The 71,049-nt window shown below is 51.3% G+C and overlaps 1 protein-coding gene across 1 annotated transcript; it reads right to left on the bottom strand.

Moving 5' to 3' along the window:
- Positions 1–16,344: 16,344 nt before the first annotated feature.
- On the bottom strand, positions 16,345–50,476 carry VSTM2L (V-set and transmembrane domain containing 2 like). Its single transcript, XM_024743098.1, has 4 exons — positions 50,122–50,476; positions 28,560–28,729; positions 26,918–26,968; positions 16,345–17,717 (listed from the first exon to the last, which is right to left on the bottom strand). Exons 1-4 carry the CDS (start codon positions 50,240–50,242, stop codon positions 17,442–17,444), a joined length of 618 nt encoding a protein of 205 aa, XP_024598866.1. The 5' UTR covers positions 50,243–50,476; the 3' UTR covers positions 16,345–17,441.
- Between the last annotated feature and the right edge of the window lie 20,573 nt (positions 50,477–71,049).

Here is a 71,049-nt window from a genome sequence, read left to right as displayed (position 1 = left end):
CACACCATCCATGAATTAGTGAGGAAAAATAACTTCTGTTTATACACTGCAACAATAGATAAATTTTTTTTCCATCAAAAAAATTTAATACATCTTTATTGAAGTCTAATTACTTCACAACACTGTGTTAGTTTCTGTTGGACAAGAAAGCAAATCAGCCATATGCATACACATGTCCCCATATCCCCTCCCTCTTGAGCCTCCCTCCCAACCTCCCTATCCCACCCCTCTAGGCGGTCACAAAGCACCGAGCCAATCTCCCTGCTATGCTGCTGCTTCCCACTAGTCAACTATTTTACATTCGGTAGTGTATGTATGTCAGTGCTACTCTCCCTTCACCCCAGCTTCGCCCTCCCACCCCAGGTCCTCAAGTCCATTTTCTGTCTATCTCGTTTTTTTTTAGCTTGAAATATTTTTATTCAATAATTTTTCAAGTATTTTTTAAAATTTATGTCTATCTCTTTATTCCTGCCCTGCAACTAAGTTCATTGGTACCATTTTTTTTTTTTTTTTAGATTCCATATATATGTATTAGCATAGGGTATTTGTTTTTCTCTTTCTGACTTACTTCACTCTGTGACAGACTCTAGGTCCATCCACCTCACTACAAATAACTCAATTTCGTTTCTTTTTATGGCTAATACTCCATTGTATATATGTGCCATTTCTTCTTTACCCATCCATCTGTAGATGGCCACTTAGTTTGGTTTTGATTTGTATTTCTCTAATAATTAGTGATGTTGACCATCTTTTCATGTGCCTCTTGCCTATCTATATGTCTTCCTTGGTGAAATGTCTATTTAGGTCATCTGCCCATTTTTTAACTGGATTTTTTGTTTTTTTGATATTGAGCTCCATAAGCTGTTTGTACATTTTGGAGATTAATCCTTTGTCTGTTGTTTCATTTGCAGTTATTTTCTTCCATTCTGAGGGTTGTCTTTTTGTCTTGTTTATGGTTTCCTTTGCTGTGCAAAATCTTTTAAGTTTAATTAAGTCCCATTTATTTTTCTTTTTATTTCCGTTACTCTAGGAGGTGGGTCAAAAAAGATCTTACTGTGGTTTATGTCAAAGAGTGTTTTTCCTATGTTTTCCTCTACGAGTTTTATAGTGTCTGGTCTTACATTTAAGTCTTTAATCCATTTGGAGTTTATTTTTGTGTATGGTGTTGGGTAGTGTTCTAATTTCATTCTTTTACATGTAGCTATCCAGTTTTCCCAGCACCACTTACTGAAGAGGCTGTCTTTTCTCCATTGTATGTTCTTGCCTCCTTTGTCATAAATTAGGTGCCCATATGTGCGTGGGTTTATCTCTGGGCATTCTATCTCGTACCATTGATCTACATTTCTGCTTTTGTGCCAGTACCATACTGTCTTGATTACTGCAGCTTTGTGGTATAGTTTGAAGTCGAGGAGCCTGATTCCTCCAACTCCATTTTTCTTTCTCAAGATTGCTTTGGCTATTTGGGATCTTTTGCATTTCCATACGAATTGTAAAAAAATTTTTCTAATTCTGTGAAGAATGCCATTGGTAGTTTGATAGGGATTGCATTGAATCTGTAGATTGCTTTGAGCAGTATAGTCATTTTTCACAATATTGATTCTTCCAATCCAAGAACATGGTATATTTCTCCATCTGTTTATGTCATCTTTGATTTCTTTCATCAGTGTTTTATAGTTTTCTGAGTACAAGTCTTTCACCTCCTTAGGCAGGTTTATTCCTAGGTATTTTATTCTTTTTGTTGCAATGGTAAATGGGAGTGTTTCCTTAAATTCTCTTTCTGATTTTTCATTGTTGGTGTATAGGAATGCCAGAGATTTCTGTGCATTAATTTTGTATCCTGCAAACTTACCAAATTCATTGATTAATTCTAATAGTTTTCTGGTAGCATCTTCAGGATTTTCTATGTATAGTATCATGTCATAGGCAAACAGTGACAGTTTTACTTCTTCTTTGCCAATTTTTATTCCTTTTATTTCTATTTCTTCTCTGATTGCCATGGCTAGGACTTCCAAAACTGTGTTGAATAAGAGTGGTGAGAGTGGACATCCTTGTCTTGTTCCTGATCTTAGAGGAAATGCTTTCAGTTTTTCACCATTGAGTATGATGCTTGCTGTGAGTTTGTCATATAGGTAGGTTCCCTCTATGCCCATTTTCTGGAGAGTTTTTATCATAAATGGGTGTTGAATTTTGTCAAAAGCTTTTTCTGCATCTATTGAGATGATCATATGGTTTTTATTCCTTAATTTGTTAATGTGGTGTATCACATTGATTGATTTGCATATATTGAAGAATCCTTGTATCCCTGGGATAAATGCCACTTGATCATGGTGTATGATCCTTTTAAGGTGCTGTTGGATTCTGTTTGCTAGTATTTTGTTCAGGATTTTTGCATCTATGTTCATCGGTGATACTGGTCTATAATTTTCCTTTTTTATGATACCTTTTTCTGATTTTGGTATCAGGGTGATGGTGACTTCGTAGAATGAATTTAGGAGTGTTTCTCCCTCTGCAATTTTTTGGAAGAGTTTGAGAAGGATTGGTGCTAGCTCTTCTCTAAATGTTTGATAGAATTTGCCTGTGAAACCATCTGGTCCTGGACTTTTGTTTGTTGGAAGGTTTTTAATTATGGTTTCAATTTCATTACTTGTGATAGGTCTGTTTATATTTTCTAATTCTTCCTGGTTCAGTATTGGAAGATTGTACCTTTCCAAGAATTTGTCCATTTCTTCATGGTTGTCCATTTTATTGGCATAGAGTTGTAGTAGTCTCTTATAATCCTTTGTATTTCTGCAGTGTCAGTTGTGATTTCTCCTTTTTCATTTCTAGTTTTATTGATTTGCGCCCTTTTTTTCTTGATGAGTCTGGTAAGGGTTTATCATTTTTGTTTATCTTCTCAAAGAACCAGCTTTTAGTTTTACTGATCTTTGCTATTGTTTTGTTTGTTTCTATTTCATTTATTTCTGCTCTATCTTTATGATTTCTTTCCTCCTACTGACTTTGGGTTTTCTTTGTTCTTCTTTCTCTAGTTGTTTTAAGTGTAGGGTTAGATTGCTTATTTGAGATTTTTCTTGTTTCTTGAGGTGAGATTGTATTGCTATAAACTTCCCTCTTAGAACTGCTTTTGCTGTGTCCCATAGGTTTTGGGTTATCATGTTTTCATTGTCATTTTTTTCTATGTATTTTTTTTATTACTTCTTTGATCTCTTCAGTTATCTCTTCGTTATTTAGTAGCTCACTGTTTAACCTCTATGTATTTGTGTCTTTTATAGTTTTTCTCCTGTAATTGATTTCCAGTCTCATAGTGTTGTGGTCAGAAAAGATGCTTGATACGATTTCAATTTTCTTAAATTTTCTGAGGCTTGATTTGTGACCCAAGATGTGATCTATCCTGGTGAATGTTCCTTGCGCACTTGAGAAGAAAGTGTATTCTGCCACTTTTGGGTGGAATGTTCTATGAATATCAATTAGATCTATCTGGTCTATTGTATCATTTAAAGTTTGTGTTTCCTTATTTATTTTCTGTTTGGATGATCTGTCCATTGGTGTAAGTGGGGTGTTAAAGTCCCCTACTATTATTGTGTTACTGTCGATTTCTCCTTTCATGGTTGTTAGCATTTGCCTTATGTATTGAGGTGCTCCTATGTTGGGTACATAAACATTTATAATTGTTATATCTTCTTCTTGGATTGCTCCTTTGATCATTATGTAGTGTCCCTCCTTCTCTTGTAACAGTCTTTATTTTAAAGTCTATTTTATCTGATACGAGTACTGCTACTCCAGCTTTCTTTTGATTTCCATTTGCGTGGAATATCTTTTTCCATCCCCTCACTTTCAGTCTGTATGTGGCGCTAGGTCTGAAGTGGGTCTTTTGCAGCCAGCATATATATGGGTCTTGTTTTTGTATCCATTCAGCCAGTCTGTGTCTTTTGGTTGGGGCATTAAATCCATTTACGTTCAAGGTTATTATCGATATGTGTGTTCCTATTACTATTTTCTTAATTGTTTCGGGTTTGTTTTTGTGGGTCTTTTTCTTCTCTTGAGATGAGGAACTCCGTGAGACCTCACTCCAATGAATATTGCCTGGGGTCTGAGGTTCTCTGTTAGTCCAATGGTTTGGACTCAGATCTCCCACCGCAGGAGCTCCAGCCTGACCCCAGCCTCGTGAACCAAGATCCTGCAAGCCACCCAGGGCAAAATAAAATAAAATAAAATTGAAAAACACATACCGTGTGCAAAATATTGATAGAATGGTTAAAAATAAATCTCGGGAATTCCCTGGTGGTCCAGTGGGTTAGGGCTTGATGCTTTCACTCCTGGGACCTGGGTTCGATCCCTGGTTGGGGAACTAAGATCCCGCAAGTCACGCATTGTGGCCAAAAAAATAAAATTTAAAATAAATAAATTAATAAAATCTCAACCGGAAACATTGTAATGGTAGAGTAGAATATCAAAGAGAAAGAGAAAAATCTTAAGATTTGCAGAGAATAAAGACAAATTGCCTACAAAGGAAAGGAAATCCAGTTGAGCTGACAGCAGATTTCTCGTCAACAGCAATGGATGACAGAGACAGAGAAATAATATGTTGATCATGCAGAGGGTAAAATACGATCAGCCTACCTCAGTACACAGCTAGATGGACACTGAAAAAGGAAATCAAATTACAGGTATTTTCAGACTTTCATAGATTAAGAGAGTTTACCACCTGTACCCTCACTGAAAGGATTACTAAAGCAAGTACTTCAGCAAAGGGGAAAGTGAAAGAAGGAAGACATTAAGTACAGAAATTTGTCAAATATATTGATGGATCTAAATAATTTCTGATAATATGAACATTAATTTCTGTGATAAACAGTGGAACTAAGATTCTAGACAATAACAAGAATGATGGGAGGGGGGCAATTCAGTTGGCAGTTACATGGTGTTAGAGGGATTGTCTTGTTAAGAGGAAAATAGATACTGAAAAACTTTATACTGTTAGGAAAATATATACTTAAGTATGTTAAAAATTAAAATGAAAACACTAAAAGAAATGTGATACACAGCTTTTAAATCAGTGGGGAGGAAAAAGGATGGGGTGCTAAAGAATGCTATCCATCAAAAGTCAAAAAAGAAGAAAAAAATTAAAGTAACCATATGTGCTCCCCCCCCCACAAAACACAATCTCATGATAATAGAAAACACACACAAACATATACTCAAAATAAGATGGTAGAAAATAAGTCCAAATAAATCAGTGATCACAAGAAACGTAAGTGGATTAAACCTACCTATTAAAGTCAGAGACTATAAGATAAGATTTTTAAAAACTCAAAATTCAGCATAAGCTATGTATAAGAGATATACCTAAGACAATGACACAGAAATGATGAAAATAGAAAAAGATATACCAGGCAAATACTAACCAAAGAAAACTCATCTAACGATGTTAATATTGGGCAAAGCAGAATATAATACAAAACGGACTACTAGGGATAAACTGAGTCATGATATTTATGATGAAACCAAGAATCCCATCAAGAAGGTGAAAACTCATGAGCCTAAAGCTTTTCCTAGATTTCAAGGGAGTCCTTTGGCCACTACACTTATTCAAGGATTGATCGTTCATTAAACTGAATCTTCAGACAGGCCTAAGTGCCTTAATGTAAAAAAGGGTGAGGCATGAGGACAAAGGGAGATTAAAAAATAAGGTTGTCTACTAAATTATTAACTATACAGCTCTGGGCTAAATCAACATAACGGCAACTAGAACAATAAAGGCCCAGCACATCCTAAATAACTTGTGGTACATTTGCATATTAAATTGGAACATTTATGTAGCTGTAGCCTAGAAAATGGCCTTTGTTAAAATGTGCCCACAGTTAACACTTTCAGAGACTAAACTCATATGGCTCTAAATGCAACTCAGCAAACTTAACCTCCTTCTCTTTACGGCAGCAGTGAGGGCAGTGAAAGGGCTGAGTTGTGGGTGAAGGAGATACTCAAGAAACCTGGGGCATTTGAAAAAAATCACATTAGATGACCTTGTAGACAAGAAAGAGAAATGAGCTAGATGAGGTACAATTAGGTAAATTTGTCTTGGGCCCCAAAGGGCAGCTGATTAATTGATGCTGTTATGACGGAGGAGAGTTCTTAATTGTAGAGTTCTATAACCCAGGCTCAAATCCTGGGTCCTTCACTTATTTACCTGGGAATTGTTTTTCTTTGTTTCTCTGGGCATCAGCCTCCCCCAAAGAAATCACTGCGCATTTCAAGGGTTGTCATGAGAATTAAATGTGATAATTCCTTAAAGCACTTGGCACACATTAGGCACTCAACAAAAACAGAGAGAGAGTTTGGGAGCCAGATGTGTGATACAGGTTTCAGAGTCTTGGTGACATAGGGTTCAACAGCATGAAAAAGCAGTTTGTAATTTGGGCTGCAATAATAAGAGCGTGCTATTGGTATTGAGGGAGGTAATAGTTCTGCTCTGCTTAGCACTAGCCAGACCCCCGCCTTGAGTAGTGGTTTCATTTTTGAAAGCCATGTTTTTAAACGGACCTAGACCAGTGGTTCTCAAACTGTGGTCCCCAAGTGCAGCAGCAGCAGCAGCATCTGGGAATTTGTTAGAAAATGCAAATTATTGGGATCCACTCCAGCCCCACTGAATCTGAAACTCCAGGAGTGGGACCCAAGAAATTTGTGTTTTAACAACCTAATGCTGGGGCTTCCCTGGTGGCGCAGTGGTTAAGAATCCGCCTGCCAATGCAGGGGACACGGGTTCAAGCCCTGGTCCGGGAAGATCCCACATGCCACGGAGCAACTAAGCGCATGCGCCACAACAACTGAGCCTGCGCTCTAGAGCCCGTGAGCCACAACTACTGAGCCCACTTGCCACAACTACTGAAGCTCACGTGCCTAGAGCCCGTGCTCCACAACGAGAAGTCACCACAATGAGAAACCCACACACCGCAACGAAGAGTAGCCCCCGCTCGCCGCAACTAGAGAAAGACCGCGTGCAGCAACAAAGACCCAACGCAGCCAAAAATAAATTTAAAAATAAAATAAATAAATTTATTTTAAAAAACCTATGCTAACAAACATTAGCATGATTCTGATGTACGCTAAAGTTTGAGAACCAGTGATCTGGATAGACATATGTGTTGGTGGTAGAAAAAGGTCTCAAAACCATCTCACATGAGTCCAGTTGAAGGACCTGAAGATGTTCAGCCTTGAGGAAAGAAGATCTGACCAATCATAAGACTCAGATGGAACAAGGAGCTGACTTCTTTTCCATGTCACCCCACTGATTGTTAGGACCAAGTGTGGAAAGCATGGGGGAACAAAAATAGCATGGTGGATTAGAGAAAGTGCTCTTGTCTGCAAGTAAAAGAAAACTGACCTAATGGCCTAAATCTTAAGGAATTTATTGATTGATAACAGGAGTCTAGAAGTAGGGAGGTTCCTATCTGGCTAATTCACCAGATCAACCACATCCTCAAAAACCCAGGCCTCTCCCATCAGTGTTTTCTGCATCTCAAGTGGATCAGCTGCTCTTCACATGGCTGCCCAATGGTGGAAGAAATTCCCAGCTCACATGTTCAGACACTAAGAAGCAGAGGAAGAAAGTATGACTTCCTCGTGTCTCCTCTTAAGAAACCTTTCCCAAGAGGGACTCCACTCTCCCTCCAACAGATGTCCCATTGCGTCTCATTGTGAATGTGACACACTAGGTCACATGACACTTCCTAAGTAGTCTCCAGCTCGGATAATGGAATTGCCAGCATTGGCTTAGACCAGGGTTTATTCACCTTTTCTGTGCCATGGGCCCATTTGGCAGTCCGGTGAAACCTAGGGACCCCTTCCCAGAATACTCTATTTAATTGCATAGAATAAAATGACCGGATTACAAAAGAAACCAACTATATCAAAAAAAAATTTTTTTAAGCGATACAGGAATAAACTTGCTTCTTTATTAGTGCACTAAATAACAAAATCTAGCGGCAGATCTAATAACAACCATAATTTTTAAGTAGTGATAAAGGTAAACAATGTTCTGAGATACCTGTAATAACTGTTTTGTGATATGAAAATATTTGTGATTTCCATTGGTGACAAAGTCACAAGTTACTGCTAATGGTACTGAGGTTTGTTACTTACGTTCGTAATAGAAGGAAATGATAAATTTCAGTTGGAGTTTAATGAAAAGAAAGACATAGTTTTTTTTTTCTTTTTTCCCAATGCATGATTGTGAATCCCATGCATTCCATCCACAGACCCTCGGTAGGGGTGGTCTGTGGACTTCATTAAAAGCCCATAGCTTAGATTAATTGCGATTCACGCATTGAGTCTGGGAGTGGGCAGCTCTTTACTGAGACAAGTGGCTTCAAAGGAGTGTGGATATCTAAACTAAATCAGACTAACTCAAGCAAAAAAAGAAGTAAGAGTGTCAAGAGGGTGGGAGAGTAGGGTAGAGGAGGAGTGGGGTGAACTTGACTCCAGGGTCTGCTCTGTGTAGGGTCAGCAAGGGCTTCCTTCAGAGGGAGAACACTTCTCATCACTGGAGGAAGAGACCTTGTCAAGGGGACTCAGACATACTAGGATTCCTGCCAACCTTGGCATCTTACATACCGCCCCCACCCCCATTTTATTTACTTTTGTTTCTTGGTTGGTTTTCTTTAAACATCTGTATGCATTTCAAGGTACAGATATAAAACTTGCCTTTTACAAATATTCAGCCTACTGGAATATATCCCTTCTATCCCACTCCTTAGAAGTGACCACAGTTCTCAGCTTAATGGATGTCTTTTCAGACTACTTGCTATGCACATGTGATATCCCACCAGCTTACAAACTTTCTTGTGTTAGCAATGCAGAGTCCCAGGTCCTGCCCTCCCCCATGCTGGTCAATGAGAACAGCCTCAGTGTGCTAGATGCTGAGTTCACAGTGTCCCCTTCAATTCCCCAAAGACACTTGAGGTTCAGGGAGGGGAGGTGGCCCTCACACCACATAACTCAGAAGTGGCAGAGCTGAGATTTGAACCCATGTCTATCAGACCCCAAAGTCCATTCTCTAAATGCCATACCTGTTGGTTTGCAGAGCTGTACCTGATGGTCCAGTCATTTTTTCCCTTTTTTTTTTTAAGGAGTGGGGTGGGCATATTCCTGGAACCTGGCTTGGATGGTGCCAACTTGAAATGGGCATTCACATTGAAGTGTTTGGGTGTCTCATCAATAAGACTTGAGTCTCCTAAATCATTCACAGGAGACTCGATGTATATTCAAAAGGCAGCATTGGAAACATGAGAAGCATTCACATTAAAGCTAAAAAGCAATGCAAAGATGTCCTCTATGAGTTCCGTAATTTAACATTATCTTGGAGGAACTGGCCGATGCTGTTAGACAAGAGAAAAAAAAATAAAGCTTATATAGATCGGAAAGAAATGAGAAAGATAATCTTACTTGGGGAGATAAGTAATCAGATGAAAAACTATTATAAGCAATAAAAATTCAATAAGGTGGCTGGATACAAAAGTTAAAATACAGAAACTAATAGCACTCATGTTTATGCCAGCTGCATCTAGTTAGAAGACATACAGAAGAAAAGATTACATCACAATAGCAGCAACACAAGTGTTTTGGAATTAATTTTTTAAAATGCAAAGTCTATAGGAAGGAAACATCTAAATGCTCTCTTCTCCCTCAACATCTTATTATTAAAATTTTAAAAATACATAAAAGTTTAAATAATTATACAGAGAACACCCATATACCCACCACCTAGATTCTCCAGTTAACATCTTTTGTATTTCACATGTATTACACATATCAGTCCATATATAATCCTTCTGTTCATTCAAAAATCCGTTATTTTTTAAGTACTCTTTTTAGAAGCACACAAAATAAGTCTCAGACAAAATGAGAGGGCATTACCAGGGAGGGGAGTGTTGAGATATGATAGGAAGGCATTGTCATGAAATGCAAGTTCTGGCTATGTTAATTTATGAGTTTTACTGATCCCAACTACAATAACAATCAAATTCTTTTTAACTAGAGAAGTTGATTCTAAAGTTCACATGGAAAAGCAAAGAAGAATCCAGGCAAGTTCTAGAAACAAAAATTAAACAGAAAGGGAAGTAGAAAACAGCCTTAGAATATGCTAAAATATGTTATAAAGCCATAATGATTGAAACAGTATAGTACTGACCCATGAATTGGGGAGGGGGGGTAGAAAAGAAAGTTGAGAAGTGGTCCATATATATGTGGGAGTTTGCAATATGATAATGATGACATTTCAAATCAGTGGAGGAAAAATAGTGATGAGATAAGCAATAGCTATCTAGAAAAAAATAAAATGGGAACCTTATCTCATACTTTGAAGCAATTTAAATCCCTGAAGCGTAAAATTTACATTTATAGAAATGAAACATAATACGGAAATGATAAAATAAGAGATTAATAGATATAAAGTACTTAACAATTTTTTAAAATTTACCTGGGAGAAAAAAATAAACACCAAAAACAAAGCCAAATGACAAACAAAAGACTGAGAAAAATATTTCAATTCATCTCACAAAGAGCTCCTACAAATCAATAAGATTGACAACCAACAAACCAATAGAAAAATGGGCAAAGATTATGAGCTGTCAGTTCACAGAAAAGGGAGTACAAATAGTTCTTTTTCTTGTTTTGTTTTGTTTATTTATTTAGGCTGCGTTGGGTCTTTGTTGATGCATGTGGGCTTTCTCTAGTTGCAGCGAGCGGGGGCTACTCTTCATTTTGCAGTGCACGGGCTTCTCACTGTGGTGGCTTCTCTTGTTGTGGAGCTCGGGCTCTAGGCACACGGGCTTCAGTAGTTGTGGTGTGCAGGCTTCAGTAGTTGTGGCTCGCAGGCTCTAGAGCACAGGCTCAGTAGTTGTGGTGCACGGGCTTAGTTGCTCCGTGGCATGTGGGATCTTCCCAGATCAGAGTTCAAACCCGTGTCCCCTGCATTGGCAGACGGATGCTCGACCACTGTGCCACCAGGGAAGTCCCCAAATAGTTCTTAAATAAGCAAAACGATGCTCAGTTTCACTCATAAGAAAAGTGCAAATTGAAACCACCATGAGATCCCATTTTAGCCAACAGTTTGACCAGGATCAAAACATGAGAGTGGGGGAATCAGGAAACAGATTGCTCTCTCATAAACACAGCTTGCAGGAGTGTAAGTTGGTCCAACTTCTGTGGAGATCAATTTCGCAATATTTACCAAAATTAAAAATGCACAAACTCTTTGACTCAGCAATTCTAACTTCTAAATAACTATCCTACAGACATATTTGCACATGTACGCGCAGATTTATACTCTAGGAAATTCACAATAAACATTGTTTATGATAGCACAAGATTGAAAACAACCTCAGTGTTCATCACTAGGGGACTGGCTACATAAATCATGGCTCATCCATATAACGGGCTATTCTACAGCCAATAAACATGTGGAACCATCGCCAAGGTAGATTGTTAGGTGGAAAAAGCAAGATGCAGAACTGTGTATATCACACTATCATCTGGGTATTTAAACACATACAAACACACACACACACACACACACACACACACACACTATAACGGGAAGGAGAGTTAAGAACTTCCTAATGGTAATTGCCTCCTGGAAGAACTGGGAAATGGTGGATGGGTGGGAACAGAATGTAATTCTCTATAAATACTCTTGAACTTTTAACATTAACTTATTTGAAAAAAAATTTTTTTTAAGATGATAGTCAAGGTTGCTTGAGGAGAGCAATTTGATAGAATATCTGGTGCTAGCAATTCCATGTTTAAGGATTTCCCACACACTCTGAAATACCCCAAGAGTGCCACGCTGTTCATAGAGCCATACTCAGATAATCATTACCTGTAATAGCAAATCATTAGAAATAACTTAGGTGTCCATCAGGAGGCAAGTGGGGAGGGTAATTGTGGCGCATCCTCTGCTGAAATGCTCTCCAGTTAGCAGCAAAAATGAGATAGGTCTATATGTGGCATGTGGTTAAGTGAAACAAACACCCACTTTTATAAAAAAGTATTTTTTTAAGTTATCTGTGTCTTTTTCTTTAAAGAATCATATAATACAATATTTCTCCAACTATACTGCACTGGCCACCTCCATCAGAATCCAGTTGGACATATAGATTCCTGGGCTCCACTTTAGAATTACTGGGTCAGAATCTTTGGGGATAGAGTCCCAAACCTGAGCTGCTCACAAGCTGCCATGACTCAGATGGCCCCAGGATTAGGTGATGTGTGGGCCCCAAGAGGGCAGCGGGCCTCACCCATTTCCAGGGATCCTGATGGGGCTCCTGAGTTCCTTCCCCCTTTCCCTGGACCAGGCCTCCGTTATCCCCTGCCCCAAGCTGGCTTCTTACTGAACTGCTGGGATGATTCTGCATGGTCCCTGCCCTTCTGGTTAGCTAATCATAAGCTAGTGCTTACTAGCGGCTCGGAGCACAGTCAGTCCTGCCCTGTGCTGGGAGGGTCCAGCCCCTGGGTTGAAACTTACTTGACCCTCTCTCACCTTCTGAAATGGGGCGTCCCTGCCTCACATTCTGAATCCTAGGATGAAGGATCAAGAATAGGGGGTGGGGCAGATGGGACTTCCCTGGTGGTCCAGTGGTTAAGACTCCATGCTCCCAGTGCAGCGGCCCTGAGTTCAATCCCTGGTCAGGGAACTAGATCCCACATGCCGCAACTAAAGATCCCACATGTCACAACGAAGATCCCGCGTGAGACCCAGTGCAGCCAAATAAATAAATAAATATTAATGAAAAAAGAATGAGGGGGCAGAGGCCTGATCCTTGCTGTCAGTTTCCCCCATTCTCACCCAGCAGGGGATGGAAGGGGAGGTTCTGGGGTAGAGTTGAAAGGGGAGCCCTGTGAGGGTCCACACCTGAGGGCAGCTGGGCAGGCAGCGTGGGTAGGGTTTGGGTCAGAATTCGGGGCCTTGAAGACCAAGGGAGCTGGGGGGCTGGAGTCACTCAGAAGCATGAGAACTGCCAGGGGCACTAGCTGTAGATGTGGTTGCGTGTGGGTATGAAGGCCAAGAGGAGGCCTGCACATCTGAATTTAGAAAAACACCTCCCCTGGGTTATTCTTATACTGGGGGACAACTAACCTGGGGGTGTGAGGGGGGTTTTCTGAGCTTTCAGGGCAGGGCCTGGGGACCCCCTTTAAGAACTTCCCTCTCCCAGGTCTCCTGTTTCTCTGCTGCCCCCTGGCCCCACCCCCCAGGCTGCCACCTCCAGCTCTGCTCTGAGGTCAGCACACCTTGGCTTTGGCTTCCACATAAAAATCACAGCAATATTAATAGCGGCCAGAATTTTCCAAGTGCCTCCCATGTGCCTGCTGTGGGCACGTGGGCACTGGGCTGTCGTTAAGAGGGTCCCATTTCCCTCAACAGCTTTACTGAGATATGATTCACATCCCATTCAATTCACCCATGTAAAATGTACTATATTAACATTTCATTGGTTTTTTGTTTATTTACAGGTTGTATAAATCAATTTTAGAACATCCCCGATCAATTTTAGGACATTTCCATCACCCCAAAAAGAACCACATACCCGCTAGTAGTCACTCCCCATTTTCCTTTCCCCCAGCCCTGGCAACCACTAGTCTGCTTTCTTTTTTTTTAAAGGAGGAGGGGTCTTTTTTAAATTTTTTATTTATTTTTAGCTGCTACCCTTCGTTGTGGTGCACGGTCTTCTCATTGCGGTGGCTTCCCTTGTTGCGGAGCACAGGCTCTAGGCATGCAGGCTTCAGTAGTTGTGGCACACGGGCTCAGTAGTTGTGGCGCACAGGCTTAGTTGCTCTGTGGCATGTGGGATCTTCCCGGACCAGGGCTCGAACCCGTGTCCCCTGCATTGGCAGGCAGATTCTTAACCACTGTGCCACCAGGGAAATCCTGAGCTTTCTGTTTCTATAGATTTTTTTCTCTTCTAGACATTTCATATAAATGGAATCCTGCAATACATAACCTTTTGCATCTGGCTTCTTTCACTTAGAATAACGTTTTGATTATCCCTTAGAATAATCCACAGTATAGCATGTTATCAGTACTTCATTTTTTTTATTGCCAAATAATATTCCATTGTCTGGACACACATTTTATTCATCCACTCATCAGTTGATGAATATTTGGGTTGTTTCCACTTTGGGGCTGTTATTTATGAATAACACTGCTATGAGTGAGTATTCATGTACAAGTTTTTGTGTGGACATATGTTTTCAGTTCTCTTGGGTATATACCTAGGAGTGGAATTGCTGGGTCATATGGTAACTCTATGTTTAACATTCTGAGAAACTGCCAGACTGTTTTCCCAAGAGGCTGCATCATTTTATAATCCTACCAGCAGTGTATGAGGGTTCCAATTTCTCCACATCTTTGCCAACACTTGTTATTCTCTGTCTTTTTGATTCTTGCCATCTCAGTGTGTGCAAAGTAGTATTTCTTTATGATTTTGATTTGCATTTCCCTAGGAGCATTCCCATTTTACAGAAAAGGAAACTAAGGCTCAGAGAGATGAAGAGCTTTGCCCCGGGTCCTGAAACAAGGGTGGGCAGAGGCAGGATTCTAACCCAGACACTGTTCTTTCCCCTGAGCTGCATTCCTAATAGAGCAAGAAAAATCCCTCCAAGGAGGTGGGGACCCCTCTAAAGGGGGAGGGGACCGGAGATGAGACACAAGCCCTGGGGAGGGTGAAATGAGATCCTGTGGAGGCTTAGGATTTCCTGTGGAAAGTCTTTCACTAGTTCATAGGAGGTGCTCAAAACCTGTAAGTATTATTATCACTCTAGCATGAGCCTGTACCCTCCAGACCTTCCCAGAGGGACCTGGGCTTTTCAGAGTCTGCCTTGCATTTGGGCATTTCTAGAAGGGACCATGTTCATGGAATAAAGACTGGCTGCTGGCCTGAAAGGACCACAGGTCATAGACCATCCAGCCCAAGGATTCTGCAACCGGTCCAGAGCCCTGCCTGCTTCATAGCCTGGTTTATCCATGTCCTCATCCAGCCAGCCAGCCAGCCTCCAACCCACTCTTCTCTGAACTTCAGTTTCTTCATCTCAAAACAGGCTACATGCCTCCCTTTGGGGCTGCTGTGACGGTCAGCACAGTGCCTGGGACACACTTGGTGCTCAGCCAATGTCAGTCAGCATTTCAACAGTTCCCAGTCCCTGCCCTTGAGGGAGGCTCACTCAGTCTGGCTGGCAGGGGAGCTCAGGGACAGGCAGATGCCCCAGGCTCAGTGTGGGTGATGCTCGTGATTTCTGTAGATGCACAAAGGAGGCACCAGCTAGCCATAGTGGCTACCGAGGCTTAACTGACATGCCCTCAGGCAGATTCTCAGCAGGACCACGGCGGTGGGACTCTAGGCTGGGATGAGCCCCGGAGAGTCCAGAGCCCAGGGCATAGTGGGAGCAGGGGCTCAGCTTGGCAGAGCAGGGTTCGATAGCTGTGACCTTGTGACCTTGGGTGAGCCACTTAACCTCTCTGAGCCCATTTCTTCAACTGTAGTATGGGGATGGTGATACCTGAGGAGGAAACGAGACCCCTAAAGTGCAGTGCCTAAACTCCAACCTAGCCAGTCCACCCTCATGCTCACGTGCTCGGGGCAGTGCTGTTCATTATCGTGCGCCCAGATAGGACCACAAACTTTTGTCAACAGTATAATGGATAAATAAGTTGATAAGTTGTACATAGTCATGCAGTAATAAAAATGGACAAATTACAGACACATGAAACAACATGGATGAATCTCACAAATACAGCAGTGCATTAAGGAATAGATATGGTATGATTCCATGCATATAAAGTTCAAAAAATGTAGACAAAACTCAACTATATTAAGATGATATACATATAGGTAGTAAACGTGTAAAAAGAACATTGAGAATGGGATGACCTTAAAACTCAGGGTGGTGGTGACCTCTAAGAGGGAGGGGGGTGATCTGGAAGGCATGGGCTGGGCAGAGGGTTCAGTTACGGGGTGCTGCTTAATAAGCTGGTAGCTCACCCCTACTTGCTTTATAATTTATTTATTCACAGAACAGTGTACACATATTTTATGCTCTCTTCTGTATGTGTAGTTATCTCAAAATCTGAGAATAATTCAAGTGCCTGGTAATTGGATTGGCCCTGGACAAAGGCTGGTTTTCCTTTGACTTCTTGTGCCCCCTCCAGTGCTTCTTCTGTGCTTGAGGGGCAGAGAGCAGGAGCGAGAAGACGCTGAGTGAGGCAGGGGTGTGGGCTGGCCAAGCCCTTCCCACCTGCCCCTCTCTGGTGGCGCTGCTCCCAGATACAAATGCCCCAGAAAGACACTGCCCAGAGGCTTTTTTAAATCGCTTTATTCAGGTTGGCCGGTAGTCACGGACTGGATCATGTGTACAGGGTAACCCACACACCCCTAGGCAAAGCCTCTCCCACGTCCCCTGACTCCATCGCTGAGGTGCGGCCAGAGGTTTGAGCCAGTTCTGAAGGGGTGTTGGGCCCAATAGAAATATTTACAAGTCACCAGGGGGTGGGTGCCCCCTGATCAGGAATTGTGAGGGGATTGGTATTGGGGGGCCCTCGGCTCCCAACAGCCCCAGGCCCTTGGGTGGATTCGGTATGGGTCCTGGGAGGCGGCTGGGACACTAGGAGCTGGCAGAGGGGGCTCCTGGAGAGCCTTGAAGCCCCTCGAAGGGGTCCTGCTGGTGCAGAACTCTGCATGGGGCCGTGGGGTCAGAAAGGAAAGGCCCTCCTTCCGACTTGCCATGTGAAGGGGCAGATTCCTGCCCCGGGGCGGGCAGGGAGCTGTTTCTTAGTATAAGGAGGCTGAACATGAAGGACCTACCTGGAGGCAGTGGGGTCTCCCTCTCCTCCCAGGACCCCTGTAAGCCACCCTGGCAACTGGCCACAGCTCTCCTGGGGGCTCTGCTCCCAGTTCTTTGCCAGAGGAGAGGCCCCAGTTCTGCTCAGAAGATTCAAGTCCGAATTTGGGGAGAGGTCACTGTCCACACCTCCAGGTCCAAGCAGGGGATGGTTGGAAGGAGGGGGAGTGAGGCTGGGAGGCCCCGGCTTGGGACGGGATGGGGGACAAGCAAGCAAAGCGAAACACTGGACTCTACTGAAGCTGGTGACACAAGGGGGCAGCCCGGCCCCGGCCTGGTGCCCCACCCCAGCGTTCCGGGGCGGTTGTCCCCTCGGTGCCCGGGCCACCGTCTCTGAGCCAGGTCACAGGGAGGGTCTGAAGGGGAAGGGTTGGGCGGGCCTTACATGCTGAGCCAAGGGGTGGTGGGAGGAGGGCCGACGTGGGGGCCACGGGCGGTCTCGGGATGGGGAGGCAGCTGGACCCGGGCAGTCCCGTCCCCAGCGGTCCAGCGGCTCCTCATGCACTCGGTACAGCCGTAGGGGCGCAGGGCGGGCCGGCGGCGGGCTGGGCATCAGTCTAGAGGCTGCAGGCCTCCTCATCCACCGAGCGCTTCCGCAGCTCCTTACCGGGCTTGGGGGGCGGCGGCGGGGCGGGCGCTGCGGGCGGGGCCTTGGGCAGGTGCAGGACGGAGTTCTCTCCCGGCTGCACCCGCAGGTAGGCCTTGACCTTGTGGTGCCGGGCCTTGCCGTCACTGAAGTCGATGACACGGCACTCGTAGGTGCCTTCGTCCGTGGGCTTCACCCGCGACAGGCGCAGCTTGTGGGAGATGTTGCTGCCCACCACCTTGACCACCTGGGGGCGACAGAGAGACAGTGACCTGGCCACAGTAGCCGACTCCGTGGGTGGGGCCCCAGACACACTCCCAGGAGGGCACGAGGAGTTAACAGCAAAAGAGTAGAAGCAACTTCAATGGCCATCAACAGATCAGATAAATAGGCAGTAGTCAGTTCATTCAGTGAACTGTTGCACAGCAGTGAAAAAGAATGAGCTAGAACTAGGCGTGTTAGAGCTCAGGGACATGCAGGAAGTGAAAAGATCTCATTGCAAAACTCCTACATACAGTGTGATGCCATTTCTGGAAAGAAACACGGGAAAATACTCTACACTGGTTTTGATGACTTGTGTGCGTGCAAGTTTGAAAACAGATGGGAGGGAACACAGTGGCCTCACAGCCATGGTTGTCTCTGGAGTGAAGCCCAGGGAAGGGCCGAGGACCTGGGGTAGACTGCAAAGTGAATTCTTAGCTTTGTTTCTCAAACAAACAAACAAATAAATAAATGCTGATCACAAATATATCAGGATGCTAACAACTGTTCACTTGGGGGGGAGCAAGAGAGTACATCTGTCTGTGTACTTTGGCTTTTTGCTTATTTATTTGATATGGTTTTTAAAATTTTACTTAAAATTAAAATGTAATTTATATAGAGTAAGGCACACACAGCTTAATGAAATTTTACTTGCGTGTACACCAGTGTGACCACCATCCAGAGCAAGGCATGGGACACTTACAACCCTCTGGAGCGCACCCTTGTGGCCCCTCCTTGTCAATACTCACCCCCGAGGGGTTACCCACTAGTCTGATTTCTATCAGCATAGATTAGTTTTCCCTGTTCTTGAACTCCTCCATGTGTGGCTTCTTTCACACAACATAATATCAGTGAGATTCCTTCATGTTGCACGGCTCAGTGTGTTCTTTTTTATTGCAGTGTAGTATTCCATCATATGGATATACCACAGTCTGTTTATCCAGTCCCTGTTGATGGACATTTGGGTAGTTTTCAGATTACAGCTCTTATGAATAAATCTGTCACAAACATAAAGCTACTGTGAGTTTTTTTTCAATTAAGAAAGAAAAGGACGGTCATGTAAGATAAATCGTTGGGGAAGCTGGGTGAAGGAGACAGGGGACTCTGTGATCTCTTTTTGCAACTTTCTATGAGTCTGCAATTCAAAATGAAAAGCTGGGAAAAAAAAGAGAACAGCTGGGCCTATAGAGTGGGGGTGGTGGTAATGGGAGGGGGCTTCCATCCTTCCTTGTCCCCTTATTTCTTACAACCAAAATGAGCCTTGTCCCACCTCCTGTAGCCCCTGCCCCACCTACACAGAACAGGGGAGAAAAGTCCTCAACCGCCAGCCATGGGCCCCCTGCCCAATGATTTCACCACCAGTTGGCACTGCAGGCTCGCCAGGGCCAGGATGGAGCTGAGTGGGATTCAGACCTGTGGCCCCAGTTCTGAGCCCATCTGGTCCCTCTCCCCTTGGGGTGGGGGGGCAATGGGGACAGACAACCAGCCTGCCTATTCTTGCCACACCCCAAATTCTGGAGGAGGACACCCCTGCCGATCACCCTTGCAGTGAGGAGGCCAGGATGAGGAAGAGGACGGTCTCTGAGGGAGTGCATTCACTGTGCGGCTGGGCACTCACGCACATGACTTCTAATCTGCTCCGGCTTCTCTGGCCCCTTCCTCCCAGATGCCAAGCTCCTTCTGGCCTCACAGCCTTCTGGTCTCTGCCTGGGTGCTGTCTCCTTGACTCCCATTCATTCTCAAACATCACCTCCTCCAAAAAGCCTTCAGTCACATCTCCCTGTCTATTTCCTTCCTAGCAGTCATCACAATTTGAGAACCATTTTGTTTACTTGATTTTTGTTTCTCTCTCTGGCTAAACTATAAACTCCACGAGGGCAGGGATGATACCTATTTTGTTCATCTTAGTGACCATCGCAGAGGCTGGTACCCTGCAAATAATAACGATAAAAACATTTGTTAAATGAATGGTCTCACTCTAGCTCCTTCTTTCTCCAAATGAAGTGGTACCCAGATATTACGCTTTTTGATTTTAGGTCATGTATATATGATCCTACCCACTTTACAGATAGTGAAGCTACGGCTCTGAAAGAAGCGACTTTCCCATGGGCACTGAGTCAGTGAACGGCAGAGCCGGGAACTGACCCCAGGCCTGAGTCCATGCACTCTAACCCTCCAAAGGCATGACAGAGGCCCACAGAGGGTCACGCAGAGCTGGCAGGGCCAAGGGGGGTTTCCCAGGCTCCAGAAGGGAAGAGAGCAGTGGGCAGCCACAAGGAACCTGGCCCGTCCTCCCTTATTCTGAGCCTTCCTGGCTGGTCGTCATCCCCCCACGAGGCAGGAAAGCATGGGCTTACGGCACGGCAGGAAGCAGGAGGTGGGACAGAGGCAGAACTTCCCACCTTCCCACCAGAGCAAGCAGCAGGAGACTCTTCCAGCTGCCCGCCTGGGCAGGGGACCCCTCCTCTCTGGTACCGGGGCTGGACCCAGCTGGAGGCCGTCAGCCCTGCTGATTCTATCACCTCTGGCCAAGGGCACGGAGAGGTCCTGCGGCCCTGCCAAGCTCTCAGGAGAGTTAGGAGATGCTGCTGCAAATGCACAGCGGGGAGTGAATTACCTCAACATCTGTTTCCCTCACGGATATTAATTATCCTTCATTTGTCAGCCCTACAAGGCGCTAATGGAGTAATAATGTGAAGGGTGGGAGCAGCGCTAGGGAGGGAGCACCGAGCCCAGCCCCCTCCTCCGCCCAGCCCCAGCCCAGAGGCCAAGGCCTGGGCACCAGCTCCCTCCTGCCCTGTCGCCCCTGTGTGGCCTCCCCCCTCAGGGAGGAGGAGGGAGACAGGGAGCACAGCAGACAGTGCTGGGAGGCTGATTCTGACCCTGACAAGTCACCAGCACCCTGGCCTCAGTTTTCTTGGGCTAGATCCATCCATCCATACATCCAGCTGACGATTAGCGAGCGCCCACTCCGAGCTGGGCGCTGGGGATACCGCTGTGAATCAGCCAGACCCCAGCAACATCCGCGCGGGCTCCAGGTCTAACGGAAAACCCAGACCTCACACCCGCAACCGAGCACCCTGGGGAGCTGGTTTCCAACAGGACGAAGGGAGAGGACACACATCAGAGGCTGCTCCCTCCCAGCCCCAGGGGTCTGCGCCTTTAAGCACCATCCGGAGAAGGCAAGTAATAAAAACAGTAACGGTATTGCTGGTAGCTAGTGTTTATGGAGCGCTTGATCCCTGTGAAATGATGCGCTAAATAGTCTACACCTTATTTAAACCTCATAATAACCCCATGATGTAGGCACTGCTGGGATACCCACTGTATGGGTCAGAAAACGGAGGCTCGGAGAGGTGAAGTGATTTGCCCAAGGCCACCCAGCTGGTGACAGAGACCAGGCCTTAACCACATCTCTGGGGAGCCTCCCGGAACCAGTAAACCACAGGTCTTTCTACCCCTTCCCCCGTCATTCCATAGGCTCCCAGCCCTCCATGTCTTGGGGGAGCCCAGTCCCGCCTCAGAAGCATCTCCTGTGGGAGGGGGCCCATCATCCTACCCAGGCTTGTTGTGGGTGGTGGAGCAGCCTGTTGGATTTCAACATTCACAGACTGGGCAGAAAAATCCTGCGGCCCAGGCCTCCAACACAGCCAGAGAGGCTATGAGGGGAAGAGACCCCCAGGCGGCAGCCTGGCTGTAAACCGTAATCACCTCGGCACAGGCATCGACAGGCCTTAGCAGTGCAATTAAGCACCTAATTATGCTGAAAGAGGCAAGGCCAGTCCACACCAGGACCAAGCTCAGCCTCCTCCCTGCTTGCCCACGGCCCAGGCCCTTCTGGACACGGCAGGAGCCCACAGACCATCAGGTGGGCAGGCTGGGATCTTTCTCCCGAGCTGAGCCAGGAAGAATGGGCAATGCTAATTTGCGACCATGGTGCCAGACCTTTCCTCCACGTGGTCTCAGCCTCAGAGTGACGTGGTGGCCCTGGGAAGGTGCTGGGTGGGGAAGAGGAGTCAGTGGGCCCCTGCCCCAGGCCAGGGCTTGCCCTGATCTCCGCCACTCCTGTGCCTCCGTCAGCGACACCCAGCCGCCAGCCCCTTGGCATGTCCAGAACCCAACCCAGAGTCTCCCCAAATCTGGGCCCCAGAAGGCTTCACCCATTCCAGCTAGACCTTCCCAAGTCGTCATCCCCACTGCTCCTTTCACACTCTGGCACAATCCATCTCTGAATCCCACTGACCTTCCCTCTAAACATCACTGGGCCCCCTCCCCTTCTCTCCAGAATCCAGATCCCCAGGCACTGGCCAGGACATCGCAGCCTCCTCCAGGGTCTCCCCAAAGCCACTCTGGCTCCTTCCAATCCGTCCTCCCGTGACAGCCAGACAGATCTTCCCAAAACGCCCCCAAGTGAGGACGCTTCCTTTGATGGCTCCCAGCAGTGGCTGCTGGGGGGACCTTTGGGGTCTCATCCCCATCTGTCCCTCAGCCACAACAGCCTCCTGCAGTTCCTCCAACACACACACCCAGAGAAGTTCCCCCTACTTCTAGTCAACCTCTCTACACTTCAGTGCTCACTTCACCTCACTCCACCTCCTCCAGGGAGCCCTCCAGACCCACCAGACTAGGTCAGGTCCTCTGTTATTGGCTGCGCTCCTTCTCATTTTGATGGTGTCACGGGCCAGCCACTCCGTGGCATGTGGGATCTTCCCGGACCGGGGCACGAACCCGCGTCCCCTGCATCGGCAGGCGGACTCTCAACCACTGCGCCACCAGGGAAGCCCTGTAATTTTACTTTTTATCATGAGGGATTATTGGATTAACATCCATCCCCCACAGTGACTGGGAGTACCGTGAGAGCAGGGACTGGGAGTGTGTGACCGCGGCCTTCACAGAGGAATCTTTTCAGTCCCAGCCAGAGGCCGGCTGCTCTATGGATGTCTCAAGGGATTTCCAAGATGGATGGAGTGATTTTTGACTCCACATGAATCTTGCCTCCCTTTCAGACTTCAGAGTTCCATGCCCTTTGTATATTGTGGATCACGGCAGGAATTTCAAGAAAATACAGAAACGTCTACTGCAGAAAATAAAGTCATAATATACCATGACCTGCCGCTTGGCCTGTTAATCCTTAGTGAAGGATGCAGACCTCATGTGCTGCTCCAGTGGTCCCAGCCCCCATCCCCCACACCAGAAAAGATGCGGTATCCATATGTGTATCATATCTGTGGGGCAGCCAAGCGGGGTAAACAGGGGCTTGACCTATAGGGTCAAGATTGATCTGACCAATGAAGCTGCCTTTTAACCATTTATGGAGATTTGGGGACAGGGGGCTGCAGTATGCTTCCTGAGGCCACTTTGGATGTACCTGACTTTTGGGGCTTAGCTGGAGAGGAGACGGGGCTTAGGATAAGTGGGCTGGAGCACGAGGCCACACGTATATGGAGACCCAGGCTGCCCACGGCTATTTTGGACTGAAACAGGTTACATGAACTGAATCTACAGCACAAATGACTTTGGTTAGACCAAAGGAGTAACTAACAGTAATGAAGGCAGGTAAGCCCCCTGGGAAAAAAGGTGTGTGGAGAATTTCACCTTATTTTACAACTAGGAAGTCGGGGGCCATCTCAACTTGCAAAACTGGCTAAGGGGAAATTAACCTAAATTCCAAAAGACAGAACTTCAGTTAGGTCAAAAGAAAAGTTTCCAGAACTTGAAAATGGACATAGCAAAATTTACCTGAGCCACAGGAATAAGGCCCTGATGGTAGAATCCTCAGCATATACAAGCTCCCAAGGGAGAAACTTTTAAGGCCAGGGGGTCCTTTCCCAGGCCCCAAGTTAAATGAGATAATTCATGTAAAGTACTCATCATGGTTCCTGACATACGGCGGGCACTCAATAAACGTTAGCTGCTTTATCATTACTATTATGATTACCATCATCATCATCACAGATGCCTGTCCTCCCATATAAATGATCTCTCTGAGCTCTTTTCATTCCCTCCCATTTCCTGTAGAGAAGCTGGGCCTCCTTTCCCTGCTCCACACATGCTAGGAATAGGAGTCACGTGATTCGAATACTCATATTAAGTTTCTACTCTACTACCCACTGTCACTCACATGGCCAAATCCGGAGGAATTTCACAGTTGCCAGAGTGTTTTCATATATTCATTAGACAGCTGTGAAGGGGGGAAAGAGAGGCCCAGGGGACTGGCAGAGCTGGACCAGGACTCAGGTCCTGTGACATTCAGGGCTGGCTCCACTGTGTCCTCACTGTCGCACCCCCGCACTCAGCACTGCCATATCTCAACCTGCCTAGGGCCACCATGGCGGCCCCAATGGGATACAGAGCCCATCATGGAGCCCTGCCCACACCAAACTCCCAGAAACTCACTGTACTTCCTCCTCCGAACCTGAGGCCCCCCAGGTGCTGACGCTACCAGCGGGGAGACTGAGCCGTTTGGTTTTCACAGTTTTTCAAAAATCAAATTAGGTCCCAACAGTTAAAAGTTGGGAGATTATTCCATGGAACTCGGGATTTTTAGGTGACATGGGGCTATGGGGCCGGAATTCCTGCCTGGCTCATCTAGCTCCTACAGATACAGGGCCTGCGGTCCCCAGGTCCCATAGTTTCACACAAGCCCCTTCATGGCTGCACGTCCCCTGTACACATCCATGCACAGGCATGATGCACATAATGTTGGCATGTCCGTTTATCAAAATCTGTGTCTGGGGGCTTCCCTGGTGGCGCAGTGGTTGAGAGTCCGCCTGCCGATGCAGGGGACGCGGGTTCGTGCCCCGGTCCGGGAAGATCCCACATGCCGCGGAGCGGCTGGGCCCGTGAGCCGTGACCGCTGAGCCTGCGCGTCCGGAGCCTGTGTTCCGCAATGGGAGAGGCCGCAACAGTGAGAGGCCCGCGTACCGCAAAAAAAAAAAAAAAAAATCTGTGTCTGGCTTTACACTGCCACTGGCCTGGGGGTGTGTGGGTACGTGTGACAGTCACCTGATAAACATTTATTGAGCACTAACTACCTGCCAGGCGCTGTGCCAGGCTCTGGAAATGTACCAGTCAATCAGGCAAGCACAGTCCCAGCCCCACTGTCTCCAGGGAAGACAGGCCTGAGACAAATGCTCACAGGCATGGATAAGTGCAGACAGAAATGCAGCCAGCAGGGAGAAGGGAGGGATGCCGGCTGAGTTCCAGGGTCCAGGGAGGCTTGCTGAGCTGAGCTCTGAAGGAAGAGAGAGGAACAGTTTTCTAGGCAGAGGGACTGGCCTGTGCAAAGGCCCAGAGGTGGAAGGAATGGGAGGCTGGAAGGCAGCGGGTGGAAGGGGGCAGTGTGAGCCGGGTCAAGCGAGGTGAGATAGCCCAGAGGGTGAGCAGAGCAAGTTGCACAGAACCTCGAAGCCCGCAGAGAAAAGTCTGAGCCTTCTCCTAAGCTGCAGGAAACCGGGGTGTGCCTCTGCTTACAGGTGTCCACTAACTGCGCGTCTGTGTATTTAAGAACGGTCACGTGCAAGACGCTGTCTGCACAAGGAACTGGGTCTGTGCTTGTCTGTGAGTTTCCTAGCCAGAGCCCCAGAGCCCCAGAGCCCCCGCTGGTGCAAGAATCGCCGGGGCTAGGATGGGGTGGGGGGGATTGCACAGTCACGCTGAGCACATTTATTTTATTTAACTAGTTAGCACCTTCACATTCCCCTCACGTGGGGCCCAACAGCCTTGAATTCTAATCCTCTAAGTCAATTAGATTATTGTCTCCTGTGCCTGAGACGCTCCTTAAACCCCAAACAAAATCATCGGCAAGAGAGTTGCCATGAACGGGGTATATTAATACACACACAGATTTCTACCTTCCTGGGCTTAACTGATGGGTGTTTGGGCAAGAAATGGGGTATTACGTATGGGTGTGCCCTTGGCAGAGAGTGAGGGTTAGGGTGAGGGCTAGGGATTTAGAGAGGGTGGACCAGCAGCTGCCGTGAGCTGGAAATGGCTCAAATTTCCAGATCGCAACTCAGAAAGGCCCCGGGGCAGACTGCACAAATGATGCTTCGAAGGTCCTTGTCTGTCATCTGCCTACCTCCTGCTTGAGCTTCTGTGGGAGCCTCCCTCCTGGCCTCCCTGCCTCCGTTCTGCCACCTCCAGTGCCTGGCACAGCACCTCATGCCTCCCAATGCCCACTCTTTACACTGTGACTTCCGCTCAGGGAGCTCCTCTGCATCTAACTGGTCTTGGGGTCCCGAGCTCCCCCGCAGGTCCTTGAAGGACTTCAGAAGGAGCAACAGAAAAGAGTGATTTTGGAGGTCACTCCCACACATGCACATTCATACCCCGGCGGGCACCTGCATCTTCTATGTGTCCAGTGGACTTCTAACCTCCTGCCAGGCTGACCACATGCCCCGTGCACAAACCCAACCTGGTCCCATGGCCACATGTGTCACCAGGCCGGTCCCCTCTACACAGTCTCTTTTCTCGATCCTGCCTGCCTCTTCCAGGCCCTGCTTTGGGTGCCCTCCTCTACAAAAACTGTCAATCCCTGAGTCCCCTGGGTGCCCCACCTCACTGGGCTCCAGCGTAGCCTGAAGACAAAAAGCTGGAGGCAGCTCAGCCAAGTCACGACCTCCAGCAAGGCTTTGACCCCTCTAAGCCTCAGTTGCCTCACCTGTAAAATGGGTGAAAGCTTGCCCTTCCCCATAGAGATGGAGCAACGATAAAATGAGTCAATGCATTAGAAGGCCCGGCCAGTCTTGAAATCCTTCAGCTGTAGTCCCCCTGTCCTGCCTCACATCTGGAGCCAGATGACCCAAGTGACCATGAGATGCCACAGCAGTCATTTGTGATGGGCCAAAAAAAGCCGGCTCAGTCTCATTATACCCTGTTGGTTCCCCAAATAAAAAATGCTGCTGAGACAGACATGAAGCATCAGGGATGCACACAGCCTTGGCCCCAACAGGAGAGAATGCGTCTTCTCTCCCCCTGTCATTTGTTTGTGCCTGTCATTCAATGAACTTGAAAAACCTCTGGCTTTTAAAAAACAGAGCCAGGCCAATTTTTCCCCCTTCTTTTTTCCTTCTCCTCCATCTTCTTGCCCAAGTTCCCTGCTGAACTGGATTTTTTTTTTTTTTTTTTTAATTACAGCTGTGTCCTCCATTAGAGCCCTTGTGAGAAGTCATTACCAAAACTCACACTTATTTTGGTCTCGTCCTTCCCTGCGTCTTCCTGCTGAGATGCTTTTAGCTGTTGGGAGCGGGAGGGTGGAGAAAACAGAGACAATGTGTTAGGATCACGGGGTGGGGATACGAGCAATGGCTAAGATTCTCGTAACCGCAAGCGATGCTCTGAGGACTACGGGTCTAGAGGTTGGGGTCCTTCAGCTCTATGTCCACTCAGGGCATGGAGGTGAGTCAGAGCAAAGGAAGATAAAGGAGGTGCCTATAAAACTGACTGTGCATGTGCTACACATTCTGATATATACGGTATTTAGAGATATACAGGGAGGGTACGTGTGAACAGGCAAAAACGGTATTCGGGCTTGGTGTGTCTGTAGGAGTGTCTGTCTGTACACTTGCATCTCTCTATCTGTGAATGTGTTGTGTTTTCAGGAGTGTTTGCAGCAGACGCTGTCGGAGCCCTGCCCACATACTATCCCCCCCGGCAAGCTGACCCCAGAGGCATCCAACTACAAAGCCTGCAACTCTTTGCCTAAGGGCTTTCTCTGACCTCTGGAGTCCTCTGAGCCTGTGTGCTGGGGGGTTGACACCTCCAGGAGCTAGGTGAGTTTAATATATATTTGTGAATATGTTAGAGGCCATTTCATGAAACATGCAAGAATGTGTGAGCATGCCCGTATGTGCATATGAAGGTGCGTCATGTAAGTGCTCATAAGTGAACAGGTGGGCAGACACATATGTGTTTGCATAACATTTACATATACACAAGCGTAAGAATGAGAGTGTCTTAGTTTGTTCCCCCAGAAGCAGACCCTAAGACAAAGATTCAGGTGCAAGTGGTTTATTTGGTAGGTGATCCCAGGAAACATCAGGAGAGGAATGAGTGAGTGAGACAAAAGAGGGAAGGAAGTCAATGATGGGTATGTCATCAAGCCAGTTACCCCCCTGGGCAACTGGAACTTACTCCCACTGGGCACCTGGGGGAAAGGGATGCTCTTCAGTTATCCCAACCGAGGAGCAAGGGAGCTGGGGTATTTACCCTCCAACTCCCGTCAGTCATTGATAGGGCGCTCCTCCAGCCTGCCTTGCTGGCCAGCAGGCTCTGTTGTCCAGAGAAAACCCTCAGCAGTGTTGGCAGCGGGACTGGTGGCAGGGGATGGTGCTTACCCGGCACGTGGGCGGGGACACCAATAGCGTCTGCACTCCGCCACCCCCTCCCCCCGCTCCCCGCCGCAGGCTGGCACAGTGTGTGCGTGGGAGCGTGTACGGGTGCAGAGGTGAACGTGTGTGCCGTGACTGGGCGGCCTCGTGTGCCTGCACGTATGTGGAAAGGCATGCATGTACACGTGTGTGTGACAGCTTCTGTCCCTCTGGCCTGCTTCCCCACCTGTACACGAAGGGAGGGACTCTACTCCTTGGAAGGCCCTTCTTACTGGGCCCATCCCAAGTGCTCAGCCTGGCTCCGCCCCCTGCCCCTCCCCACAAACAGGCCTCCGTTCCGGGAAAAAGGGAAGGAGACAGTTGGGGGCTTCAGAGGACGAACATAGCTGGGGCCCACGCCCCTCCGAGGAGATGAGGGGCAGAGACACACTCCTCCCCGGGGGTGGGTGGGCCAGGGCTCTCCCAGCCCCACTCGGAAGTCTCCCCAGGGGCGGTACCTGGTTCGAGGCCCATCCCTGCTTGTCCGTCCAGTCCCTGTGGCTCCGCACGTACCACCACTGGATCTCCAGCGAGTAGGAGGGGGAGCCGCTCCCGCGGAAGGAGCAGGCCATCTCCACGTCCTCGCCCGTCCGCGCCGTCATGTCGTGGGGCGTCTCTGTGAACAGGGCTGTGCGGAGAAACCGGGGGAGGGGTGGCCGGGGCTCAGGAAACGGCGGGGCCGGCGGCCCGGGGCTGGTGCGGGGGCTGGAGCTGAAAGAGAGGGAGCGGCCGCGCCTGCGGGCGGGTGTGGCCTGGCTGCAGGTGGGGCACCTAGACGAGCTCCGCGAGGCTGCGCAGAGGCCTGTGCGGCGGCAGCTGGCCAGACCTGGGGATGAAGGCGTAGGTCCGGGGCCCCGAAGGCCCCACACAGCTGGGCCTTGATCCCGGAGCCCGCGGGCACCAGATTCTCGGGAAGGGAGCGATGGATCCGAGGAGGGCTTGGTTGGAAGGTGTGAGCAAGGAGGCCAGGGAGGAAGCTGCTGTTTTCATCAGTTCTTCCCCGATTTCTCCAGTTGCCCCCATCCTGGATCATTCCCCACCCCAGGGCACAGCGTTCAGCACCGTCTTTGCAAAACCAAATCAGCCCTACCCCCCGCCGGCCCCCTCGGAACCCTTCCTCGGGTCCCCTCTGCACCAGGTTGGGGGGCAAGCCCTGCCCACCTCCCCCTGGTCTCCATTCTGTCCTGTAAACATGCCTCACTTTCTCACCTCACTTTTGCCCTCGCTGTTCCCAATGCCTGGAATGTTCTTCCCCTGGTCCCTCTTCGTCCAGCAAGTCACTCAAAGCTCAGCTGAAACTTGGTCCCCTCAGAGAGGCCTTCCCTGACCACGTGGGTAGGTTCCCCTCAACCCCCCACCTCCCACCTGCCTGGGGAATGGTCACGGTCTTGTATCGGTTCACTGCCTGCACTGCCTGTGCAAGCTGCATGAGAACAGGGACCAGCTCTCCTGTGGCTACACATCTCCTGGCACCTCGTAGGTGTGATATATCCTCCATTCTCTCAAGAGCCCCAGGAGGCGGTGGGAGACACATGTGCCTCCCATCCCTCCAACAGGGTCCAGCTTGCCCACCAAATCCCAGAGCAGGTGGTACCTGGGACCCAGCAGGAGCCCCACCCACTGCCATGCCCACCAGGCTGGCAGGTAAGAGAACAAATCCCCGCTCAGTGCGGCCCAGCACCGCTCCCCACCATATGTTCTGACACTCATCTCTCCAAACAAATACTGTCCTGAGATGTAATTAGAATCCTTTCATCTTCTCAGGAGAGATTTTCTCACCCTGGAAAGACACCTGGCAACAGGCAGGTCACCCAGGGAATGCTGCATCCATCAGTGCCCCCATCCCATGCCCACCTTGCTGCTGCAGCCCGCCAGACACCCCGACCCAGCGGGCAGACAAGCCCACCTTGCAGCCCCGGTGGTCCCTCAAGGCACCGCTCAGCTCAGGGCAGGAGGAGGACAGAGTCTGACTGGGGGCGGGGGTCCTGCTCTGGGGCCACCTCCCTCCACCCCCTCCCCATGATCCTGAGGGCTTTGGGAGGTTCAGGATTGATAAGTTGCTTTTTCTGCTCTGCACACAGGGTTTCCAAGTGGAGCCTGACTCCAGCAACGAGTCTCTGGGCTAAGAGAAAGTCTGTGACATCCTTGACCTCCAGGGTCATGCGTTCAGGCTGCCCACATCCTCTGAGGTTCGGGAGGGACTGGCCGCTGTTGCATAACAAGGCCCATTTAATAAGAATGGGTGTTGTTGGAGTTACTGAACACAAGCCAGGCGTGGTGTGCGGTCAGCTGAGAGCTGGGCAGCAGGCTCCTGGAAGAAGGTACCCACCCACCCGCCTCTGCCTTCCAGGTGCCCAAGCTGTAGAGTTGCCCTTGCCTCCCTCGTTCTTCCTCTTACACCCCCTTTCGACCTCTGGGGAATCCCATGGGTTCTGCCTCCAGAACATCTCCTGAATCTGGTCCCTTCTGCCCACTCCGACTGCCCCACGCTGGGCCAGCCGTCACCACCTCTCACCCGTAACAGTGGGGGAGCCTCCTCACTGACCTCCCTGCCCGCTCCCCGACAAATTATTTTCAACACAGCAGCCAGAGGTAATTTGGCAAAACACAGATCAATCCCTGTCTTTTCTGTCCTCAAGCTACTTTTCCACTTGCTCATTCCATTCCTGACACGATGGCCTCCTTGCTGCTTCTCCAACGTTCCAGCTGAGATCCTACCTCAGGGCCTTTGCGCGTGCTGTTCCCTCTGCCTAGAAGGCTCTTCCCCCAGATTCTCACATGGCTCCCTCCTTCCCCTGCTTCAGGACTCTGCTCAAATGTCACCTCCTCAGCAAGGCCTACCCTGACCACCTCACTTAAAACTGCATCCCTGGGAATTCCCTGGCAGTCCAGTGGTTAGGACTCGGGCGCATTCACTGCAAGGGCCCGGGTTCGATCCCTGGTTGGGGAAATAAGATCCCACAAGCCGCACGGCCAAAATAAACAAATAAATAAAATTTTTTAAAATGAAAATTGCAAAATTGAATTCGTATTTAAAACAAAAAACTGCATCCCTTGCCCCAACCCAGTGCTTCAAATCCCTCTTCCCTTCCCACATACTAATAGTGCTGTCCACTAGAACGTTCTGTGACAAGGAAAATGTTCTATATCTGAGCTAATACAGTAGCCACCAGCCACATGTATCTATTGAGCATCTGAAATATGACCAGTGTGAATGAGGAACTGATTTTTAAGTTTTATTCCCTTTAAATTCATTTAAATTTAAATGTAAATGGTCACTTGTAGGTAACGGCTACTGTATTGGACAGCACAGCTAATATTTATGTTTATGGTCTGCTTTCCCTTCCAGGAGGCAGGGGCGGTGCCTGTCTTGTCTACTGATATATCCCCAGCTTGGCACATAGTAGGTGCTCAATAAATACTTCTTGAATAAACAAATGAGCAGACCTGGCTGGTCAGTGGTGGAGCAGCGTCCACAGGCAGGAGGGGCCCTGTCCGAGGGTCCCAGGCCAGGCTCAGCCCTCCATGCCTGCTCTGATGCTGACTTGCCAACTCAAGCAGGACTGAAGGGGGCCGCCGAGGACCGAGCCACCAGGAGGGCTGGGAGGTGATCAGAGTGAGCCATTGGCCCCCGGTTCTGGGACAGCCAGATTCAGCTTTGATCCGGGCCCCTGCCCACCCGGTACCCTTTGCAAACAGAGGAAGGAGAGTGGTGAGGCCCCCTAGTTGGATCCAAGGTAACCGGCAGTGTGACCCTGCTGACCAAGAGACAGTGGGAGGGACACAGCTGTGACCCTCTCCAGGTGCCACTGCCTGAGCAATGGGATTCAGAAAGTACCCACACTTCTCCCTCCTGCAAATGGAGAAAGGGGGTCCAGAGCTACTGGGGGGTGGGGGGTTTGCTCATCTCAGGATCACAGAGCTAGGAAGGGCGAAGCCAGCCCTGGAGCCTGGGCCTGCGTGACTCAGCCACGGCCCTTCTCCTCCCAGAGATGGCTGAGTGGAGGAAGCACATCTGTCCGACAGGAGGATGGGAAATGGTACATCTGGGTCTCACGGGTGGAAGGAAGGGCAGAGATGGGATGTCCTTGGGTGGGGTTTCCATGAGGGTGAGCCGGGGAAGGGCCAGCCTCCGTCTACCCTCACTCAGCCTCCCCCTGCCCATAAGCTCCCCCAGTTGACTGAAAAACCCTGACCCTGGCCCACCAGCTCTTCTTACTGATGCAGAAAATGAGGTTCAGAGCGGGCAGTATCTGGCCTGGGCCTACCCAGCAGCCAGGAGTCAGCAAGGTCAGGCTTCAGGCCCTCTCACCCCCAACACACAGCCCTTATCCCCCAACCCGGATCCCAATAACTGTCCTCTAGAGGGCACTGTCCAACAGACACCAAATGCAAGCCATGCAGGCAAGACACACGGCATTTAAAATTTTCTATAGCCGTATTTTAAAAAGTAACAATTTTTTTAAACAGATGAAATTAATTTTAATCGTTTATTTTATTTAACCCAAGATATCAAAAAATTATTTCAACAGGTATAAAATTATTTGAGATATTTTACATTCTTTTTTGTGCTAAGTCTTGGATATCCAGCATGTATTTTACGTGATTACAGACACATCTCAATTTAGGCTAGCCACATTCCCACTGCCCAGTTGCCACGTATGGCGGGTGTGCTGGCAGGTGGTGACGCCGTGCCAGCCTCAGCTCCCCTGTCCCTCATACGTCCCAATTGCTCAGAGGAGGCGGCCCAGGCCCAGCACAGGGTGGTAACCCTTCCAAGGCCATGCAGCCGAGCTTGGATTTGAATCCAGGACTGTTTGACTCCCAAGACCATGCTACTCCCAGAGAATTCTAACTCTTTTTGGTGGTAGGGCTCTTTCTTAAAAAGGAACAGTCCCAAATGGCCAACCCTGCCTTGGAAGGTCCTGGAGAGGACCCTTCCTCTGGGACAGGGTGGGGAGTCTGTTTTATTCTGAGCGTAAAGGCCTGGGTGGGTACAGAGGAGGCATTTCACCCAGGCTGAGGCAATCAAGGGAGGCTTTCCAGAGGGGGTGTTGCTCCCCCCATCCCCAGGTGGGCCAGATGGTCCTGAGCTGGAGTGGGGAGGGGCACTGGCTGGGAGAATGGAGGGAGAACCCAGCTCCAAGAACTCCCGGGAGCCAGGAGAGTTGTCTGCAGGTGTAGCCACCAGCTCTTCCTCGCCACGGTGGGCTCTGATCCCCTCAGACCCTGCCTGGAGGCACTTGGTGGAATGGGTTGGGGGAGGCACCCTCAGGATCCCATTGACTCCAACCTCAGTGGTGATGGGGGCAATGCATCCTCAGGACAAGTGGGGAAACCGAGGCTCTAGACATTTGATGGCATATCTGAGTCTTCTTGTTCCAGAGGCAGCAACACGAAGGTTTGTCTGGGCTCCACCCCAAGGAAGCCCCTTCCCCCCAGGGAGAAGCTGTGTGCAGATAACTGCCAGGAGCACAGGACTGAGCTGGGGAGGAGGGACTGAGCCTGTTTCTGCCAACAGACTTGCTGTGTGACCTTGGGAGAATTTCTCCCCCTCTCCTGTATACCATGGGGGCTGTACCTCATGGTCTGAGACCCCCACCAGCTCAGACGGCCTGAGGGAGAAAGTGATGTATGTCCTAAGAGCCATGGTTTGGGCATTGGAAGGGGAGAGGTCCCTCCTACTTGGGGGAGAAGGGGACTCTGGAGGGAGGAGGAGGTGGCCTGGTCATTCAGCCAGGCCCCGAAGGAGGCGTGGATACTGACAAGCCAAGGAGGATAAAAGGGATGGTGTGAACCAAGGAGGAAAGGAGGGAAACCCAGGGAGCCTTGTTTAAAAATGATAATAATAGGGACTTCCCTGGTGGTCCGGTGGTTAAGACTCAGCTTCCACCGCAGAGGGCATGGGTTCAACCCCTGGTCGGGGAACTAAGATCCTGCGTGCCGCGCGGTGCAGCCACAAGTCATCATCATCGTCGTCCACCATTTACGGAGCACCTACTGCACACCTAGCACGGTGCAGACATCGTCTCTAACAGTCTCTAACCCACTCACTCCCATTAGACAGATGAGGAAAATGAGGCTCAGAAAGGTGACATCATTTGCCCTAGACACACACACAGCTGGAATTTGAACCTGGGTCTGAGCAGCGGGCATGACCAAGACCCAGGGGTCCATCAGCTCCCATCAGAATTTGTTCTGAATTATCAGGTTGAGTTCAGTCACCAGGCTCCACATGTCTGTATCCCACTTGTACACCTCCAGAGATGGGGAACTCAGTTTCTCCTGCATCCACTGAAAGTGGGCAGCCCTAATCGGCAAGAGGTTCTTGCTCCCTCTCCTAACTCTGTGACGAGGACATGGCATCCGCTTACTCAAAACCTCCAATGATGAATGGATAAGCAAAATGTGGCCCCTCCATACAGTGGAATATTATTCAGTCTTAAAAAAAAGCAAGGAGATTCTGACACATGCTCCAACATGCATGGACCCTGAGGACATTAGGCTAAGTGAAATAATCCAGGCACAAAAGGATAAATACTGTATGATTCCATGAGGTTCCTAAAGTAGTCAGACTCACAGAGACAGAAAGCAGAATGTTTGGGCTGGAAGAGGGTGGATGGGGGAGTCATTGTTTAATGGGTACAGAGTTACACTTTGGGACGATGAAACATTCCCAGATGTGGATAGTGGTGACGGCAGCACTGCAACCTGATTATATCTGATGCCACTGAACTGTCCGCTGAAAAATAGTTAAAATAGTGAAATTTACATTATACGTATCTTAACCACAACTTTTGAAAAAACACCTCCCGTGGCTTCCCAGCCCTGCAGCGGTGTTTTCAGGGATCTGTGCCACAAGGCAACTTTCCACTAAATCTGAGCTGTCCAGTAGGGTGGCCCTGAGCCACATGTGGCTATGGAGAGTTGAAACACAGCTAGTCCAAACTGAGACGGCTGTTCAGTTAGGTCCACACTCAATTTAGAAGGTAGTATAAACATAAGAATGTATCAATAGGGCTCCCCTGGTGGCGCAGTGGTTAAGAATCCGCCTGCCAATGCAGGGGACATGGGTTCGAGCCCTGGTCCGGGAAGATCCCCCATGCGGAGCAACTAAACCCGTGCGCCACAACTACTGAGCCTGCGCTCTAGAGCCCGCGAGCCACAACTGCTGAGCCCACACGCCTAGAGCCTGTGCTCCACAACAAGAGAAGCCACCGCAATGAGAAGCCTTCAATGAAGAGCAGCCCCTGCTCGCCGCAACAAGGGAAAGCCCGCACGCAGCAACGAAGACCCAACGCAGCCAAAAATAAAATAAATAGATTTATTTTAAAAATTAAATTAAATTTAAAAAATAAAAAGTGTGACTCACTGAGGGCCATTTCCAGAAAGGCTGCTCTGTACCCAGCTCAGCAGGGTGCCGGGGCCAAAAGGGTGTGTGACACAGGGTCAGGAAGGCCTGCAGCCCCCGGAACTCCCAGCTGGGAGGCAGAATAGGGAAAAGGGTTGCAGAGGGAGTGTTTACAAGGAAGCCCCAGCTCACAGGCGAGTCTCACAGAGCTCCTGAAATCAGGGGATGTAAAATGTCCGTAAGAGGAAAACCTAAATAAGTGGGATGGAAAAGCCTCCAGGGAATGAGGAGGCTGGAAGGGATGGGTGCAGGGCACCTGCCCTGGGATGGACCCAGGGGAGGCACCTGAGGTTCTCTTTGTTTCCTCCTGGGCAGCCCCCAGCTTCTGGCAGGAGGCCTGCAGCAATAGGGATCGAGGTGTGAGTCAACGAAGGCTGTTTCATCTTGTAGTAGACAGGTTTCCCCTTCTCAAGAAGTGACAGGGAATGCATTTTGTACCAAAGCTTGAGGAACTGCAGTATGCCTTATTGGGAAGATGCGGGGGAGCTGGGCACACAGCAGGGGCTCAAGTGCTCCCTGCAGAAGGAATGAAAGAGATCAAATTTCATGGACTCCTACCCTGAGCTAGGCCCTGTGCTGGGCTTCCTAAGAGGTTTAGGTCAGGCCCTGACTCTCAAGGGGCCCACACTCTGCAGGAGTGACAAACACACAAAACAGTCTGGACGAGCGCTGGGACTGAGCCTGGATCGGCACATACAGTTGTTCAGGGTGTGCACCAGAGCCATGAATCATAGTGCACAGAGACGTGCAGGGCACAGCTGCACGCAGAAGCTCTGGATGGAGATGCATGTGCTAAGAGAGGAAAGGGCAGGCCCATGTCTGCCTGGAGAGTCAGGCTTCTGGGAAGTGGGGACATGACTGGACTTAAACACTGATGGGGTTTGCACAGCTGGGGGTGTTCAGGACAGGAAAGGGCACACCAGAAGTAGAGTTTCCCAAGTCCAACCTTTGGGGGACCACCTTTACCATTTCTGTAGGATCCTGGTACCACCTGCACTATCATTTACTTAATATTTATTTTCGAAAGCATCTTTCCCTTTTTACTAAATAAATTCAGCTTAAAAGGAGACTTTTATTACTGCCATAAATGGAAAATCAGCAACACGTGCCATAAAGAGAGGGTAACAGTACAAATAAACACTACGAAAACCAAACAGCGTTCGTAAATTCTAGCCAGGGGAGGTTGCCTGCTGAAGGCTACGAGCCTCAGTCCCCATTCCTCTCATTAACAGGGGAGACCGGCGAGAGTTAGGCGTTAAATTCAGAGCAGCACCGAGCAGAAACTTCCTTCTTGATCAGAAGGGCCTGGGATGCAGGTCCAGCTGACACCAGTGGGCATCAGTGGGCAACCACCGCCACCACCGTCCCCGGCTCTGGCTTCCTTGGCCGCTGGCCCAGTCCCCCACGATTCACCTTTAGCTGGCACCTCCAAGACCTTGCTCACTCTGGCCCATAGACCTGGAAGCCTTTCCTGCCACTCACCTATACGGGGCCGCATCCTGTCTGATTCACTGTCAGTTTCCGTGTGCCTTGCGCATGGGGAGGGCTAACACCCATTTCAGGAATGAGGAGGCCCGGATGCACGCTAGTAGAATGAATGACCAAAGAAATGAATGGAGGGCTCCCTTCTGTGCTGTGCTGCTCAGACCAGGGCAGTGACTTCCTGAGGCATTGGTTTCCCTCCCCCCAAGTGGGGACAGAGCACTGTTTTTGTATTAAAACAAACATGAATATATTATGGCATAGAATACAGAATTCATGCATTTTGAATGAAATAGGAGACATCAAAGGAATACTGTCCTTGGTTGGGAGCTGTTTACTCTCCGGCACGGGGAGAACCCCTCGTCAAGGGCCTCCATCCGATCCAATCAGAAGATGCTTTCACCTCTGCAGCCTCAGGCTCCTCAGACCATGCTCTGCACGCTGGAGTGTTGATGTGTTGGCGAAAGGGGCAGGGGACCAAGAGGAAAGAGGGGGGGGGGGGGGGGGGGTGAAGCCCAGGATTTACAGGTGCAGATGCCAAGTTGCAGCTCCACCCTGACTTGTTGTGTGGCTTCGTGTAAGTTGCTGCGCTTCTCTGGGCTTCGGTTCCCACATGTGTCATTGTTTAAAGGCTTATTTTTTGAGGATTAAATGAACTGACGCAGGTGAAGAGCCTGTTTCAGTGTTCGGGACACAATAGGGCCTCAACGCCCACTCACTGCCGAGTGTTTGTTAGGGACACACAAGCACATTCACCCAGGTGGGGCCCCTGCCCAGCCCTGGCTGATGACCCACCCAATAACAATTAAAACAGCTAACGCTTCTGAGCACTGACTATGTGCGGAGTGCCTGGAGATGCTGTACCTCAGTCTCCTCATCTCTGGAATGGGGTAAGAATAACCACCACCTCATAAGGCTGCTGTAAGGATTAAATGCGTTAACATTTATAAAGTGACTGCCTGACACCAAGAATGTGCTTATAAAGATGTTCCCTTTTTATTTATTTATTCATTTAGTTGTAATTGAAGTGAAATTCACGCAACAGAAAATTAACCATTTTAAAGTGTGCAGGTCAGTGGCGTTTGGTGCAGTCACAATGCGTAAGACCCCCACCTCTAACGAGTCCCAAGACATTTCCATCTCCCCGAAAGGAAACTCTTTACCCACTAAGCAGCCACTCCCCCTTCCCCCAGCCTCTGGCAACCACCAATCTGCATTCTGTCTCTATAGATTTGTCTGTTCTGGGTATTTCACATGCATGGAATAATAGAATATGTGGTCTTTGGGGACTGGCTCTTTTCACTTAACATAATGTTTTCGAGGTTCATCCACATTGTAGCGTATATCAGATTTCACTCCACTTTGTAGAGGTGTTTCTTTAATAAAATATCTCACTGAATCCCCAATAGGACCTGGGAAGTAGCCACTATCACCCTCGTCTTCTTACAGATGAGGAAACTGAGGCACAGAGAAGGTGGGGACTTGCCCAGGTCCCCTGCCAGGCAGCCCCAACACAGCCAGGTGGGCAGTGCTGACAACTAAGGCCGCGGGCAGAGTGCCTCCCCAGGTCACCAGCGCACATTGAAGGAGACAGCAGTGGAATTACAAATCTAGGGAGATTTAAGGAGAGTGAAAATATTCTGGCACTTGCAGGATTGTGGGAGTTGAGCAGGTTCCCCCAGTGGAATTCCTGCCGCCTCTTCCCACACATCTGGGCCACAGGGGATGAAAGGGTTTGGGAGGGAGAAAGGCAAGTGTGGGAATGTGCAGGGAGGCGGGGACAGGGTCGGGCAGCCAGGGACGGGAGAATGCAAATAGGCATCCTGATGTCTGTGCAGGTGCCATTTCTTTTCATCCTCACCTGTACATCCTGCAAAGCCGGTGGGGTAAGCCCATTGCACCGATGGCTAGTGAGGCTCCGAGAGGTTGAGTGGGGGCCAGAACTTGAGCCCAACAGTGTCTGATCTCAAAGCCCAGGCGTGTACCCATCCCTAATGCCTGTCACAGGCAGAGAGGGGGCGAATGGAGGAAGCATAGGGAGATTGCATCAGCCATAGTATGAGCGGTTACCCCAGAACCCCAGAAAGGAGCATCCCCAGATCCACTGAGAAGAGGAGAGAAGAGCGAGCAATGTCAGGGCCATGCAGAACAGAGCAGAAGGGGAGAGGCAGAGACAAGGGCATCTGAAAGCCAGGTGCAGAGACCAACTGGAGAGGTAAAACTGAGGCAGCCCCCTAGGATGCTCCAGAGCAGAGCTTCTCAGGGTGCCCAGCAGGCAGGGGCAGAGAGCAGAGTGGCCGTGCTGCCCCTCCTCCACACCCTCCCCGCCAGGGCCTGGCCTGGGTTACACCTGGCCCCACGTGGGACCTCGTTCCTGCCCCCGTCCCAGACCCTCCTACTCCTGTCCAACTGTGTTTGAGAAATCCAAGAATGCAGCTGTAAACACGTGGGCTCTGGAGTCAAGCTGGCCTGGCTTTGAACCGCAACGGCACTTCCTCGAGGTAGGCAAATCTCCGAGCACCAGTTTCCTCATCTGTAGAATGGGGATTGTGGGCACTCAACAGGATCATACATACCATGGAGTATTATCATGACGGCAATGACCAGGCTGCTATTCCTCTCTCAGGGGGTCTTGGTCCACCTCCTGCCTCCCCAAGGCTCCCACCTCCCTTTTCCTCACCTAGAAGACTAGCCTGACCTGGCCTTTTAAACACAAGGACTATTCTAGAACCAAACAAGCTCTAGTTGAAGGGGTTCTGCCCTACCCCAGGGCCTTTGAACTTACTGTTCCCTCTGCCTGGAAGGGGACTTGACAGAAAGCAGCAGAGCTGGGATGGGGCTTGGGGCACCCAGCACCTAGCTGGAGTTCAGTGACCACTGCTGGGGGTCTCTGGGGGGCATAAGGAGACCAGCTGGTGAGTCTCAGGGCCCCTGCCCCCCCAGGCCCTCCTGTCAGCTGTCAGCCAGCCCGCCCTCCCCCTCCCTCTCCTCTGCCTGCCTGAGACCATTAGTGTGGCTTTGTTTTGAGCACTATTTCCACTACCATGTGCTCTGGCCGCCGGGCCTCCATTAGGGACCCTTTCCTGGGGCCGCTGACAGGCAGCCAACAGCTCCCCAGCGAGCCAGCCGTAATTGCTGCCGCCTTGAAGGTCGGAAACGATTTTTTTAAAACCTCACAAAGCAAAACAGACACCCTGCCGTCTGCTCTCGCCTTCTCCGCCCTCAGCCGGGAACCAAGCCTGAGGTGTCCAAGAAAGGGGGGTTCAGTTAAGACCCCCCCCAACCCCAGAGACACCCTTAACATGCCAGGCTGGGGGAAAACAAAGTTTGGGCTCTGCTCCCTTGCTTTGAACTAGGTGGGGGGCCCCAGACACCTCTCTAAGCCCCAGTTTCCTCCTGGTCAAGATGGGCGTGTTGATGGGTGCCTGGGGTGCCTGCTGGGGTGCCCATGACGAGCTTCTGACAGGAGGTCACGGGCCTCTCTGAGGACGTACATGAAGCAGAGAACCAGAATGCAGGAGAGGCAGGAAGAGAGCCTGCCAAGGGGAGAAAATTGCTCAGGAATAGGTTCTGAGGAGGGAGGAACTTGGGTGTTCAAGAAAGGAAGCGAGTGTACCTTCACACACACACACACACACACACACACACACGGGCTTCCATCTCCTTTCGAGCCCACATTCCCATCATGCCCTGGACACCTGGACCAGCCCCATCATCCTATGAGCCCAGAAACTCAGCCCCCCAGCCCCCGGCAAACAGTCTCTCCTCTCCGCTAGCCCCTCCAGCCTCCAAGTCCTGTTTGAGCCCCCATTTCAACTCACAGGGCCATCCCCACCCAAACGCCAGCCACGCCCTGTGCCTTCCCCACTCAGAAACCCTCCAGGGCTGCCCCTGCCCCGGGAATCAAAACCAAGCTTCCCAGCCTGTTCTCAGTACCTCCAGCTGCAGCCTGCTTTTCCGGATATGCGCACACGACTCTCCAAATGAAGCCCCTCCCAGACCCAGGCAGTCAGGCAAGGCTCCCTACTGACCACCAGTCTCCTCTCAGCCCTGATGGTCCCCGGATACAGGCAGAAAAGGAGTCCGCCTCCCCCAGGAAGTCGTCCCTGACTGCACCAGGACACAGCAACCACTCTCGCTGGAAACCTCCAGAGACCTCCCTCCAATGGCTCACCTGCCCTGTTTCCTGGGCTCCCACCTCTGGCTGACTGTCCTCCATTATCTCTCCCAGTACTCACCCCCTGAAGACACTCACCAAGAACTTGCCAGGAAAGTGAATGAAGCTTCTTCCAGGTCACAAGAGAGCACTGTGTGGGGGAGTGGGGGGAAGGACTCCAGAGCCTGGCTCTGCTGCACACCGGCCCTGTGTCCTAGGGCCAGCCCTGGCTCCTGTCTGGACCTCAGTTACCTCCCCAGTGAAATGAAGGCTGCTTCCCTGGAGTCCCACAGGTGGGCTTTGGGGGCAACACACCCTCTGATGCTGGACAAAACCATGTGGCATTTTTCTGAGGAAACAATCCAGTTTTCATCAACATTCCAGCTCTCAAGAAGATCACGACCTCCAAAAAAATTAGGAACCACTAGTCTAGACAATATCCAGCGTCCCTTGTAGCTTCCCCACGTGGTCATTCACTCGTTTATTCGCTTCATGCATTCAACCAACATTTCTTGGGTGCCTGCTCGGCGTGGGTGTCGTCATCATGCACAGAATCTGTGTGTGTGTAATCCTGAGATGTCCCCTGAAGAGAGGAGCATGCGTGCGTGTGTGTGTGTGTGTGTGTGTGTGTGTGTGTGTGTCTACAGAGAGAGGGAAAGGGAGGACCAAGGTGGGAGAGATGAGAAGAGGGAGGGAGAGGGATAGAGCAGACACAGGGAAAGGGACAAAGAAAGATGGAGAGAGACTGAACAACAGAGATAGAGATCGAAAGAGAGAGAAACCCACGGAGAGAGATCTGGAGGAAGAGGGGAAGGCAAGCATGTACCACCGATGGGCAATGCCAGCCCCCCTAATTGATGGCTCTGAGCGAGGCCCCCCTCCCGGCTCCGGCTCTAACCTTCCAGATGCTCCCAGAGCCTCCACGCCTCGCATCCCAAGGGCACCAGCTTGGAGGGGGAGGCTGGTACTGACGCAAAGGCAGAGGGCACCTGCCTGGCCCCTTAGGCCAGCCCGCTAAAGGACCTCCCAGGCCCCTTCCCCCACTGCCACAGCTCCTCCAACTGCATGTGAGCAAATACCCTACCCGAACATTCACTCTAGACTCCGGCTCAGACAAAAACAGCAGCCCCCCAGTAGAACACTCGGGCAGGCGCGCCCACACCCCCGCTGCTCCCCACTGACAATGCTGGACTTGGATCCAGGAGCTTAGACTCTCAGCCCTGAGCTCTTTCATCCAGACCCGGGCCTTCTCAGCATTCTGGCATCACGGACCCTGAGAGAATCTGACGAATCCAGGGCGCCGCTGCGGAACAAAGCACCTGCCCACGAGCCCAGGCGGTTTGGCAGCCGGGAAAGGACAGATGAGCGGGTGAAGAGCCACAAGCTGGGCTCAGGCCTGGCTCTGCCATCCAACATCTGTGTGTCCTCAGGCAAACTGCATCATCCCCCAAGCCTCAGTGTCCTCATCTGTAAAATGGGAGCACCCTCCTCACAGGCCGGGTGAGGATTAGATGAGAGGAGGAGGGGGAAGTGGCAGGCACAGAGAAAATCCCCCATGAGTGCTGGCTGGTGTTTTGGTTCATAGCCCGAAAGGCCACTGAGAGCGAAGCACCGTGTGCTGGACGGAATCCCACGCCACCGTCGGCTCCATCCTCACCTGTTGATTGGAGGACAAAGAATAGCGCTTGGGAGGATACAGATGGAGGTATTCTAGATGCTTAGAGCTTAGGAGAACTCGGCACTGTTCAGGTGGGGAAATTGAGAGGGGCAGGGACGTGCCAAGCCACCCAGAAGGTGGAGGCAGTGGGAGGGTGGATAAAAACCCAGGTTCCATTCCCCGCCCCAATTCTGGCACTTTAACTGGGGGCTGAAATGACAAAGGAGTCACTAGCCCCACCCCTCAACATGGGGAGCAGCAAAGGCCCCACTCCCACCACGTCCGTTCCCTGTGTGGGACCAGGCATCCCTGGAGTCCGGAGCTCCGCCCACCTAAGCCCTTGTCCCAGCCCCACCACTAAACTGCTGGGTAAAACATCCTTATTAACCGCCCACTGTGTTCTGCCTTCTCTGCCCACTTCACCAGTCTTTGCTCCTTTGGGAAAGAAGGCAGGAAAACCCCCATGACATCCCCAGCTAATAACTGGTCCAGCTTACATACCTTCTGTGATGGGGAGCTCACCACTGGGTACCTTAACTGCTCCAGGAGTGAGCGCCTTTCTCCAGGCTGAACATCATCCCTGCTTCTTAACTCATCACAATTTATACTTATATGTATCTTATAAGTTTAGTTGTCTGAGCAAGAGCCTTAACTGTCTTCTTCACTGATATGTCCTCAGTGGCTAAAAGAGCCTGGTCCATGGCAGGTTCTCAACTGATATTAGTTGAAGGAATGAAGGAAGGAAGGAATGATCAAGCTTCCAATAAATGGCAGCAGCCCCTGTTAGGCCAGCAGTTCCCAGTGTGAGGAGTACGGAGCATGAGATGGGAGGGGCTGGCCTGCAGGCCAGCAGCCCCCAAGTCCAGTCATCCCCGCACACAGATGGGCCTGGGTACCAACCGTACTAGTATGTCGTTTGTGTTTTTCTATAAACTAACCCACTATGTGTTTTTTTTTTTTGCGGTACACGGACCTCTCACCGTCGTGGCCTCTCCCGTTGCGGAGCACAGGCTCTGGACGCGCAGGCTCAGCAGCCATGGCTCACGGGTCCAGCCGCTCCGCGGCATGTGGGATCTTCCCGGACCGGGGCACGAACCCGTGTCCCCTGCATCGGCAGGCGGACTCCCAACCACTGTGCCACCAGGGAAGCCCCGGGGGCTTCTTAAAGAAGGGTTTCAACTGGGTATGGTGGAGCTGAGTCCTCTGCTGGCTTCGAGAAAGGGGAGGGGACACAGCGGTGGGCAGGGGGACCCGGAGGAGGAGCAGCCCCTCTGCCCCCCCATCCCCACTTCCCTTCTCCACAGCAGCAGGTACCAGAGGGATCCCGGGATCACCAGCTGGGAAAGGAGCGGATTTATTCCCCCAGTGAGATCACTGCCCCTTTTCCTGTTGGAAGAATCTCACTGGGGTCTGGGAGAAGAAGATACATCCTGGGACCCCATTACCCTCAAGGCTGCAGCATCTCATATGCACCCCAAGGGACTGGGCCTGAGTCCACCCACTGCAAGGTGAAATCAGCCTTACCCACCCCAGATGTCCTTGTTGTGGTCAATAAGGATGAGGAGGGGTTCCAGTTTTGTGATTTTTCTACTAATAACATGGATTTCTAATGAAATTAAAATTACGTGAATGTTTAAAACAATACTGACTTGGAATGAGCAGAAGTTGAAGAATTTCAGACCTTAGACCTCTGCCTTATCCTCCTTGCCACCCATTCAGTCATTCCCTGCCACCTCCCTAGGCTGGGCATTGTGGAGGGTACCAGGACACAAGGGAATCTGACCTGTACCCCCAGTCATTACAATGGGAGTGGTGAGAGTGGCCGGATGCCGGCCACTGTATAGCCAGCTGGCCCCAAATCCCCTTAGGGGCCGAGAGACTCTTCCCACGACCCCCTCAACAGCCGGTTCAGTCCCTGAAGTCCAAGGTCATGGCCAGGCACCAGGAGGTGGGGTTGCTTCATGTCCCCTTTCCCCTCTTTCTGACACCTGCCCCTCACGTGGGTGCCAACATCACTGTTCACACCACGTACTTCCTCTCCTTACGCATATGATTTTTCTCAACCTCCAACAGAAGCTGGAAAGTCACTGAGGCAGGGTCCTGGTCTGGGGGTTGCCATGTCTGCTGCTGCACAGCTGGGGCATGGAATGTGGAGGTCACCATGCTCACTCCTTCCACCACAGGAAGTCTCGTGACCTTGGGCCTCTCCCTCGTCTTCTCTGGGACACAACAGCACTGTGAGTGTGGGCCCTGGAGCCACATTCTGGGCTCCGCTCTGGGCTCCAACACTTGCTAGGTGCGTGACCTTGGGCAAGCCTTCAACCTCACCACGTCTCAGTTTCCTCATGAAAACATCGGGCCAGGGAAAGTCCCCTCCCCTTAGGGTTCTTATGAGGATCAAATGAGACAATGCCATTTACGGCCCTGGCATGACAATAAACATTTGCTTGCGTATAATTTTCACTCTCTTTGTATCGAGTTGGGTCAGGTGATCCCAAAAGCCAAGCACTAACCTCCCATGCAATTTGGGCACACGCTCTTTTGCCCGTGGCCTTGGTCTTCCCCTCTGTTAGATGGGTAGAAGGAGATGGTCCCAGAGGTCCTGCTGGCTTGGCCTGAGCCTTAGTGATTCATTCCAAGCGCTCTATCTCCTGCCTCGGTGGCTGGTGGGTGGGAAGGGACCACTCTCCTGGCACCCCCCATCCTGCCCACTTGTTTGTCAACAGGAGACTTTCCCCAACACCCCTGCTGTCAGGGTGGCAGCGAGCCAAATTCCCCGTCCTGCCGGCTGCCTGTGGCTCCCCTTGCTTGGGGAAAAGGCTGAGGGAGCCGCTGATAGACAAAGTGTCAAAAGCAATTGGTGTGAAGGACTTGGGGAAAACCGCTTGCGAGGGTCAATTCCCTACCGGAGGCCGGGAAACCCTCAGCCCAAGGCGGAGTGTCTACGGGCGTAATTGATAGAATAATCACCAACACCGGAGACAACGGCGAACACATTTTTAACATCATAAGCTTCAGAAGACAGCACTCAGTTTTCTCCATCTCCCAGCCACCAAACTAGCCAGCTTACTGATAGGGAGATACCTATAGTTCGTTGAGGAACGCGAGAAAGCCAGAGTCATTTTTCAGTGCGCAGGCTGTTTGCCAAATGGCCCGGTGGCCCCCGCCCCCTCCCCCAGCGCCCCGCTGCTCCCTCCTGGCAACAGAGAAAACCTCAGGACAGTGAATCACTCAATGGACAAAGCGCCAGGCCAAACCAGGATCTTTGTCTGCTGCAGGGTGTATTAATAATTTAGGGTGTGTGTGTGTGTGTGTGTGTGTGTGTGTGTGTGTGTGTGTGTGTGTCAGCGCAGGGGCGGGAGGATGCATGTTTGCTGCAGTGTAAGGCTTCCTGGGGCTCCTCTGAGGGTCCACATACCTGCTCCAGCCTGGACTTCTTCCTCCCTTGCAAAACCAGACCAATCCAGCAGCCCCTGGCACCAGACAACTTCCCATCCCTACACGTCGCATCAGGTTTGAGTGAATACTTAAGGCAGTGGCCCCCAGACTCCAGACTGCTTGGTAATCATCTCGGGAGCTTGTTAAAATGCAAATTCCAGGGTCCCATCAACAATCATTTTGGCCAATGGGTCTGGGGAGGACCCCAGGATCTGCATTTTAACAAACTCCCTGGGTGATTGCAATGCAAGAGGTGCACAGAGATCTTCATAAAGATCCTGCCTTCCGGGGACTTCCCTGGCAGTCCAGTGGTTAAGACTCGGAGTTTCCACCACAGGGGAGCATGGGTTTGATCCCCGGTCTGGGGAAAGTAAGACCCCACACGCCGTGCAATGCGGCCAGAAAAAAAGAAGACAAGATCCTGCCTGCCGTGGACAAGATCTAGAAAGAGTCCTGGAGAAGGAGGCTAATCCAGCTTCCTGCTTCTGACTTGCATGTGGCCTCAGCAAGATCCCATCACCTTTCTGAGCTACTGGCTCCTCCTGGTGGAACCCACTGCCTTACCAGTTCTCTGGGGAAGTGGAAGGGAGTCCCTTGGGCAGAGCTGGGCAGAGGAAGGAGACCAATCACACAACTGGCCAAGCCTGCCTCAAGGCTGTCCCGGAGGAGGAAGGCCCAGAGCATAACTGCCAGACACACCTTCAGTGTAGGCACAGCTCCCCAGCTCTCTGTACAGACTCAGTGACCTTGGGCAAGTCACTGGCCCTCTCTAACCTGTTTCCTCATATGTCCAGCACCAGCCTTGCACGAATAATGTCAGCCTTAGTGAGTTAACACTGGCAAGGGGTTTGGTAGCACCCGGCACACAGTAGGCAGTTCATAAATGTCAGCTCTCTTTCCTCCCACCCGCTGTGCTCATGGCAATGAGCTAACCCTGTCTGATGAGGAAAAATCAAAGTAGCTGCCATTAATTGAATACCTACTGGGCATAGACACTGACCATCACCACCCCCGCCTCCCACTTCCCTGAGGGCTCCCTAAGAGGCAGGTACCACTCACTCCCCATTCACTCCTCATGCCTTTAAAAAGCCCTCTGCAAAGCAGACTGAGTGGAGGTAGCAGGGAGAGGGGAAGCGAGATAGATGTCCTTGCGGACCCATCTGACCCCGGGCTTTCCCTGTGACAAGCCCCGGGGCGAGCAGGCGGAAGGCGTTAGCCTGGCGGCTGGGCTGGGACCGAGCTGGAGAGGTGAGCAGCCACCAGGCGGCTGGGGTCAATGGACTCCTCCCCGGGACCCCCGCTGCCAGCCTCCTACCCCTACCCGAGACGCAGAGACACCTGCCTAACCCCGGCACGTTTCCTGCATCAGCGGAGGACACGCGGAGCCCAGGAATAATGAAATGATGAGGCTCCAATCTGCTAAACAGCAATTTCTGGGCTTTTCCGGCACACACAGCTTTTATTAAATTGGTATTCTCCTCGTGAACACACACGGCTATTAGACATGACCCACTTATCCGCCGTGTCTCACTATCATTAATAACGGTTTCTTTTTGTGATTAAGTGAGTGGCTCCAAACCCTTCCCGTGGTTTCGGGCGTTTGGCCTGGCAAAGGGGCAGCACGGGGGCTCCTCGGCATCTACTACCTGGTGACTCTGAACGTGGCAGTGTTGGGAGATGGCAGTCTGGCCCCTGCAGAGCAGCCTGGCCTCCTTGCTTCTTGGGGGACAGAACGAGCCCTAGAGGGGTGACTCACTGGCCCAGAACTGCATGGCGGGTCACTAAGAGAAGCCAGGTTCCCCCGCAGCCAGTGCTGTGTCCTTGACATCCAACCCCTCCTCTGGGCCTCTGCTGGCCCTCCCCAGGGTTCAGCAGGGACGTTACAGCTAGTGGGGCAGAGCTGTGCCCTAAGCACGCCTGGCACCAGGGGGCAGGCACACAAAGGGCAAACCCTGCTTTCCTATGGGGGGGGTCACCTTGGGGCCTCAGGAATGACAGAGTGGCACCCAGATCCTAGGGGTCTGGTGATCCAGCGACAGGATGATGGTAAGCCTCAGAGACCCAGTCCTTGTATGTCTCGGGACCGCAAACTCAGGAAAGCCCTTCCTTGGAAAACCCTCCTAGTGTAAGTTCCAACTGTGCCAAGGAACTGAGCGAACTGAACAGAGCCAGAAGGGGAGCGGAAGGAGGAATTCCCAGTCTCCCTTGAATGGGAGGGAATCTGACAGGGAGATGAATGTCCTGGAAAAAGCAGTGTCTTTGCCCGACAGACCCTGGGGCCAGTCTCAGCTCAACCACTCACTCACTGTGTGACCTTGGGCGAGTCCCTTTACCTCTCTGAGCCTTGATTTTTCCATCTGTAAACTAAGGATCAAAATAAGCCTTCCCCTATTTACCACCACTGCAGCCAGGTCGGTAGAAATTAGATGAAGGATAAGAAGGGTACGTAAATGGTACACAGAGCGGTTTCTATTTAACATGGTAAGGAAGAAGGGTGCAGGGAGTCATGGTTCCCAAAAGCAGAGTCCCTGAGAAGGGCTTTGGAAGCGCCCCCTACTTTCCGAAGCAATTCCACTCATGCATCATGCCCCAGCAGCCTTCTCTGATTACCTACTACCATGGCCCTCACTCTTTTCCATCAGAATAAATCACCCAGTTCTCTGCCATTTGTGCAAACCTCTCCCCAGCCCTGGGCATACAGTGCCCAGCATTGGTGCTGCAGCCTCTCCTACCAGATTGGAAGCCTTTGCAGGGAAGAGATGGATGGACAAAGCGTCTCCATTTTCATCTATGCCCTGGTCCCCATACCAGAAGGAGCCTGGCTCATGGGGGCAAGGGGCGCCCCCAGAGCTGCCAGCTTCAGACAATCCAACTCTACTGCCAACTTGGGCTCCTCTGGGGCTAGAAGGAGCTTCTGACACTCAGGCAACCAGTGCTGGGAATGTTCTCTTGCTCCCTGGCTCTCACAGTGGCTGAGTTGAGATTTCCCACCTTTCAGTCCTCCAGGGTCAAAGATGAGGACGGGTGGGTACCCTGTTGAGGGATGGCAGGGGCTTCCTGTCCCCCCGCCTCCCCAGAGGCAGACAAAAGCTCCTGGCTTCCCTCTTCCCCTTCCATGCCTCTGGCTGGAAGCAACAATGCCAACTATTCCAATGTCTTCGAGGGGCTCCCACCAAGCCTTCGTCCCCAAGATGCCACCCACCTGACAGGGGTGGCTGCAGCCCAGGCTACCAGTTCTCAAGAGGTGGGGTCTTCTGTCCCCCAGGACCTTTCCCAGTGGGGGAGGTGTGGAGAGGGAAGGGACAAGGACAGCTGTGGGGTTAAACCCACAAAGGGGAAAGGCAGATGGGCGGAGAGCGGTGGGTGAGCAAAGTGTGTTCACAAAGTGTTTGTATATGCCAGTGTGTCTGCAGGCAGGCGGGCAGGCAGGAGTTGTGCGCTTGGGTGCCAGCTGGCAGGGTCTGAGTGCTCCAGCCCTAGTGCCTGCTGTGTGTGTAATGAGCATATGAGTGAGAAGGGGGATCTGAGATGGTGTCTGGAGATGTGTGAGGGAAGGAGTTGTGAGTGTGAGAAAGCAGTGAGTGTGGCTGTGTGTCCGTGGCTGTGAATATGTGTGTGGTTGTGGAGGTGTGTGTATCGCAGGGAGTTGGGGGGGGGAGGGTTGGAGAGAGCCCTCCGCGAGAGGGGCATAGGGGGTACCCCCTCCTCCGCAGGGGTGGCCAGGGAGCCAGGGCCGGTCCATAGACCCGGCAGGGGGCACCACGGGACTCCCGCCACCGTCAGCACGGGTTCGAGCCCGGGGACGGCCAAGTTGGAGCCGCGCGGCCCAGGGTGGGGTTTGGCGTGGAAGTCCGCGAGGGCGGCGACCCAACTCACCGTGGCCGGAGATGTGGTTGTCCCAGGGCGCGTGGCCGGCGGGCCGCGTGGCGCCGCCGAGTTGCAGGAAAAGTGCCAGGTAGTGGAGGGCGCCCAGCGCCACGCCGAGCAGGGCCCCCATGGTGCGCGCTCGGGCCGGGGGCGCCGCCGCCTCACATCGGGGCTCAGGAGACCGCAGACACCACGCCCGCCGTCCCCTGCCCTGTGCAGCCTGGTTGCCCCGCTGCGGCTGCTGCCCCTCGCCCGATGAACTCGGTCTGGCCCCGGCTCCAGTCCTCGCCCGGCTCCGGCCCAGCCCCGGCCCAGCCCCGGCTGCGGTTAGCAAGCGCACGCCCTACCGGCCGTCTCCGACTGCGGGACTCTTCCCTTCCGCGGAAGGCCACTTCGCTCGGTGCCGCTGCCGCCGTACCCCCTCCCTCCCACTCCCTCCCGCCCGCCCAGAGGAGGCGGCGGCGGAGGGATCTGTCTCTTGATTTATCATCAAAGTTTTGCCCAGGCTGGGATTTTTAAAGCGGTACCCGCAACTTCCCCGGCTGGAGAGAGCAGGCGGGGGGGAGATGGGGTGGAGGAAGCCACCCCAGGGACCCGGTTCCTGCAAAGCATAACACCGCTGGCTTCAGAAACAGAAATGCTCTCCATCGGGAAAAGGAGAAAAACCAGTCGACCAGCCGCCAGACCCAGCGCGCTCAGGAGGGTCTCCTCAACTTTGCTAGCAGGGCGGTGCCGGAGTCAGGGAGGCACGTGGGGGTGGGGTGGAGGTGAGGTTGAGGTAGGATGGGAACCTGGGCTGAGGCACAGGAGACCTGGTTAGACCTGCCTGCCTTTGGCTCCCAGTGTGATCGTGTCCGGGTGTCTACCCCTGTCTGAGCTTCAAGGTCTTCAGCTGAGAAGTGGGAATAATAGCTGCCTTCAGGGATCCTGGTGAGGATTTACAAAATCGTGTGTGTAGGGTTAGGGTTAGGGTTAGGGTTAGGGTTAGGGTTAGGGTTAGGGTTAGGGTTAGGGTAAAGCGCTAAGCATAGGGTTAGGGTTAGGGTTAGGGTTAGGGTTAGGGTTCGGGTTAGGGTTAAGCGCTAAGCATAGGGTTAGGGTTAGGGTTAGGGTTAGGGTAGGGTAGGGTTAGGGTTAGGGTTAGGGTAAAGCGCTAAGCATAATGCCGCCTTCGTGGTAGGAGCTCAATAGTTATTACTGTTGCTGTTCCCCCCTCTGGGACTCAGTTTTCGTGTCTGTAATAGTGGGCGTAAGGCAGGCTAGTTGCTGGGTCTTCTTCTAGCTTAGAGATGCTGGGCCCTGCACAGTGGATTGGATCGCCCCCTTCTGGACTGTAGGGTTCCCTTCCTCGGACAGATGGGCATAGTGGAATGTTGGGCGGGTGGTGAGGGGGAAGGAGGTGGTGGTGAATGAAGCCATTTTCATTCCCAAGAGCAGGAATGCAACGAGATACTCCGATTCCTTCTCCAACTGCTTAACTGGGGCTGCTGGGACAGACCTTCAGTACAGACACAAGGCGGACCTACTGTGGCCCCATTTAAAAGAAGATTAAGCACATTAAATCAGAGAAGTAGCTTCTCTGAGGCCCCACAGCGAGTCTGGGGCTAAGTCCCTGATTCCCGGACAGGGTCTCTCCTGCTCTCATCCCTTGTGCTTTGCCAGGCATCATTCCCGACGGCCGTGTCCGCCGCTGTTTCAGCACCACGGAGGAGGACAGCGTTAACCCCGACACCCATTTTTTTTTAAAAATAAATTTATTTATTTGTTTTTGGCTGTGTTGGGTCTTCGTTGCTGCACACAGGCTTTCTCTAGTTGTGGTGAGCGGGGACTACTCTTTGTTGCGGTGCGCGGGTTTCTCATTGCGGTGGCTTCTCTCGTGGAGCACGGGCTCCAGGCGCGCGGGCTTCAGTAGCTGTGGCCCGCGGGCTCAGTAGTTGTGGCTTACGGGCTCTAGAGCACAGGCTCAGTAGTTGTGGTGCACGGGATTAGTTGCTCCGCGGCATGTGGGATCTTCCCGGACCAGGGGTCGAACCCGTGTCCCCTGCATTGGCAGGCGGATTCTCAACCACTGCGCCACAAGGGAAGCCCCACGGACACCCATCTTTTCAAGCTCACCGACCGCACCTCCGCGGGCTCTTAGATGGGCAGGTTCAGCACCAAGGACTGACCTTCTGATTTCCTCCCTCACCCCTGCCGAATGGGAGTCAGCGCCTGAGACGGCCCACATCCGTCTCCAGACCACACACAGGTGGATCCCGCATTGTGGACAGCACCCCAACTTTGAGAATGAAGTTAGAGCCGGAAGGACAGCTTCTCCCTCCATCCCTCCACCCCTGTCTTTACTCCGTCCTGCACACCCCTTTACAATAGTATGGCGGGCAGCACACCAGTTGGGGCCTGTGGTCACCAGCAACAATACAGTTTATTTGAAACTATGCTCAGCACCCTGAAGTGTCACACACTTACAAATACTGTTTCTGTACAACTGACAGCCCTCACAGGACCGGTGGCGCGGCACTGCCTTCAGCACGGGGGAAGGACGAAACCCCGTCCTAGCTCATTCCCGCCCATATTATATGGAGGAAGTGGCCTTTAATTTATTTATTTATTGCCTGATTAATTTACTTCTCACTTCCTTCCCACTCAGAGGTGGTATTTAGGCTATCCTGGGTTGACCAGCTGTCTTGGGTACGAAAGTATTTCCTCATTCATTAATTCGATTGACTCTCACTCCCAGTGAAATGGGCTTCATTGCCCCCACTATAAAGATGGAGAAACTGAGAATCTTCAAGAACACATAGCAGGGACTTCCCTGGTGGTCTAGTGGTAAAGAATCTGCCTTACAATTCAGGGAACGTGGGTTTGATCCCTGGTCAGGGAACTAAGATCCCACATGCAGCAGGGCAACTAAGGCCACCCGCCACAACTACTGAGCTCGCCTGCCTCAACTAGAACCCGCGCCACAAACTACAGAGCCCACGCGCTCTGGAACCCACGTGCCACAGCTACAGAGCGCATGCGCCCTGGAGCCTGCGCACAACAGCCAGAGAGAGAAAACCCGCAGGCCACAACAAGAGAGAAGCCTGCACGCCACAACCAAAGATCCCGCATGCCTCGACGAAGGTCCCACGTGCTGCAGCTAAGACCTGACACAGCCAAAAAATTTAAAAATAAATAATAAATAAATAAATCGTCAAAAAAAAATTGATCACATAACAGCACCAGGAGTGGAACCCAGGATTCTTTCAATCCCAGGCTGAAGCCTCTCCAGGAGAATGTAATGGCAGAAATGGGGCCCAAACCCAGGGCTTTCTCCTCTTAAACCTCAGATTGGAGGGAAGGGGGCAGAGGCAAGGGGACAGGGAGAGATCGGAGACTAGAAGAGACAGGAGAAAACAAGAGACTCTGCTTGCGGGCTGCAGAGGAACGAGGTCAGGGTGGGACAGCAACTCTGCCACTAACCCACTGACTGACCTTGAGGTATCCTTTTTTCTCATAGTCTGGGACAGGGTTAAACTCTGTAACCTCTGAGGTTCCTTCAAGGACAGACCTCCAGGGATTTAATGAGTTTGAAAAGGCTCATGCTGTAATAGCTCTGCTCAAAACCCTCTAATGGCCTTGTTTATCACAGAAATCTTGACGTCTCTGGTTTGCATTCAAGGTCCCAGCCTCACCTCCTGCACATGCCAGACATCATTCGCCCCATGTTCTCTCCCTGAACATGCCCTAGCTTCATCCCGTCCTTACCCTTCTCAGTGCTTCCCCCTCCAGATGCATGCCTTCCCCTCCATCTAGCTGAGTCTTCCATTGGCCAAGGTCCAGTCTGCATCCCCCACAGGAAGAAATGCCTGCTGCCTTCTCCCGATCTCTGAGCCTCTGTTGGCCCATTACTGTCTACCCAGCGCTGTGCTAAGAACTTTACTTATCGCACTTAATCCTCAGAACTACCAAGCCCTATAGGGTAGAATAGTGTGGTTATAAGTATGGGCTCTCATTTTGAATCCTGCCAACTGCTAGCTGTGTGACCTTAGATAAGTTACTTAACTTTTCTGTGCCTGAGCTTCCTTATCTGTAAACTAAAGATAATACCTCCATCACAAGATTATCGTGAGGATTAAATGACTTGCTATATGGAAATCACTTAGAACATTGCCTAGCACATAGTAAATAGTAATACACAGTAAATACATAGCCATATACATGTTGCCTATTATTATTACTGTTATTATTATTTACAGATAAGTAAACAGATGCTCTGAGAGGTTAAGTATCTTCCCCACTGTCTCACAAGATAGTGGTAGAGCCGTGATATGTTTGACTCCAGAGCCGATGCTCTTGGCATAATACCTAAGCACATCTAGTTCAACCCACCCAGCTTAGGAAACTAAGACCCAGAGAGGATGAGTGAGTTCCTCAGTCACAGAGCCAACCATGACAGAACTAGATCCAGGACCTCTGACTCCCAGCTCAGGGCTCTCCCAAAATACCCAGTCCCATTTGTATTTCTTACAGCACCTAAAATGTACTTTACAGTTTATGAATCACATTTACATCCATGTCTCATATAATTCACGCAACAACCCCTGAGGCCGCTATTATTTTCTATTTATTTATTTAATTAATTTATTTTATTTCTGGCTGCATTGGGTCTTCCTTCCTGTGTGCGTGTTTTCTCTAGTTGCAGCGAGCAGGGGCTACTCTTCTTTGTGGTGCATGGGCCTCTCATTACGGCTTCTCTTGTTGTGGAGCACAGGCTCTAGGTGCTTTGCGGGCTCAGTAGTTGTGGCTTGTGGGCTGTAGAGCACAGGCTCAGTAGTTGTGGTACACGGGCTTAGTTGCTCCACGGCATGCGGAATCTTCCTGGACCGGGGCTTGAACCCGTGTCCCCAGCATTGGCAGGCGGATTCGTAACCACTAAGCCACCAGGGAAGCCCGAGGCCACTATTATTACCTTCCTTCTTTTACACATAGGAAACTGAAGCTCAGAGAGATGAAGTAACCTGTTCAACATGGCACAGGGAAGCAGGGCAAAAGCTGGATGTGAAAGGACGAATCCTCAGCCCATATTTCTCCTCTGTGTAATTCTGCCTCTTTTCTGCTTTGCGATCCAAGTGCAAACAGCAGACACTGTGGGAGCTAAGAGCTTAGTGGAGGTACAAGGTAAACAAAAACTATTCCAGGAAATAGTCTCTAGGAATTCACCAGGGCAGGTGGCTGCTGTCACTCATTTCACTCTGGGAACACTCTAGGAGATAGTGAGCTTCCCATCCCTGGAGGCAATTAAACAAGCATCTAGTGATCACGTGGATGCCAAGAGGCAAATATCACTGTTATTTCCATGACCCAAATGAGGCTCAGAAGGTGAAATCATGTTAAGGATTTCAGTCAAGAAAGACGATCTTTTAAAAGTTCCCCTCAAGCAGGGGATCTCGCACTGTCCCTTGCCTCTGACCCAAGCTCCCTGGAGAGTCCCCAACCTCCCCTTGACCCAGGGAGGCCAGCCTCCCTTTCCTCCTTGAGAGGTGTCACTTGAGCATCATGGCTTTGTCAGTGGTAACAGCCATAAGATTTGTCCTTTTAATCCAGAATCAATAGCAAATTCCATTTAAAAATAAATTAAACCAGGCATTGGGAATCACTCACCACGTAGGCCACGGCGCTATACAGCACCGTCTAAATGGCCCCCTTCTGCTCATCTATCAATGCCAAGAAGGGGGAAATACCTAAGCTGCCTGATTCATGGAGAAACTACCTGAATGTATCATCTCCTAACAATGAGCAACTGAGCCCCGAGTTGCCCCTTTTAACACACCAATAACATGGGCAGCGCGGCTTCGTGAGAGCTTATCGGAGACCCCACGGTCGCTGGCTGGGAGGGAGCCCATTTATAAGGGGGAACAATGGCTTCAGTGTGTAACCGCTTAATTTCCAGAATGCATTACTGAGCTCAGAGGAGCAATGGAATTCTATTAAACTCTTATCTGTCATGGGAGGGTATGAAACCTGCGGGGAAATCCAGACTTAGCAGAGACATGCCCAGAAAGGACTAGGGCTGACCCTGGGAGGTGGTGAGCAAACCCAGAGGGGAAGAGGGGGCAGGCGGGGCCCTGCATGGGTAAAAATATGTGCGTTAATAGAGCTCTGGTTTCCAGCGATTATGTTTACATCAGCGAATAAAACTTGGCAATAAAACATCGGAGCTGTGTCTCAGACAGCATTTCCTTTTACAGCCTGATGTATTTCACTCATTATAACAGGAGGCAAGGAGCTTGAGGTGTCCCCATTTCTCCCCCTTTAATTAAATTTCCTAAATTACTGCCCAAAATTTGGATAAAGCAAAAGACTTACAGCTCTCCTAATCTCCATCACGGCTCCCATCCCATCATTGTGGTGGCCCTGACTGTACCAGGATCCAATATTATTAAACTGAAATACTGTGGGCATTGCCTGCCTGGGCTCTGGTTTGTAAAAGGAGATGCAGCCTCAGGAGAAAAATTGGCCCAGGCTCAGAAAAGAGGCCTGGGTTCTGGGACTGACTTTGCTATCATCTTGCTGTGTGACCTTGGGCAAGTTACTTCCCCTCTTTGGGCTCGATGAGTTCCCTTTTTCTGCAAACATTCATCTGGAGGCTTTTAGAGTTGATTGGGGTCTGGGGTACCCTTTTGAATGCACACTGGGGTGACTTAGGGAGCTTTAAAAAACTAATAATGTTCAGACCACACCCCAGAGATTCTGACCCAACTGCTTTGGGTGAGGCTAGGCCTGGTATCAGGCTTTTTCGAAATTTCCCAGGTGATCCCAGTGCACAGCTGGGGTTGAGCACCACTGGCCTAGACACAGAGTAATGAGATGTTAGTGGACTTCAGACTCTCTGGGGAGGCTGGTTGTGTCTGCAGAGTCCCAGGCCCCACTCCTGGGGGGTCTCTTCCAGTATGGCTGGGGGAAATATCAGGGAATCTGCCGGCTTACCAAGCTCTCAGGTGTACCTCGTGCAGGGATCCAGTGGGCCACAGTGAGGACCCCGACAGGATGGAAGGACAGGGGCTCCTCCTCTTCTGGTCCTTGAATTGGGTCCAGCCAGCCTCTTGGGGCAAGGAGGCCACCAGCTCTCGTGTGCGGTGCAGCACAGAGGGCCGAGCTGTGACCCCGCTCCCTCCCAGGTCTGGGACGCTCTTCTCCTCTGATGACTGATTTCTTTATCCGTTCTCCCACAAGCTGGGCAGGAGCTGTGAGTGCCCTCTACAGTCAGGCCATGTCTCTGTCACGTGAGCCTCCAGGTTTCCTTCTGCCCAGGTGGCTCACCCATGAGGCAGACCCAGATCCTCCCATCTTCGTGGATTCTGAAACTTCATCTGCACTCTGCCTCCCTCAGAACTCATGGGCCAATTAGGAAGCCCCTAGCTAGGCTGAGGGCCATGCCTGGGCCAGAAGCCAGGGACAGGGGGAGGTCATCCAGGCTGGCCCCTGTCCCTTCTAGGCTGAGTAACCCCATGAAGACCTGTGGGGCCACTCTGAGGTTTTCTTTCTGGATTGCAGCCTGGGTGGACCACGTAAAGTGAAGACATCATCTAAAACCTAGAATTTAAAATAACTCTGTTTTTTAACAGAGAAGGGTCATCAAGGATCAACCACGGTTGCCCCATTGTATAGATGGGGAAACTGAGGACCAGAGAGGGGTGAGGACAAGCCTAGAGTCTCACAGGGAGGAAATGGCAGAGCCAGGCCAAGGACCCAGGTCTCCTGACTCCAGCTGGAGTCTTCCCTCCACATGTCGTGAGGAGAGCAGACAGAATCCATCATCAACTTTGCAGCCGGGCAGCTACTCCAGAGGCATCCCACTCTGGGGTTTCCCAAAGCGGGCACCTGTCTGAGGTCCAGAGAACCCCCCAGGCCTTGGCTCTCAGGTTTGAACCCAAGCCCATAAATTGCACTCTACCAAGGCCAGTGAAACGTGCACGAGCTGTGTATTTGTGTTGTCCCAGCAAGGAGCCTAACGATAAGCCCCATCAAGGGCAATTAACTGCATCAGAAAGACGGGGTTCCTAGGGCCCTTCACCCTGCCAACCGGGTGCTTATTAAACACGACAGGACAGCAGGGTCTCTGCCAATTTCGAGGCTCTGCTTGTGGGAGTGTTTTTAAAATCCTGAAATGACGTTAATGGTGTGGTTAATGCCAGTCTAAATATTCCATGGTTGTGAGTAATTAGCTAGACCAACACTGTCCAGGAGAAATCAAATGCGAGCCTGCATGTGTAATTTACATTTTTCGGGAATTCCCTGGTGGCCCAGTGGCTAGGATTCCTCGCTTTCACTGCCGAGGGCCCGGTTCAATCCCTGATTGGGGAACTAAGATTCTGTAAGCCACGTGGCGCAGCCAAAAAAATAAATAAATAAAAATAGCTTCTAGGGGCTTCCCTGGTGGCGCAGTGTTTGAGAGTCCGCCTGCCGATGCAGGGGACACGGGTTCGTGCCCCGGTCCGGGAAGATCCCACATGCCGCGGAGCGGCTGGGCCCGTGAGCCATGGCCGCTGCCCCTGCGTGTCCGGAGCCTGTGCTCCGCAACAGGAGAGGCCACAACAGTGAGAGGCCTGCGTACCGCAAAAAAAAAAAAAAAAAAAGCTTCTAGTAGCCACAATAAAGAACAGTAAAAAGAAACAGGTGAAGTTAATTTAATAATATATTTGATGTAACCCCCAAATATTGTCATTTCAACACATAATCAATATAAAACATTATTCATGAGCTATTTTACATTCCTTTTATGTATAAGTCATCAGAATCTGGTGTGTATCTCACACTGATGGCACATCTCAATTTGGACTGGCCGCATTTCCAGTGTTCGGTAGCCACACGTGGTTCTTGACTACCCTAGCAGACAACAAGGAGCTGAACCACTCCAGGGGGAGGCTGGGGTGTCTCCACAGACCCCACACAGAGGGAGGGAACAGGAACCTAGTGAGCACATACTATATGCCAGGCACTGGGACTGATGTCACTAAATCCCCACGACGAATCTGGAATGTAGGTGTTGTTCACCCTATCTTATAGCTGGGACAACGGAGGCTCAGAGAGGTGAAGTGACTGGGCTGAAGTCACACAGTGGCTGGGACTAAGGTCCGCTGCCCGAGACTTCTGCTGAGGCTCAGTGAGGTGGCCTGACATGAGCCTGAATCCTCAGGAGTTATTTCCCTCTCGTTTCCCCCTCAAACATCTTTTTGAGGTTTCTGGCTGCCGAGCAAAGGGAGCCTGTGGAAGGGGTTTGGCCAGCCTCGTCCTGAGCTTTGGAGAGGGAGCAGGGCACCAGCGCCAGGGTGGCAGCAACGACAGAACCCGTATCACGATTTAAATTAACTAACTAGTTGTACAACTAGCTGTTTAGTGTCTGTCTCCCCTCATCGACTGTGAGCTCTTATAAGGAAAAAACAGTGTGATCTTTATTCCCCACTATATCCTCAAGGCCAAACAGCCTGCCCCAGCCAGCTGCACCTGGTAGGCTCTGAGTTCGCTTCTTCTGCAACCTCCTCCATCACAAGGAGCTCCAGGGGAGGCTCCTTCCACCTCTGAAGGGCATGACCTGTTTGAAAAGGCAGCCCCAGGCCTGGGCTCAAGCTCCTGCGGGGCAGTTTACTTACATGTGGCTTTGGACAAGTCACTTCAGCCTCCTGAATCTCAATTTCCTCACCTGTAAAATGGGAATAAAAGAGCCCATTTCATGGGGTTGTTTTAGGACCAGAGGGAAAGGCACATGGGACGCACTTTGTTCTCTGCTGTGTCTGTGTCAGTTACCACTGGTGCCTTTATTAATATCATGGGACTTACATCACAACCACAGGTGGGCCCTCGGTGGACTCTCTGGGCCAGAGAAGAGGGCTCTGTGCCTCTTAGATGTTTGAAGACAGGGACCAGGCCCGCATGTTTTCTCCTCTGTGCCCAGGTGTCCCCAGCCCCCTCTACCGCCTGAGTGCCTTTGCTCGTTTTCTTTCCTTCTTTCCTTTCAAGTGTGTCTGGAGTGCCTGCCATGTGCTCTGTACCAGAGCTAGACCTGAGGGGTCCCGAGGCTGGTGACTCTCTTCACAGTGCGCATCTTGTCACTCAGGCCGAGACCAGGTGCTCACCACACCTCACAGGACCCACCATGATCTGGGCCTGTCACTCGTCACCTCTCTGCCCTTATCTTCCTTGCTGTCCCCTCGCCTCCCCTGCTCCAGTCACACTGGCCTCCTTGCTGCTCCTCAAATATTCCAGGAACACTCCTGCCTCAGGACCTTTGCACTTGATGTTCGTGTTCCGCGGAACGCGGTCCTTTCAGACCCCCAGCCTCTGATCAAATGTTGTCCTGACCATGTAATAGAAAACTGCGGTCCCCGCCCCTCTGAAGCCCCTTACATTTCTGTTTTTCTGAACTCTGACCGTTATCTGCCACACTGCGTGTTTATTTCTTGACTCTCTGTTGCCCTCACTACAGTGGAAGCCCCATGAGAACAAGGGCAGTGGCTGTCTCGTTCTCTAGCCTGGATCCTGGCCCAGAGTGGGTGCTCAAGAACTAACTATTGAATGAACACACAAATGTGGTTTTTGAAACTTGCTTGTGCCGGTCTCCCCCGGGGACTGGGATGTCCTCGAGGGAGGGGCCGAGCTGGTTTTGCTCATCACTTCGCTCCTGCAGGGCCAAGCACACAGTGGGCCCTCAGCTGCTACTGGCCGTGTGGAACTGGACACACCACACTCTGGGAAGGGTTATGACTTCTGTGTTACCATGACTGGCAGCCGTCGTTTGCTGAGGGTCTGGAATGTGCCAGGTCATACGTCAAGCGCTTACCTGTTTTTTCATTAAATCCTCACAACACTGAAAGGTAGATATTTCGTGCCCATTTTACAGATGAGGAAACTGAGTCCCGAGAGGTACCCAAGGTCTTCTAGCTGGCAAGTGCAGATCCGGGGTCCAGCTTGGTTCTTCCTGACTCCAAATAGGAAATAACACTCCTTGCGTTGGCCCCTCTGGGCACTGAGCTGAGTGCGATGTTCACTGTCCTCCTCGCAGCCACCGTGGCCCCATGAGGTCCCACCACTGACATCCTTGTTTAATGATGAGCAGCCTGAGACTTAGAGGGATCAGACGTGTGCTGAAGATGACCCAGCTTGTGGCCACCGGGTGACCTGTCTCTAGGGCCTGAGCTCTTAATCGCAAGAAGGGTGTTGTTTGGGGCCAAAATCTCTGTTGACTGGAGGGGAGAGGGTCTGCCTGGCCCACTCCTGATGATGTTGGGATTTTGTCCCCCATCAGGTGGACCTGGGAGTCAGGCACGCCAGGCCCTAATCAGGCCCTCTTCCCCTGCCTTCTAAGTCACCCCTAGTAGCCATCCTCTCTCTGCACTACAGCTTTTCCCATCTCGAAAATGGGAGGGTATAGCTTGATCATCACTGCAGAGCCCTTCCAGCTCAATACCATAGAAGGAAATGAGGGATAATGACTTGACCAAGATATACAAGGTTTCCAACATAGATCTTTAGACACCTGGGCCATTGTTCTCCGCCCTGAAGAAAATGCCCTTTAAAGCCAGAGCTGTAGTGTTAAACCAAAGGAATGACATTCTAATGGTGAAATTTCAGGCAAGGTTGGGGGTAGGGACAAGTCTTGACCAACTTGACCCAAGCTGCTGGGCCTGGGTGGGGGGAGAGGGTTTTCCCCAGGGGTCTCTGCTGAAGTGAACACATCATCGGGCATCCTGGGTCTCTCATATTAATGATCTATTGGGAGAATCCGGATGGAGGTGCCGGGTAATTATATTTAAACAGCTGGAACTTGCTCCAGAGTTTCATGCCACTTGCCAAGGCCTGTAAATCATGCCACAGCAGCTCAGGGAGGGGATAAATTCCCCTCTAATTCAGGAACACCTCCAGCTGTGATCTTGAATGCCGCACAGCACCTTGGGGGTGTGTGTGGCTTTCAGAGCGTCCCCACCCCCAGGGGAAGGCAGCCTTCCAGGAGCAGAAGTAGGTGAGGGACACAGGAGGCTGAGCAGAAGCCCATGATCCTGGAGGTGCAGCCCTCTCACCCCCGCAGGAGAAACCTGGTTAAGAGCCACAGGGCAGCTTCAGAGGCTCTGAAGAGTTCCCAGGACTCTGTGCATGTTTTCGTTTTTCTGTCCATCCATCCATCCATCCAATTTTGATCATCTAGCCAATATCTCCTCTTTGCTAGTGCGGTGTGTGCAGTAGTGAAAGGTCACCCACTGGCTTCAAATCCCACCCTGTGTGACCTTGGGAGGGTCTCTTCACGTCTCTGAGCCTCAGTTTCCTCGTCTGTGTACCTCCCCTCCCCCAACCGTAGGGCTGTTGCAAGAGGAGATGACACAGAATCTCAGCATTCATTTTACCAACAGGCACTGTGCCTATGGCTTTAAATATATCATCGCATTTAAACCACCCAGGGAGGGAGGCCAGGATTACCCCCATTTCACGATGGAGAAATGGAGACTGGAGGGGGTAAAGAAACTTGCCCAGAGCCACACGCTGACTTATTCTTGCTAACTTCTACCCACGTTCACCGCACTTTTCTTTCCATACTCCCGTCCACCCCTTTCCCCCAAACCCCACCTGTTTCAACACCCTTGAGGGTGGAGCTCCGAAGGGACACATTCTCACAACCCACGTGCAGGGCTGTGTGTAGCAGAACAAACACTGGGCTCGTTTGAAGCCAGACAGAGGCAGGCTTGAAGTTGGTCTCACTCCATCCCAGCTATGTGATCCTGAGAAAGCTACTCAACCTCTCTGGGCCTCAGATTCCTGATCTCTAGAGTGGAGATAGTGATCCCTATCTTACTGGGTTTCATAAAAATTAAGTGAGATAAGCATGAAAAGCCCTTCTTCAGCACACAGTAGAGGCGCAATTAACGTTAGCTCTTGATTCGTCTGTCCTCACTCTCTCTAGGATAATCTATAGCTGTCAGGGTCTCTGGATGTCATCTTATTGCCCTACTTCATTGTACAGATAGGGAGACTGAGGCCCAGGGAAGGGCAGAGACTTCTGAGACCACACATCCCATGAATAGGGAGAAAGAGGCCTGCATCCGGGGCGCCACTCCCCTCCATCACAATCCTCCACCCTGTGCCCCACTGGCCATTCATGCCTGGAGGAAGCGGAAGCCCCAGCACTGACCAGGCTGGAAGGCCTGTGTCCTCAAGGAGGCCACCTCTGGCCATGGGTCAAGTGTGTGTCCTTTGGGCCCCCATTCCACCTTGGTCTCAGTGTCCAATATTCAATTGCTGTTCCTGCTTCCCTGGTCCCTGGAAAGGTAGTTTCTAAGGATCACTGTTCTTTTCTCCTGTGCTCCTGTCCCCTCAACCAGATGTGGTGTGCAAGGCCCCACTGCCTCTAAGCAGGGGCTCCGTCCCACTCCCCACACCCACCCCAATGAGGCTGGGAAGGCCCCGTTGATCTCTCAAGAGGCGGCTGGCTCTGGGTTTGGATCCCGACTCTGCCTCTTCTGGGCTGTGTGACCTTGGGCCCTTTCCCTCTCTGAGCCTCTGTTTCCTCATCTGAAAAATGGGAATAAAAACCAAGCTTAGCACATAGGGTCGTTGTCTAGCTAAACACCCACCACTCATTGCAGCACCTGGTGGATGGTGGCTCAGGCTCAGGAAAGGTAGCTGTGAGGCCCGACTTCCCGTGTCGCTGGTCTGGTTCAGTGGACGTTCTCCCGAGGGGCTCAGCTCGGGTCTGGAGGAGTCTGAGGAGTGAGGAAAGCTGACAGTCAGGCCTCAAGGCCCTCGGGAGGCTTCCAGCTCCACTGATACCAGTAGGGTGAGGCCAGTGACCAGGCCACGTGGCCACTGATAGCATTGACAGGAGGGTACAGCCTAGAACAAGGGAAGGGATGGCCTGCCCTGCTCTGTCCAGCCCTGGTCTCCCCCTGCCTTCCCCCAACCCTCCCACCCCTTTTAAGAGGGACACTGACCCACTGGCAGGGAAGGGGGTGTCAGGGCCGGGCGGGCCTGCAGGACCGCATATTTTCACCTGGGTGAGTTCATCAGCCTCTGGGGGACTCAAGTCTGGCTCTGGTTCTGGTCAGCCCTCCGGTATTCCCCTGCCTAGAGCCCATCTCCTCTTGAATGGCTCTTCAAACCCAACACGCCCCATCCCCACCCGAAGTTCTATCTTTCCCCTCCAGTCTAGCCCTCATCTGGGCTTCCCATCTCAGGAGCGGCCTCCCTCCATCCACCTATCCTGTCCCTGAGACGGGATCCATGCCCAAGCCCCCTGCCCTGCCCCACCCCGGAGTGAACATCTCCTGATCAGCCTCAGCTTAGCACGTAGGGGGGCCTCGGTGAATCTCGCCGATTGAATGAGTGAGGGAAATAATGGATAAGTAAATGAAGAGCTGACTCTTCAGCCTGGGGAGCAAAAGATGTGGGGCACGGGGTGGGGGATGGTATTGCAGCCACAGGGGAGCCCGGGTCCTGCACTGACACCCCCTCACTGTGTCACTCTGGAGTTTTGCTCCCTCTCTGCACCTCAGTTTCCCCAGAAGAATGAGGCAGTTGGGTGAGGTGACCTCTAACGTGGAGAGTAGCAGGGGGTTATGAAGGAAGCGGGCAAGTGGCCGAGCTGGGGCCTGGAGGTAGGACTGGAGGGAGTTTGACCAGGTCCACATAAGGACAAATGTTCCCACAGTCAGAGCTGTCCTGCTGCTGGACCGGCTGCCTCATGAGGAAGTGAGCTCGCCATTGCTGGAGGTATGTACGCAGGGGGCGCTGTGGGGAAAGACCCCCGCACTGCCTGGGCAGTTGGACACATGACCAGGCACACAGCCTGGAATTGGGAAAGACACAGACTCTAGAGGTCAGTCTTAGCTCCATCCTTATTAGCTGTGTGACCTTGGGCAAGCTGGTTTAGCTCTGAATCTCCAAGGGCACCTAATCTAGACAACAGAGATACAGCCTTGACCTTGCAAGGTTTTGAGAAGCTGCACAGGGCCTGGAACCATGTAAGTGTTTGGTAAGTGCCAGCATCTTCCCCAGCCCAGCCTGCACATCGAGGATGCAACTTCTGGCCGTTCACAGGACAAACTAGCTGCTTCATTCCAAGCCCAGCAAGGGCCTGGGCCCTATTTACAGGGTCTCATGGAGTGCTCACCTGGGCCCTCGTGCCCAGGTGGCCCTGGCCTTGACCCTGGAGCCTAGCAGAAAGGGCAGCCTTGAGTGGGCCCCTCACCACGCTGGGTGCCCCCTCCAGATCCATGGGCCTGTGAGTTTTTTCCTCTACCCGCCTCTCCCGTCGCCTCCGTGCAGGGAGGCCCAACCTTTCCACGCCTCCCAATCACGGCAAACTGCCTCATCAATCATGTTCTCTCTAATTAACTTCTAATTTACCTCTTTAGTCAAATCTGTTTACAATCAGAGACAAGAAAACATGCAGCAGCTCCAGGTGCGGACGTGGGACCAGCTCCAGGGAGGTAGAGGATCAATCAGCCCTTGACCGGGGTGGGAGCCCAGTAAGGGGTCTACAAGGCAGGGGCAGGGGTACCACTTGGCCCAGTGCCCCGGCCCCCAGCAGCCTGGCATCCAACACCAGCCCCGCATCCACCAGAGGGCTTTCCTGCTGGGGCCCCCGGCCGCAGATCGCCAGCCACCACCTGCCCTCCCCACCCTTGTGTTCCCCTCTCTCTGGTTTTTCTGCCTCACTAGGTGGGGAGCGCCCCATGGGCATGCATCCTGCCCCTCGCTGGCTGTGTGGCCTCAGAAAATGACTGGACAACTCTGAGCTTCTGTTTCCAGGTTTGCAAAGTAAGGGGTAAAGTCACATCACCCAACTTGCTGGCGGCAGCCTGGCCAGCCGTGCCTAGACACCGAGCTCCGGGTGGAAGGAACACAGGCCTTGTTTGTTTGGTTTTTGTTTCTGTATTCTGGATGTTTTAAATTAAAAAAAATTTGAACTAATGTCCAACTTACAGAAAAGTTGCAAGCATGGTAGGTGATATGCTATTACCTCCAAATTTCAGTGTGCATTTTCTAAAACAAAGACGTATTCTTACATAACCACAATATAACCACAGGGATAGGGACATTCGTGTGGAAATATCACTGTGTCTAATCTCAGCCAGGGCCTGAGTTTTAAGCCCACTGCATCACTTGCTGGCTGTGTGACTCCGGCCAAGCCACAGGGCCCCTCCTAGGCCCCGCTTCCACATATAAAGCAGGCGGTCAAGGTAACAATCTTATCTCTATCTTGCAGGGTTGCTGTCGGTGTGGATTCAACGAGTCGCTGGGTGATGGGTGGGAAGCAATGTGGTAGAGGGGGTGCGGGTACTGCCCCTCTCTCTGTGTTCAAGGTGGAAAGGGAGGCTAAGGGGGACCTGTAACCTGTTCTAGGTCACACGACATGAAGGCCAGAGTCAGAGCCCTGGAAGAAGAGGCTGAACCCTGGGATAGGGGACCCAAGACTCAGACAGCCCAGTGACTTAGGCCCTTTGACCTACGTTAAGGTGGAAAGTAGGGAATTCCCTGGTGGTCCAGCGGCTAGGACTCAGCTCTTTCCCTGCTGGGGCTCGGGTTCCATCCCTGATCGGGGAACTAAGATCCCACAAGCCGCATGGCACAGCCAAAAAAAAAAGGTAGAATGTGGACAGCAGGGAGGCAGTTGAGGGTTGATGATTATTCATGGTGCACCAATAACACTAACAGTAACCAATGAACGAGTCACCTTGGAGGAGGCCTCTCACGGGGCTGCGGGAGATGGAGGGCGGACTGAGGATGCCCTGACGGTGCACCAGGCCAGTACATGGGACTCTCGGAGAGGCCTGTGAGCCATCGAGGATGCGGGGGCCGATGGGGGGACACCTGCTTGGCCCTGGCTCCCAGCCTGTCTTCTCACAGGAGACCCCCTCCTCCTCATTCACATGTACACCCACTCAGGGGTTCATTCTGTTCACACTCGCTGTTCTCTCTGACTGGAACATTCCTCCAGCTCTGCCCTTGGCTGCCCTGCTCACCTTTCACGTCTCAGCTGGAACATCACCTCCTATGAAAGGCCCTCCAGAACCATCTTATCTCAAGTAGAACCTCGCCACTCCCATACAACACACTCTCTAATTTGCTCTTTTTTTAAAAAAATAAATTTATTTATTTATTTTTGGCGGCGTTGGGTCTTCGTTGCTGCACGCGGACTTTCTCTAGTTGTGGCGAGCGGGGGCTACTCTTCGTTGCAGTGTGCGGGCTTCTCACTGCGGTCGTTTCTCTTGCTGCAGAGCATGGGCTCTAGGCGTGCGGGCTTCAGTAGTTGTGGCACTCGGGCTCAGTAGTTATGGCTCACGGGCTCTAGAGTGCAGGCTCAGTAGCTGTGGCGCACAGGCTTAGTTGCTCCACGGCATGTGGGATCTTCCTGGACCAGGGCTCGAACCCGTGTCCCCTGCATTGGCAGGCGGATTCTTAACCACTGCGCCACCAGGAAAGTCCCTCTAATTTGCTCTTTACCTCATTACCTTATTTTCTTCATCTCACCTATTTCTATCTGAAATTATATCACTTCATTCTTCTTTTGATTGGTTTAGCTTACTCTGTGCCTGTCTCCTTCCACTCATGAGTTCCTTGAGAGCAGGGATCTTTGGGCTTCCCTGGTGGTCCAGTGGTTAAGACTTTCCGCTTCGACTGCAGGAGGCACAGATTCGGTCCCTGGTTGAGGAACTAAGATCCCACATGCTGTGTGGCCAAAAAGAAATAAAATAGTAGAGAGCTTTGTTTTGCTCCTTTCCATCTCCCCAGAGCCCGGCAGAAACACAAAGCTCAACAAATATGGTGGAATGAACTTTGAATTCACCTGTTCGTTAATATCTGCCTTGTGCCTGTCCATGTGGGGGATGCAGAAATGGAATTAGACCGATGTTCTGCCCTCACATGCTCACAATCCTGCCCAGTATGTAACTGCAGGATCTCAGCAAAGCCCAGCCCCCTGTACCTAACACTACTGAGGGGATAAAACCTCCTGGGGCAGCCCTCTTGGGGGGACTGGCCAGACGAGGGGCAGTGCGCCTGGGGCAGCATCCAGACAGAGCCCTGGGTCCTGTCTAGGTCAGAGCACTGGGGCCAGGCCAGTGTGGGCTCCAGTCCAGCTCTGCCCAATCTCACCCGGCCCCGATGGCCCTGGCTGGAGACCTGAAATGACACCGGCTGTCCGTGAGGCTCTGGAGGAAGCTCTGAGAGGGGGAACGGCTCCAGTCCAGCGTGCACAAGCTCCCGTTTGTCTCTTTGTCTTTTGGGGTTTGTGTGTGTGTGAACCCCGGCTGGGGAGCTCCTTCCTCGGGAGCAGGCATCTTATTCAAGGACTGGGAGATGCATCCTGTCTGGAAGCCTCAGGGATATATGATGGCTTCGGGTGACGGAGAGGGCACCTCAGCTGTCTCCCTGCACTGTTTGTTCATATTTCTATTCCCTGCCTGTGTTCCTCGTTTCGGCCCATGTAAGTAGGTGTCCAGGGGTGTCTCTGATTCTGCTCCGATAGAATTTGCCTTGTTTAATCAGTAACAGGATGGCTGCCTCTGACAGCTGTTTTTCCCAGAAAAAACAATGCTATTAGGGATGGGGTGAGTTGGGAAGCAGCAAGAATGGGGCCTCTTGGCTTAAGTTCACCTTAGCCACAGATTTGTGGGCGACCCCGCTGCCTGTCACTTCCTGTCCCTGGACCTCAGTTTGCCCATCTGTAAAACGAGGGGAGTCAGACTCTGTGACCCCTCAGCTGGGACTTTGAGACGCAAGGGTTGGAGGTGGTGCCACAGTGGAGGGTGGGCTGAGTTCGTGGAGCACCCTCACTTGGATGCCGGAGGAGAAGAGGCATTTAAACCCAAGGTGGCATTTTGATCGCTGTGTTCTTAATTGTAATTGCCATTTAATTAGATTAATGATAATTAATAATACTAATAATGTACTGTCCTTTGTCTGGGACAATGACATTGCAGACCCACCGTCCCAAAGTGGAGCTGGGCTGCATTGAACCTCTCTCCTCCTCTTCTCTCCCCACCAACCCTCTTTCTCCAACTTTGTCTCCCTTTTCACCCGTGCTCGGCACACTGGGTTGTGACCATCGCTTGTCACGATGGTCTCCCTATTAGACCACAAAGTGCTCTAGAGAGCTGGGGACCGGTCCAGGCATCTCATGCCCCGCTCCACCCCGCAAAACGTAGAGGAATCCTCCCAGAGAGGGGACTGATACCTACTGGATGGCAGGAAGGGTAAGTGGGCGGGTGTGTGGATGGATGGTTGGAAAGATGGATAAATGCATTAATGAATGGCTTTAGTCTCGGGCTAGGGAGGTGACAATGCTATCCGACCCCCAGAGGGCACCCACCTCTGCTCTCAGCCCCCTTCTCCCTGACCGAGCCCGGCTCGCTAGAACTCCATAATAGCTCTCAGATACATCTCCTCCTCTCCATCCTCAGGGTTATGGCCCTGGCTGAAGCCACCAGCACGCTTGCCTAGACAGCAGTACCAGCCGCTGCCTGGCTCTCACAGCCTCCTGATCTACCCCTTTCTATCCATTATGTGCAAGACCGGAGCGTCTTTCGGACTCATATACATATGTGACCTGCCTCTCTCTGGTTCAGAACACTTCCAGGGCCCCTCTGGGCCTTCCGAAAAGAGTACAAACGCTTGGCCTTGGCATTGGAGCATTCCTAATCTGGCTCCTGCCCACCTCCCTGTCGCCGTCTCTACTACTGCCCCGCCCGCCTCCCTGCCCGCTGCTCTGGCCACCCTGGAGCGGTCACACTTCCTGCAACACGCTTTCCCTCTCTGGGCCTTTGCCATGCTCTTCCCTCGGCAACCTCTCCCCTCCTGCCCCGCTCCCTCCTCTCCACCCAATTCTCCACCCATCACAGTTGAAATCAGATGCCACCTCCTCCACGAAGCCCTCCACGATGCCCCAGGGAGAATGAGCTACTCTGCTTGCCCGCAAGTGTTTTTGTGGGTCTTTGAAAGTATCCTCCCCCTACTCCCCATTTGTTTTCCAGGTAGAATCCCCATTTCCCACAAGAATGTGGGGATGTATTTTATTAACCCTTCTTGGGCTTTGAGTTCAAGTCTCAGCTCTCACCCGCGATAGCCTGTGACCGTCCAGCCTCTTCCTCTTTCTGACACTTGATTTTCCCATCTATAAAACGGGGACAGCAGCTTGCCCTTCACAGGGTTGTGGTGACAACTAACTGGATTTGGGTCTGTAAGGTCCCCAGCTCAGAGCTGGACTCTTTCCTGCCTCCCCACCTCTGCCTGCTCATTTCTGTTCCTGGAAGCCCCTCCTGTCTTCTTACCTGCGGAATTTCCACTCTCCCTTTTATTCCTGGGCCAGAGCAGCCTCCTCCAGGAAGTGGCGGGGACCTTCCCAGACACAATTCAGTTCAGATGTTCCCACTGCTTCCCACCCTGACTCAAGACGCTTTTGTGGCTGCCGCTCTGACCACTGTGAGCCCAGGCTGGGCGCCGGCCCCTCCCGACAGTGGGCCAGAGGGACAGGAGGGGAACAGATCCTGTCCCACACGGTGGCGCTTCCTCCATGCAGGCGGCCAGAGTCTCAGTCTCCACCCTTCACTCCATCATTCATCCTCTCATCCTCCTTCCCCTCAACCATTCCCTCCCTCCCTCCTTGACTCAGTCATCGTATTCCACGCATTTCTCTTCTCTGCGTAAAATCCTCCGATGGCTTCCCGTTGCATGCGGGAGACAATCCAAACTCCTTACTGTGGCTGACAAGGCCCTGTACGGTCTGGTCCCAGCCCCGCTCTGCAAACTCATCTCCTCCCGCTCTCCTCCTCATTCTCATGGCACATCTGGCCGTTCCTCAATAGGTAAACCACACTCCTGCCCCACGGCCTTTGCACCTGCTATTTCCTCTGTCTAGAATCTTATTCCCAATTTCCCCTGGCAGCTGCTCTGTTCAGCAGTCCTGTCTCA

Source organism: Neophocaena asiaeorientalis, unplaced genomic scaffold, assembly GCF_003031525.2.
Source record: "Neophocaena asiaeorientalis asiaeorientalis breed wild unplaced genomic scaffold, Neophocaena_asiaeorientalis_V1.1 scaffold82, whole genome shotgun sequence".
In the NCBI taxonomy this organism is placed as follows: domain Eukaryota; kingdom Metazoa; phylum Chordata; class Mammalia; order Artiodactyla; family Phocoenidae; genus Neophocaena; species Neophocaena asiaeorientalis.
This window is presented reverse-complemented; position numbering and strand designations above follow the sequence as displayed.

What these genes read in the sequence shown, in the direction of transcription:
- VSTM2L (XM_024743098.1), bottom strand. Translation starts at nt 50,242, where the DNA reads ATGGGGGCCCTGCTCGGCGTGGCGCTGGGCGCCCTCCACTACCTGGCA. An exon ending in CAACCACATCTCCGGCCACG is followed by an intron (nt 28,730 to 50,121) that starts GTGAGTTGGGTC and finishes TTCTCCGCACAG; the next exon opens with CCCTGTTCACAGAGACGCCC. An exon ending in AGGACGAGACCAAAATAAGT is followed by an intron (nt 17,718 to 26,917) that starts GTGAGTTTTGGT and finishes TGTCGCCCCCAG; the next exon opens with GTGGTCAAGGTGGTGGGCAG.